The 72,089-nt window shown below is 46.4% G+C and overlaps 2 protein-coding genes across 5 annotated transcripts in view; one reads left to right on the forward strand and one right to left on the reverse strand.

Annotated features, from left to right (window-relative positions):
- Nucleotides 1–5,971: 5,971 nt before the first annotated feature.
- LOC116982757 (anoctamin-10-like) lies at nt 5,972–50,279 on the reverse strand. Of its 4 annotated transcripts, XM_033036170.1 has the most exons (15): nt 50,218–50,279; nt 42,647–42,753; nt 40,825–40,919; nt 38,516–38,669; nt 36,361–36,534; nt 36,135–36,269; nt 33,796–33,915; nt 32,435–33,001; nt 30,316–30,371; nt 27,447–27,521; nt 24,313–24,486; nt 14,438–14,629; nt 12,722–12,859; nt 9,008–9,124; nt 5,972–6,300 (listed from the first exon to the last, which is right to left on the reverse strand). In XM_033036170.1, exons 3-15 carry the CDS (start codon nt 40,825–40,827, stop codon nt 6,172–6,174), a joined length of 2,034 nt encoding a protein of 677 aa, XP_032892061.1. In that variant the 5' UTR covers nt 40,828–40,919; nt 42,647–42,753; nt 50,218–50,279; the 3' UTR covers nt 5,972–6,171. The 4 variants fall into 4 exon arrangements, with proteins under 4 accessions (XP_032892061.1, XP_032892063.1, XP_032892062.1 ...); XM_033036172.1 differs by lacking the exon at nt 40,825–40,919; XM_033036171.1 differs by lacking the exons at nt 42,647–42,753; nt 50,218–50,279 and adding an exon at nt 42,480–42,627.
- A 14,842-nt stretch (nt 50,280–65,121) lies between these two features.
- Nucleotides 65,122–72,089, forward strand: part of lcat (lecithin-cholesterol acyltransferase) — an 11,971-nt gene continuing 5,003 nt past the window's right edge. Inside the window, exons 1-3 of the mRNA XM_033036174.1 lie at nt 65,122–65,443; nt 70,349–70,505; nt 71,401–71,516. Of these exons, the coding sequence (XP_032892065.1) occupies nt 65,272–65,443; nt 70,349–70,505; nt 71,401–71,516 (445 nt within the window). The 5' untranslated portion in view covers nt 65,122–65,271. The remainder of the gene's footprint in view (nt 65,444–70,348; nt 70,506–71,400; nt 71,517–72,089) is intronic.

Consider the following 72,089-nt stretch of genomic DNA (forward strand, 5'->3'; position numbering starts at 1 on the left):
TACGCACTACGGATAATTTACAGTTTTTACCGAAGCCAATTAACCTACAAACCTGTACGTCTTTGGAGTGTGGGAGAAAACCGGAGCACCCAGAAGAAAACACACAGGGGAACGTACAAAACTCCATACAGGCAACACTCCATATAACCATATAACCATATAACAATTACAGCACGGAAACAGGCCATCTCGACCCTTCTAGTCCGTGCCGAACACGTATTCTCCCCTAGTCCCATATACCTGCGCTCAGACCATAACCCTCCATTCCTTTCCCGTCCATATAACTATCCAATTTATTTTTAAATGATAAAAACAAACCTGCCTCCACCACCTTCACTGGAAGCTCATTCCACACAGCCACCACTCTCTGAGTAAAGAAGTTCCCCCTCATGTTACCCCTAAACTTCTGTCCCTTAATTCTCAATCATGTCCCCTTGTTTGAATCTTCCCTACTCTCAGTGGGAAAAGCTTATCTACGTCAACTCTGTCTATCCCTCTCATCATTTTAAAGACCTCTATCAAGTCCCCCCTTAACCTTCTGCGCTCCAAAGAATAAAGCCCTAACTTGTTCAACCTTTCTCTGTAACTTAGTTGCTGAAACCCAGGCAACATTCTAGTAAATCTCCTCTGTACTCTCTCTATTTTGTTGACATCCTTCCTATAATTAGGCGACCAAAATTGTACCCCATACTCCAGAATTGGCCTCACCAATGCCTTGTACAATTTTAAAACACTCGTCAGGACGGAAGCCGGATCTCTAGCCCTGTAAAGGCAGCATCTCTACTGCCACGCCACTGTGCTACCCATTGCGCCACTGTGCCATCCTGTTTGACAAGAGTTTGCAAGAATTGATTGCAGTAGGTTGTTTGCGGGCAAAGGGGTGACCGACAAGTGGGACAGTTTTAAATGTGAGATAGTGAAAGATTAATTAACCCACAGTCAGGATCGAACCCGGGTCTCTGGTGCTGTTAGGCAACAATTCTACCGCTGTGCCACTGTGCCACCATTCTAAAAGTTATCATTCTAATCGACAGCCACATGCAGTCCAATCAAAGAACAATGGCCGTCCCAAACCAAAACGTCGCCTATCCATGTTCTCCAGAGATGCTGTCTGGCCCTCTGACCAAATCCAGCACGTGTCTTTCTAAGTGTTTCTATTAGTTGGTGCTTTATTTTCCTTGATATGCTGTGCATGATATATTCCATCACCTCACCCAATATACTGGAGCAAAAATAATAAATGTATTACACCGATTAAAGTTTGCTATCTTCACAGTTATCACGGAGTAATCACCTGCAGTATTTCAAGATAAAACCCATGGTTAGGTGACTATACAATATGCAATTGCTTTTTGTCAAGTTCCCGTATATTTTCTAGGTAACGTAGAAAAGGGAAGAGAATGGTCCATAACCCATTAAAGTCACATATGGTGAGTACTTATGAGAGACAAAGGCTAGGGAAATGTAGTATTTTGTTTGAAAGGCATTAAATCGGAATTGAGAGTCAGACTGATGCTATATTTATGGTTTTCATAAACGGAGCGATCTTCTTTTGGAACCTTCACAGACTAGTACTCACTGCATAAACCTGTCAGCTTCAGCACAGTGTATTCTGTCTTATCTGATCTTATAGTGTGTGTATAAAATCATGAGAGGAATAGATTGGGTAGACGAACTGAGACTCTTGCCCACAGTAAGGGAATCGAGAACCAGGGGGCATAGGTTTAAGGTGAAGGGAGAAAGATGTTATTGGAATCTGAGGAAGTAGCTTTTTCACACAAAAGGAGGTGGGTGTGTGAACGGGCTGCCAGAGGAGGTAGTTGGGGCTGGGACTATCCCAACGTTTAAGATGCAATCAGACAGATACATGGATAGGGCAGGTTTGGAGGGATATGGGCCAAATGCAGGCAAGTGGGACTAGTACAGATGGGACATGTTAGACCCAAGGGCCTGACTCCTCGCTGTATGACTCTATGACTCAATTTCTAACTTATTAATTCTCACCGCTGCCAGCATTTTAGCTTCAGCAGAAAGTTCTTACAGATGCACCACCGTGTCAGCTGCAATCCTCCATCTTCTGGCAAATGCTGATGTTTAAGGATTATGCTGCTATGATTAAGGGGAGAGGGTGGAGGAAGCATCAAAGGGAGTATGCAGGAGACAGCAGCAGAGAGACCTAGTATGCCAGGTGAAGAACAGTGCCCGCAAGGGGGGCAAAGAGACCCCCCAGGACTGTTGTTAAGCTGAGGGGAGACCTGATAGTACATACAATTATGAGAGGCACAGATAGGGTAGACAGCCAGAATCTTTTTTCCCCAGGGTGGAAATGTCAAATAGGAGAGGGCATAGCTACAAAGTGAGATGAGGAAAGTTTGAGGAAGATTTAAGAGGCAGGTTTGGAACACGCTGCCAGGGAAGCTGGGTCAGATGTCCACCAGGTTAATTCCCGGGATGGCGGGACTGACATATGATGAAATAATGGATCGACTGGGCTTGTATTCCAATTTGGAAGGGTGAGAGGGGATCTTATAGAAACATATAAAATTCTTAAAGGATTGGACAGACTAGATGCAGGAAAAAATGGTCCCCATGTTGGTGGAGTCCAGAGCCAGGGGCCACAGTTAAGGGGTAGGTCATTTAGGACTGAGATGAGGAAAAGCTTTTTCACCCAGAGAGTTGTGAATTCTTTGCCACAGAAAGCAGTGGAGGCCAATTCACTGGATGTTTTCAAGAGAGAGTTAGACATAGCTCTTAGGGCTAACGGAATCAAGGGATATGTGGAGAAAGCAGGAACCGGGTACTGATTTAGGATGATCAACCATTATCATATTGAATGGCGGTGCTGGCTCGAAGGGACGAATGGCCTACTCCTACACCTATTTTCTATGTTTTTATGTTTCTATGTCTGCTCTGAGTTGAAGTGATTAGAAGAAGACCTTCTATAAGATGTCTGACGAATCTTATAGAATATTTCGAGGATTTAACTAGTAGAGTGGATGGGGGAGAACCAGTGGATGTGTTATATCTGGACTTTCAGAAGGCTTTTGACAAGGTCCCACATAACAGATTAGTATACAAACTTAAAGCACACGGTATTGGGGGTTCAGTATTGATGTGGATAGAGAACTAGCTGGCAAACAGGAGGCAAAGAATAGGAGTAAACGGGTCCTTTTCAGAATGGCAGGCAGTGACTATTGGGGTACCACAAGGCTCAGTGCTGGGACCCCAGCGATTTACAATATATATTAATGATTTGGACAAGGGATTTGAATGCAACATCTCCAAGTTTGCGGATGACACTAAGCTGGGGGGCAGTGTTAGCTGTGAGGAGGATGCTAGGAGGCTGCAAGGTGACTTGGATAGGTTGGGTGGGTGGGCAAATGCATGGTAGATGCAGTATAATGTGGATAAATGTGAGGTTATCCACTTTGGTGGCAAAAACAAGAAAGCTGACTATTATCTAAATGGTGGCCGATTAGGAAAAGGGGAGATGCAGCGAGACCTGGGTGTCATGGTACACCAGTCATTGAAAGTAGGCATGCAGGTGCAGCAGGCAAAGAAAGCGAATGGTATGTTAGCTTTCATAGCAAAAGGATTTTAGTATAAGGGCAGGGAGATTCTACTGCAGTTGTACAGGGTCTTGGTGAGACCACACCTGGAGTATTGCGTACAGTTTTGGTCTCCAAATCGGAGGAAGGACATTATTGCCATAGAGGGAGTACAGAGAAGGTTCACCAGACTGATTCCTGGGATGTCAGGACTTTCATATGAAGAAAGACTGGATAGACTCGGCTTGTACTCGCTAGAATTTAGGAGATTGAGGGGGGATCTTATAGAAACTTACAAAATTCTTAAGGGGTTGGACAGGCTAAATGCAGGAAGATTGTTCCCGATGTTGGGGAAGTCCAGGACAAGGGGTCACAGCTTAAGGATAGAGGGGAAATCCTTTAGGACCGAGATGAGAAAAACATTTTTCACACAGAGAGTGGTGAATCTCTGGAATCCTCTGCCACAGAAGGTAGTTGAGGCCAGTTCATTGGTTACATTTAAGAGGGAGTTAGATGTGGCCCTTGTGGCTAAAGGGATCAGGGGGTATGGAGAGAAGGCAGGTACAGGATACTGAGTTGGATGATCAGCCATGATCATATTGAATGGTGGTGCAGGCTCGAAGGGCCGAATGGCCTACTCCTGCACCTATTTTCTATGTTTATATGTTTCTTAAGTGAGAGATTAGATAATCTCCTGCTTGCTATTGTGATCAGTGACAGTGGCCCAGAATAATCCTGAGGCTAGGCAGATAAAAGTGACCTTGACTTTAGCTTTGTGTGTAGGAAGGAACTGCAGATGCTGAAGATAGACACAATAAGCTGGAGTAATTCAGCGGGTCAGGCAGCATCACTGGAGAAAAGGAATGGGTAACGTTTCGGGTCGAGACCCTTCTTCGAACTGAGAGTCAGGGGAAAGGGAAATGAGAGATAGAGAGAGATAGAGAACAAATGAATGAAAGAAATGCAAAACAATTCAACGATGATCCAGGAAACGTTCCATCGTTGTCTGGGCCAGGTCAAGTCAAGTCAAGTTTATTTTTCACATACACATACAAGATGAGCAGTGAAATGAAAATGGCAATGCCTGCGGGTTGCGCAACAACAACAGAACAAAAATTGTGCTATCATATTTGGAATTGTCCACCAAATTGTCAGGGTTCGAATCTCCGTGCAGTACTTGAACACCTGGAAATGAATGCAAATTACCCTCTCTTGATTAAACCAATTTTAACACACCCCTTATTGTGCTTTTAAATTTCTGCTTTATTGTGAGTTGTAGAAAAAAATTCAAGGCCAAATGATTTAAGAAACTAGGAAGTACAATTCATATTAATGACAATCAGCAAAAATATACTGTAGAACATGTAGGATGTAGACAGCAATGCGCAATAACAGGGTCATGAATGGTGCCACCCCGAAACGTCACCTGTCCATGTCCTCCAGAGATGCTGTCCGGCCCGCTGTGTTACTCCAGCATTTTGTATCCTATATCCCATTAGGCCAGAGCTTCTGGAGTAATGAACAGGGAGCTACTTGTTAATGGAGCACTATTATGCTGCCCTTCCTTGCTTCCTTGTAAAGCTATTACTTTGTGTTGCCTGAGATAATTTACAGTTGTGAATGGTTACTGCCTTAATCAAAAGAAAGAGCAGGAAAGCAATGTGGCACGGTGGTGCAGCTAGAGTTGGTGCCTTACTGTGACCCGGGTTCGATCCTGACTGTGGTTGCTGGCTGTACAGAGATTGTACTTTCTCCCTGTGATTGCGTGGCTTTTCTCCAGGTGTTCCGGTTTCCTCCAAATGCATACAGGTTTGTAGGTTAATTGGCTTAATATGGGCAGTGGGCAGGTGCTATAGACCTGCACGGAGAGGTAGACGCTCCCGCCCCCACGAGTCTCGGGCAGATGGGACTCGTCAGCCTGGGAAAGATAGTCCATCTAGGAGAGGAAAAACTCTGATTTAAACGCTCCACTGCCTTGTGGCCATATCCAGTCATGGAAAAGGCTCGAGGAGTAAACCTCAAGAAAATCCGGAGTCGGAGTCCCTAAGGCAGTTTGTCGTTGTCTCCAACCTCGCTCTGGCAGCTCCTGCGACAGCGCTGGTGACAAACTGTAACGGCCCTGCTGTTCCTTTGGATCGATCAGCGACGTGGAGAGAGGGGACGTGCTGCATGGGCAACAGCCTGTCCTCCATATGACAACGCCCAGGCTTGCATCCGACAAGGATGCATCACCCATGGTCAGTCATGACCGAGAGGGGTCTACTACTACTGGCTTTGGTAAAATTGTAAATTGTCCCTAATGTGTAAGATGCTATTAGTGTATGGGGTGATCGCTCGGTGGGCCGAAGGGCAAGTTTCCACACTGTATCTCTAAAGTCTAAAGAAATGCTATTAGGGGCTCCACCGCCTACAGTGGGTATGTAGTTTATCATCAATTGCGCTTTATTAATATATCGTGCATATATTGATTACAATGCAACAAAAAAACAACCCCAACATACATACAGGAGAATTAATTCAAGTGGTGAAGGAGCCAGGTTGGTAGTTGAGGATGGCAGCTCTGTGCTAGGTTTGGTGTGGGAGCTCCCCTTGCTGTGTTTCCCATTGCAAGACAATGTGGTGCTCACAGTAAGTTCAGCTGCCTGTTGCTTGCGTGCAGTGAGCTATCAGCAGAATCCGAGCGCACGATTCCACCGGGCCATCCCTCTTTCTCCACTGTTTCTCTGCCAGGACCTTTATCTTCTTCAAACAACTGAAGGATGAAGAGAACAGCGCTAGTATCGAAGTTGCGAGGTCATGTTACAGTTGTACAGGACATTGGTGAAACCGCAGTTGGAGTATAAATCTCTCTACATCATCGTCTATATCTCTCATTTCCCTTATCCCTAACTAGTCTGAGGAAGGGTCTTGACCTGAAATATCACCCATTCCTTCTCTCCAGAGATGCTGCCTGTCTCGCTGAGTTACTCCAGCTTTTTGTGTCTATCTTCAGTTTAAACCTGCATCTGCAGTTCCTTCCTACACATTGCAGCAATGGGTTCAGTTTTGCTCACCCTGTTATGGGAAAGATGTTGTCAAGCTGGAAAGGGTGCAGAGAAGATTTACGAGGAGTTGCCAGGGCTCGGGCGTCCGAGCTATAGGGAGAGGTTGAGCAGGCTGGGACTTTATTCCTTGGAGCGTAGGAGGATGAGGAACGGTTTTCACAGACGTGGGAAAGATCATGAGCGGAATAGATTGGGTAAATACACTGTCTTTTGCCCAGTGTAGGTATATCAAGAATCAGAGGACATGGATTTAAGATTTAATAGGAGAAGGGGAGGGGGGAGATTTAATAGGAACCCCAGGGACAACATTTTTTACACAAAGGGTGGTAGGTATATGTACGGGCTGCCAGAGGAGGTAGTTGATGCTAGTACTATCACAACTTGGAAACACTTTGGATAAGTACATGCATCAGACAAACTTAGAGGGATATGGGGATACGCAGGCAGGTGGGACTAGTGAAGATGGGACATTGCGGTCGGTGTGGGCAAGTTGGGCCGATGTGGATAAGTTTCCACGCTGTATGACTCTATGACTCTAACGTAGTTTAAATTCTTCATGAAGTCTGCAGCCCCGCAAATTGATGAAGCATTTCAAACTAATATCACACCTCAGTCTCAAATGCCATCCCCTCTAATTCAGCTGCTCAAGCTGATAATATTTCTGAAGTTGTATTTATCAGGAAAAGGTAAAGAGGTTGGGTCTCTTTCTTGAAAGGTGAAGGCTGGGGGAGAATTAACAGTGGTCTTTAAAACTATAACCACAAATATATTGATATGGAACCTAAAAGGCAGCAAAATGGCCCAAGGTGTTGAACCAAAAGGAGGTTTGTTGTGTTGCTGCAAGTAGGAATGTCATCGTTCTGTTTCAGGAGATATGGCAGTAAAACACTCTTGACGTGTACAATTTTGGTCGCCCAATTATAGGAAGGATGTCAACAAAATAGAGAGAGTACAGAGGAGATTTACTAGAATGTTGCCTGGGTTTCAACAACTAAGTTACAGAGATAGGTTGAATAAGTTAGGTCTTTATTCTCTGGAGCGCAGAAGGTTAAGGGGGGACTTGATAGAGGTCTTTAAAATGATGAGAGGGATAGACAGAGTTGATGTGATCAAGCTTTTCCCTTTGAGAATAGGGAAGATTCAAACAAGAGGACATGACTTCAGAATTAAGGGACAGAAGTTTAGGGGTAACATGAGGGGGAACTTCTTTACTCAGAGAGTGGTAGCTGTGTGGAATGAGCTTCCAGTGGAAGTGGTGGCGGCAGGTTCGTTGGTATCATTTAAGAATAAATTGGATAGGCATATGGATGAGAAGGGAATGGAGGGTTATGGTATGAGTGCACGCAGGTGGGACTAAGGGAAAAAAGTTGTTCGGCACGGACTTGTAGGGCCGAGATGGCCTGTTTCCGTGCTGTAATTGTTATATGGTTATATGGTTATATGGACTCTTGAGGCAGTACATCCTGCCATGTGTACATCCGGCCACCAGGGTGTGATGCTATTTCATTTGCTGCACCACTCCAAAGACGTACAGGTTTGGAGGTTAATTGGCTTGGTAAATGTAAAAATTGTCCTTCGGATACGTAGGATAGTGTTAATGTACGGGGATCGTTGGTCGGCGTGGACCCGGCGGGCCGAAGGGCCTGTTCCTGCGCTGTATCTCTAAACTAAACTAAAGTCAATGCAAGTTAATAGCAGCAGCACCAAATGCTAGCAGTGGGCTTTGTGAGCTGCAGCTTCTCTATATTGTGATAGTCCCTGCCTCGACCACCTCATCCAGCAGCTCGTTCCACACACCCACCACCCTTTGTGTAAAGAAGTCACCCCTCAGGTTCGTATTAAATCTTTCCCCCCTCACCTTAAACCTATGTCCTCTGGTTCTCGATTCCCCTCCTGTGAGGGGGGTGTGTTTACCCGATCTAACTGTGATGCCACTTTCAAGGAATGATGTACCTGAAGTCCTGGATCCCTCTGGTCTACCACACTCCCCAGAGCTTTCCCATCCATGTGTAGATCCTGCCCATGTTAGATTTCCTAAAATGCAACAGCCCACATTTCTCTGCATTAAATTCTATCAACCATTCCTCAGCCCACCTGCCCAAACAATCACGATCCTGCAACAATTTTTGACCATCATCTTCACTATCTCCAATACCACCCATTTTTGTATCATTTTGTTCATTACACAAATCTATGCAGCAGCACAGACAAAGGCCATTCTGATCAATGTCAACGCCAATGCTTTAAATAAGTCTCTCCCCACCGTACTTCATCCCACACCAACAAGGTGCTCACAGCTGTGGAGCACTTTTGCAGATTCCCCCACAGACAACACTATATCAGTTGAGGAGTTTCTGAAAGGTCTACACACTCTCTCTCGCTCTCTCTCTGCATTACAGATCACAAGTACATTACCTTGTGTTTGAGGGCATGAAGGGACTGATACTCCACTCTGTCAATCCTCAGCTTCACCCAGGCGGGGATGTCAGGAATGGCAAAAGCTAAAGTCATCTTTATGACCAGCAGGGCATGCTGAAAAACACAATCAGCGCACAAGAGTCAACGCTGGAACAGGCTCAACATCAGAACTGAAGATTCGCAAGAGGCATCACTGGATGCCAGGAGCACAGTGTTATTGCAGGGATGAGCTGGTCTGAAGGCCACTCTTCATTCTAACCTCACGTAACCAGCTGCTGCTGCTATTGGTTGTTCCAGAGTTCCCCCTGCTCCACTCACCGGCCCCTCACTGATCCACTTGTCACAGCTACTGTGCTTGTCTGACCTCGGTGTTGTTCCCATGCTTGCCAGTTTTGTACGTCAGTGATTCACCTACATCCAGGTGTCATATCCATGTTATACAGTGGCTGGCCCCATGTTATACCATGACTGGCCTGTATCTGAGCACAGTACATGTTATACCCATGACTGATATGTCTGAGTATGGTACCTGTGTTATACAGTGACCTGAGATAGACACAACATGCTGGAATAACTCAGCGTGACAGGCAGCATCTCTGGAGAGAAGGAATGGGCAATGTTTTGGGTCAGGACCCGTCTTCCTCTTCGAAAGAGGGTCTCGACCTGACGACCCGAAACGTCACCCATTCCTTCTCTCCAGAGCGGCTGCCTGTCCCACTGAGTTACTCCAGCATTTTGTGTCTATCTTCGGCTTAAACCAGCATCTGCAATTCCTTCCTACACATTTATACAGTGAGCTGCATCCATACCTATTGGCAAACCAGCAGTGGGGCAGTTGGTGTGTCCAATGGATATGAACGATTAAGACAGTTCACCTTTCCATGGGGTAGATGCCCTGACCCAGCCTCCATGCTCAGCCTTCATCCCTCAGTGCCAGATATCACAACTTTACACAATGACCCCAGTCCCTCAGCTGGACCAGCGAGCGGCTGCTGTTCCTGCTCCACACTCAGCACCAACATGGACAGGCCCTCCACCGCTGCACTCTGAGAATTTACACTGGTCGCCCCTTGTAAACAGAACCAGTGTTCCATCGACTTGGCCAATCTAACCCACATTTCCAGGCAATGACTGATTTGTTGTATTGTATGAGAGCTACGCCCATTGAGTAACCCAACAGTTTAATCCTTAGTAGAAACAAGAAACTGCAGATGCTGGTTTACACAAAAGGGCACAAAGTGCTGGAGTAACTCAATGGGCCGGGCATCGTGGATAGGTGACGATTCCGGTCGGGACTTCTTTAGTCAGAGGGTGGTGAATCTGTGGAACTCATTGCCACAGAGAGCTGCGGAGGCCAAGTCAGTAGATATTTTAAAGGCAGAGATAGACAAAGTCTTGATTAAAACGGGTGTCTAGGGTTATGGGGAGAAGGCAGCAAAATGGGATTAGGAGGCAGAGATTATAGAAGATTATATAGAAATTATATAGAAGATTAAAACAAGTTACTTCTTACTTTTACCAATAAGTTTAAAACATTGATTATAGCCCGCAGATGTCAACTATTTTTATGTGATCAAGTTCAAGTTCAAGTTCAAGTGAGTTTATTGTCATGTGTCCCTGTATAGGACAATGAAATTCTTGCTTTGCTTAAGCACACAGAAAATAGTAGGCATTTACTACAAAACAGATAAATGTGTCCATATACCATGATATAAATATATACACACATGAATAAATAAACTGATAGTGCAAATAACAGAAAGTGGTTGGTAATAATCAGAGTTTGGTCCGAGCCAGGTTTAATAGCCTGATGGCTGAGGGGAAGTAACTATTCCTGAACCTGGTTGTTGCAGTCTTCAGGCTCCTGTACCTTCTACCTGAAGGTAGCAGGGAGATGAGTGTGTGGCCAGGATGGTGTGGGTCTTTGATGATACTGCCAGCCTTTTTGAGGCAGCGACTGCGATAAATCCCATCGATGGAAGGAAGGTCAGAGCCGATGATGGACTGGGCAGTGTTTACTACTTTTTGTAGTCTTTTCCTCTCCAGGGCGCTCAAATTGCCGAACCAAGCCACGATGCAACCGGTCAGCATGCTCTCGACTGTGCACCTGTAGAAGTTAGAGAGAGTCTTCCTTGACAATCCGACTCTCCGTAATCTTCTCAGAAAGTAGAGGCGCTGATGTGCTTTTTTGATGATTGCATTAGTGTTCTCGGACCAGGAAAGATCTTCAGAGATGTGCACGCCCAGGAATTTGAAGCTCTTGACCCTTTCAACCATCGACCCGTTGATATAAATGGGGCTGTGGGTCCCCCTCCTACTCCTTCCAAAGTCCACAATCAGTTCCTTGATTTTGCTGGTGTTGAGGGCCAGGTTATTGCGCTGGCACCATATGGACAGTTGCTCGATCTCTCTTCTGTACTCTGACTCATCCCCGTCAGTGATACGCCCCACAATAGTGGTGTCGTCAGCGAACTTGATGATGGAGTTCGCACTGTGGTTCGCTACGCAGTCATGGGTATAGAGTGAGTACAGCAGGGGGCTGAGCACGCAGCCTTGAGGTGCTCCCGTGCTGATTGTTATTGAGGCTGACACATTTCCACCAATACGAACAGACTGTGGTCTGTGGACGAGGAAGTCAAGGATCCAGTTGCAGAGGGATGCGCAGAGACCCAGTTCTGCGAGTTTGGTAACCAGTTTGGAGGGGATGATTGTGTTAAATGCCGAGCTGTAATCAATGAATAACAGCCTGACATATGAGTTTTTGTTGTCCAAGTGGTCCAGTGCGGAGTTAACATCAAGGCTCTAACATTCAGACATCAAGGCTCTAAAACAAGTTACTTCTTATTTTTTATTTTTGCTTTAGCTAGAACACCATGGTTGCTGAGAGATTAAAGTTAAAGGGCAAGGACATAGTGAGAGATTAAAGTTACAGAAGCATGCATGCCAAAGTAGCCGAAGATAAGGCTGAAACTGTAATAAAAGCTGCCTGGTTTTATGAATCGAAGAGCAATTAGAGAGCGAACAGGGGATGTCGTCTCTGAATGTTCCAAGCTAAAATATTTGCAGATAAAGGCTTTTGGCTTCTTGAAGAATTCTCCGTGTCTGTGTCATCTTATCCAAACTTTGAGTCTTAAAACCACGACAAGATCAGCCATGATTGAATGGCGGAGTAGACTCGATGGGCCGAATTTCCTAATTCTACTCGTACAACTTGTGAACTTGTGACTCTTTTCCATTCTTAGTTCTTAGACGACAGATGGCACAATGGGCTAAGTGTTCGGCTGGCAACCGGAAGGTAGCTGGTTCGAATCCCGCTTGGAGTGCATACTGTCGTTGTGTCCTTGGGCAAGACACTTCACCCACCTTTGCCTGTGTGTGTGAATGTAATTATGTGAAGCACTTTGGGGTCAATGCAAGTTGACTAAAAATGTGCTATATAAATAAAGAAATTTAATTTAATTTAATTAATTAGTTGTATTAGATGTAAACCCAATGCATTTTTCCTTTGATGTTAGCTGATGTGACGCTGTGCAGGTAGGTACTGTAGTGCGGACGGCTGCGCCACATGGTGTACATGTATGTACTGTAGTGTGGAAGACTGCGCCACATGATGTTGTACACGTATGTACTGTAGAGTGCTAGAGTGAGGTACGTAATGTTGTACACGTATGTACTGCAGTGTAAGTGTGAACCAGGGAGACATTCACCTACCTCCACTCCGATTGTCCAGATTAACAAGCTATTCGAGGTTATGTCACTCTCTGCGCAATATTCTTTCACTTGAGGGGAAATACTAATTAGCAAACAGTTGGTGATGACTGACAGGTATCCTATGGTCTCGAAAGCAGTCTGTGGAATAAAAGCACGTAATGAGAGACGGACAGATTCATTAAAAGAATTTCAAGGCAACTTTTTGAGATGCCTGCCGCAAATTATGTAACGAACACTGATTACTGGCAGCAAAATGGAATAACCTGGGTTCAAACCAGGAGACGTTAGTGTATTGTTCAGAGCCTTTAATCTTCTTGTAGTGGATTAGTTTGGTAATTATAAAAACTACTTTAACCCAATCTAGAGTAGTCTTTGACAAAAAGAGCATTGAGCACAACCTCAATGTAATGGCACAAAAATGCTGGAGAAACTCAGCGGGTGCAGCAGCATCTATGGGGCGAAGGAAATAGGTGACGTTTCGGGCCAAAACATTGCCTATTTCCTTCGCTCCATAGATGCTGCTGCACCCGCTGAGTTTCTCCAGCATTTTTGTGTACCTTCGATTTTCCAGCATCTGCAGTTCCTTCTTAACTCAATGTAATGCGTTGTGTACAGCGAAAGCTTGTTGAAGTTGTTTCGAGAGAAATTATTCTTATTTTAGCTATTTTTTCCTGATGCTCCTTGTTAGCATGTACTGTAAGTGATAAGCATGCTCAGCTGAAAAGCAAGCAGCAAGGCAAATGATATGAAATCTGCTCCACTTGTGTATGGAGTTGTCAGTTTTTGGTCAGTAAAGAGAGCTCTCGGCTGGATCGAGTTTAGATTTCATTTTCAGCATCTGGGTTTGCTGGCAAAGCCTGCATTTACTGCTCTACCCTAATGACTTACAAATCCTTACTAATCAAGAATCTGAGCAACTGTGCCTTAAAAATACCCGATGACTTGGCCTCCCAGCCGTCTGTGGCAATGAATTCCACAGGTTCACCACCCTCTGACTAAATAAATTCCCCCTCATCTCCTTTCTAAAGGTACGTCCTTATATTCTGAGGCTGTGCCCTCTGTTTCCAGACTCTCCCACTAAGTGGAAACATCCTCTCCACATCCACTCCATCCAGACCTTTCACTATTTGGTGAGTTTCAATGAGGTCCTCGTTCATCCTTCTAAACTCCAGTGAGTACTGACCCAGTGCAAGGGTGAGGGTGTAAGGGGTTATGGGGAGAAGGCAGGAGAATGGAGTTGAGAGGGAAAGATAGATCAGCCATGACTGAATGGCAGAGTAGACTTGATGGGCCGAATGCCCTAATTCTGCTCCTATAAGCTTATGAATTTAAATACTTGAAGGATTGACAAATTGGTGGTTATGGGGAACTGGTGCAGAAGAGGAGGCCAGCATAGATCAGCAAATATCCTATTGAACGGCAGGACAGGCTTGATGGCTAAGTAGCTCCTATCCCCTTGGCCTGGTGTTCTATGAGATCCTAAAGGACTCTTCACTCATCCAGTAAAGACACCCAGCTCAGGACAAGGACCCTTGGGACACAAAGTGCTGGAGTAACTCAGCGGGTCAGGCAGAGAAAATGGATAGGTGACGTTTCGGGTCGAGATCCTTCTTCAGACCCTTCAGATCCTTCATTGTTGCCTGGTCTAAATCCTGGTATCCCCCCCCCCAAAAACGTAGGCTGGTAAACAAGAATGCGGTGAATCCAATGTCTCACCTGCCAGACGCCTATGTTTGCTGCCGGTGAGATGAAAGGTTTTTGGAAGAGTCGGCAGAGCTTCAGAGCATCCGTGCGGATTTCCGTGATGTTGTTGAGGATGATCAGTAATGCTGACAGTGGGTAAATGCAAGAGAAGAGGCTGACGTATCCAAACTGGACAAAGAGCTCCATGTACTCGTCAAACATTCCCTAGACAAACGGAGAAATGATGACGTCAACTCGACTCGGAACAGACCTCTAATTATTTCATTAATTCTTTGCAAACTGGGTGCCAAATATATTGCCCATCCTTACTTGCCCCAGAGAAGATGGCGGTGAGCAGCCATCCTGAACCACTGCAGCCGTCCTTGTGAAGATATTCCCAGTGTTTTTGGGGAGGGAATACCAGGATTTAGACCGGGCAACAATGAAGGATCTTAAGGTGTCTGAAGAAGGATCTCGACCCGAAATGTCACCTATCCATGTTCTACAGAGATGCTGCCTGACCTGCTGAGTTACTCCAGCACTTTGTGTGCAACAATGAAGGATCGACAATGTAGACAAAACAGTGGCACAACTGGTAGAGCTGCTGCCTCACAGCGCCAGCGACCAGGAGTCGATCCTGATGTCGGGTGCTGTCCGTGTGGAGTTTGCACACTCTCTCTGTGACCTTGTGGGCTGCAGTTTCCTCCCACATCCCAAAGATGTGCGGGTTTGTAGGTTGATCTGCCTCATTGGGACGACAGATGGTGCAATGGGCTACGTGTTCGGCTGGCAACCGGAAGGTAGCCGTTTCGAATCCCGCTTGGAGTGCATACTGTCGTTGTGTCCTTGGGCAAGACACTTCACCCACCTTTGCCTGTGTGTGAATGTGTGTGAATGTGTGTGAGTGATTGGTGGTGGTCGGAGGGGCCGTAGGTGCAGATTGGCAGCCACGCTTCCGTCAGTCTGCCCCAGGGCAGCTGTGGCTACAGAAGTAGCTTACCACCACCGAGTGTGACTGAGGAGTGAATGAATAATGCGATGTAAAGCGCCTTGAGTATTAGAAAGGCGCTATATAAATCCCATCCATTATTATTATTATTATTAAAAATGGCCCCTAAGATGCAGTGAGTTCATGCACGTGGGATAACATGAAACTATTGTGAATGGATGATCAAAGGTCCGAAGGCCCTGTTTCCATGCTGTTTCTCTGAACTAAACTACAACATTGTTGCTTAATGGACAAACTATTGGCAGTGTAATGAATTCTGAGGGCCAGACCAGATCTGCCTGAAGAAAGAGCTATCATCCTTCTTCATTCCTTCAAATTGGTTGTCGAGGTTGAGCAGGCTAGGACTTTATTCCTTGGAGCGCAGGAGGATGAGGGGTGATCTTATAGAGGTGTACAAGATCATGAGAGGAGTAGAGAGGGTGAGTGCACAGAGTCTTTTACCCAGAGTAAGGGAGTCGAAAGCCAGAGGAGATAGGTTTAAGGTGAGGAGGGACAGATTTAATAGGAACCTGAGGGGCAACCTTTTTTTACACAAAGGGTGGTGGGTGTATGGAACGAGCTTCCGGAGGAGATGGTTGAAGCAGGTACCATCATAACGTTTAAGAAACATTTAGTAAGATGCATGGATAGGATAGGTTGGGAGGGATATGGGCAAACGCAGGCAGGTGGGACTAGTGTCGACGGGGCATGTGTAGGAAGGAACTGCAGATACCGGTTTACACTGAAGATGGACACAAAGTGCTGGAGTAACTCAGGCAGGTCAGGCAGCATCTTTGGAGAAAATGAATAGATGACATTTCAGGTGGAAACCTTTATTCAGACTTGGAGTCAGGGGAGCGGGAAACCGGAGGTATGAGGAGGTTCAGAACGAACCAGAGCCGGCACCAATGACCAATATAAGGTGGAACCTGCAATGGTCACAGCTAACCATGGAGGGTCTCGACCCGAAATGTCACCTATTCCTTTTCTCCAGAGAAACTGCCTGACGCGCTGAGCTACTCCAGCATTTTGAGTCTATCTGTAGACCTGGCATGTCGGTCAGTGTGAGCAAGTTGGGCTGAAGGGCTTAATTCCACGCTGTATGACGCTATGACTATGAAATTATTTCCTACGTCAGGATCGACTGTGAAAAGTGCTGAGTTATATAAATAACACAGAGTGGAGAACCAGCCACCTCAAGCAGTGCTCACAGGGGGTACTGAAACATTCTGCCCAGAGACGTGCCCACGTCGCCCTGCTGCCTTGCCACTGGCAGTTCCACCCACGATGGATTGTGCACAAGCAGAAGAAGCAACAACCCCTGTCAAATCCAGAGGTGAATCGGAGCGACAGAAACACAGCAGCCACCACCAGGGGACTGTTCCAAAAATAACAGATAGACAGCGTGTCAAAGAAAACATTGCTTCTGCCGTCCCTCAGAGACTGAGTGACGCATTTACTCAAGGTAGATCATTTCCCAGCCTGACTGAGCACTGACTAAACCCTGAGAAGATCTTATTCAGTTTGACTGATGGGCAGTTCAGGGACTTGAACTATTTTTCACCAACAGCTCAGAGAAATTTAATTATTTTTGTTCGCTCCTTTACGTTAGTGCTAGTGTGGCGCCTTCACGCCCACGTTGGTTTTGCATACAGCCTGTCACCGCTGGCGAATCGCCAACAGCCTCACTAGAAGGTCCAGCCACAAGAACTCAATGACAACTCCAAGGTCAGACGCACTCATTGGCCTTATCTGCACACGGATTATAATTCAAGCACGTGCACCTGGACTTGGCCGGCCCACTCCCACCGTCAAGAAACTACACATACATGCTCCCTTGTGAAGACCGGTTCACAAGATGGCAAGATGCTATCCCAGTCATCAACATTTCAGCGGAAACAATAGCTCGCGCTTTTGTTGACCGAGGGATTTCGGTCTTTGAGTCTGTGCTGTTTCAAACACTAACCGACCTCGTGGGTACGAACCGGATTCGAATGACGGCGTATCATCCACAAGCGAACGGTCCGATTCAATGGTTCCATCGCCAGTTGAAAGCCGCTCAGGCAGCCGGAGGAGATGCGTTGGCGTTCGTGCGGCGGTGAAAGCTGACCTAACATGTTCGTCGGCGGAAATGGTTTACGGCACAACTCTGAAGCTGCTCAGCAAATTTGTCGAACCAATCCCCACAGACAGATTACGGCAACCTATGCAGCTACTCAGGCCGACACCGACGCGGGGAACACCTGCGATGGTCTACATGTCTGCTGACCTCCAACGCTGCACACATGTTTTGATCCGACACTACGCCATCCGCCGACCTCCTCCCCAAGCATATGGTGGCCCTTACCAAGTCATCCAAAAATGTTGTGATCTATCAGAACGGAACTACTGACATCATATCCCTCGACCGGCTAAAACCAGCATATGTCGAGAACCAACCGACTACCTCAACCACCGAACCCGTGAAGTCACCAGACTGCAACACTTCCTGGCAAAGACCTCCCACACTGCAGTAGCGAACAAGATCAGGCCGTCAAATCAACCCGCCAGACCGGTCCAGTACAGGGCAGGACAAAGCCAGGCCGTCGCCACTTGTAGCTGAGTGGCTGAGGGGGGAGCTGTGGCGCCTTCACGCCCACGTTGATTTTGCATACAGCCTGTCACTGCTGGCGAGTAGCAGCCACAAGAACTCAATGACAACTCCAAGCTCAGACGCACACATTAGCATTATCTGCACACGGGTTATGATTGGTGAGAATGTAGGTAAAAGGGGCTTCTGGAATAAACGTGACGCAAGGTGTCTGGCTCAGCTAAGTGTTATTTATTCTTTGCTTTCTGTCGTGGGATTCAGTAGATCCTACACTCATACCCGAAAGATGGTGAATTATGCCCGGGCAGGGCGAAGCCAGAGGAAACTCTGGTGGAATGCCGCAGTGGTCCTGACGTGCAAACTGGTCATCTGACCTGGGTATAGGGGGTGAAAGACTCATCTTGTAGCTGGTTCCCTCCAAAGTTTCCCTCAGGATAGCTGGCACTTTGTTCTGCATGTTTTTTTCTGGTAATTAAGGGCAGCACAGCGGTAGAGTTGCTGCCTCACGGTGCCAGTGACCATGGTTCTATCCTGACCTCGGATGCCATGTGTGCGGAGTTTGTACATTCTCCCTGTGACTGCGTGGATTTCCCTCGGGTTCGTCCCACATTGCAAACACCACATCGCAGGTTTTTAAGTTAATTGGCTTCTGTAAATTATTCCTTGTTCAATAGTTCAATGGTACCTTATATGGGCGGCATGGTGGCGCAGTGTTTGAGTCGCTGCCTTACAGCTCCAGAGATCCGGGTTCGATCCTGACTACGGGTGCTGTCTGCACGGAATTTGTACTTTCTTCCCGTGACTGTGTGGGTTTTCTCCAAGGTGCTTCAGTTTCCTCCCACTCTCCAAAGACGTACAGGTTTGTAGGTTTATTGACCTCAGTAAAAATAGTAAATTGTTCCCAGTGTGTTGGATAATGATAATGAATGGGATGATTGCTGGTTGGTGTGGATTCGGTGGGCAAAAGGTACTGTTTCCACAATGTATCTCTAGACTAAACTAAACTAAACTAAACTATCATGAGGGGAATAGACAGGGTGAATGCACAGTCTTTTCCCAGAGTAGGGGAATCAAGAACCAGAGACATACATTTAAGGTGAGATGGGAAAGATTTAATAGGAATCTAAGGGGCAACCTTTTCACTCAGAGGGTGGTGGGTGTATGGAAAGAACTGCCAGAGGAGGTAGTTGAGGCAGGTACTACAACACCAGTTAAAAGACATTTGACCAGATACATGGATAGGAAAGGTTTAGGAGGATATGGGCCAAATGTGGACCGATGGGACTAGCGTAGATGGGGCATCTTGATCGGGTGTTTGGCCGACGGACCTGTTTCCCTGCTATATGACTCTCTGACTAAGAATGTTACAATTTTATTGATCTTTAAAGTCAAATACCGCATAGAAGCAGGCCACAGACGGCTGTGGAGGCCAGGTCAATGGGTAATTTAAGACCGCCATTGACAGATTCTTGATTAGTAAGGGTGTCAGGGGTTATAGGAGAAGGCAGGAGAATGGGGTTGAGAGGGAAAGATAGATCTGCCAGAATTGAATGGCGGAGTTGGCTTGATGGGCTGAATGGTTTAATTCTCCTCCTAGAACATGTGAATTTATGAACCATTTGGCCCACTGAGCTGGTGCTAACTATTGATCATCCATTCACACTAATCCATCGCTAGTCCCACTTTATTCTCGCCACCTTCTCGTAAACCCCCTCCTGATTCCGCCCCAAAATACCCTTCCGTTCATCCATTTGTGGACCAGTAACATCCAGCAATAGCACACCAAACCAGGAATTAAAATGGTTTCTCGGACTGGTTCAAATGGTTCATAAATTCACATGTTCTAGGAGGAGAATTAAACCATTCAGCCCATCAAGCCAACTCTGCCATTCAATTCTGGCAGATCTATCTTTCCCTCTCAACCCCATGCTCAAAATGGTATCATTTGTTTTAAAAAATCCCCAGCAAGTGAAGTAAATGTCAATGCAAGCAGCAGGATTAAAATAACTGAAATGTCATAAATCATCTTCAAAAAGACCATGAAATCTTGAAATAACTCGATTGAGTGAGTTTGATCCCTGACATCTGAAATTAGATTTTCTGGACAAGGATGGCTTTCAGTGATAATTATGAATAACACCTTGTTTAGCAATGTAATTTGTTTTTGCTTGCCATTCTCCATCTTGCACTCCACCAGACAAGCTATTTCTGTTTACACTAACATGTTAGATCCACTAGCCCCCATATCTGCTGGTCTTTGCCATTCCCTAATCTCCAAACCACTCCCTCTCTATGGCCTGAGTAGTCCGGGGCCCTAACTCTGTCTATTAATATTCTCTCTTCCCAAACTTACATGACAGTCCGAGAAACAAAGACCTGACTTTGGCACTCGTTAGGCTTTAGGCTTTGGAGATACAGAGCAGAAACAGGCCCTTCAGCCCACTGAGACCGTGCTGACCAGTGGTCACCCCGTATGCTAGCACAATCCTACGCACTCCTACTACAACTTCCAAATTTACTGAAGCCAATTAACCTACAAACCTGCATGTCTTTGGAGTGTGGGAGGAAGCCGGAGCACCCGGAGAAACTCCACGTGGTCACAGTATCCGTAGTCAGGACCGAAGCCGGGTCTCTGGCGCTGCAAGGCAGCAACTCTACCCACCGTGCCACCCCAAATCAGTGTCATAGAATTTGACACCATTGGCTCCCTTTTCAGAATCACCCTAAAACCTCCAGCTTGTTGTAGAAAAAAAGAACTGCAGATGCTGGTTCATGCACAAATGGGCACAAAGTACTGGAGTAACACTCAGCAGGGCAGGCAGCATCCATTGTCAGGGTGAAGCCACATGGTGGAACAGCACCTCATATTCCATAAACTCATAAACTCCCTCCTGATTGGGTATCTTACAACCCAATGGTATGAACACTGATTCTCTACTTTTAGGTAACCTCTAACTAACCCCCCCCCTCCCCCCCCCACAACATCCCCTCCCCCCCCCCCCCCCCCCCCCTCCTCCCCTCACCTGGATCACCTGGATCCTGCCTATTTCCCCCCCTTCCCGTCCCCATACCATTACTTTCCTCCCTCTGTACCTGCCACACGTTGTCCTGGATCTCTGCTTTCCCAACATAATTCTCCCCCCCCCCCCACCCCCCACGACAATCAGTCTGAAGAAAGGTCCAGACCTGAAACGTTACCCTATCCATATTCTCCAGAGATGCCGCCTGACGTGCTGAGTTACTCCAACGTTTCCTAGTTCCTGCCTTTGTATCCTCAGTTATAGTCTCCCTCGCATCTCAGACCCAAACACCTGATTTACGGTTCCTAAGATCACCCTGTACAATTTTCCCTGCACTCATCTGCCCCACTTTGCTCAGAACTGACATACACCTGGCCTCTTCTCTAGTGTTCCCAAAACCCAGTGGTGCTTCCCAGCACAGTGGCGCAGCGGTAGAGCAACTGCCTGACAGCGCCAGAGACCCGGGTTCGAACCTGACTACAGCTGCTTGGCTGTATGGAGTTTGTACATTCTCCCTGTGACCTGCGTGGATTTTCTCCAAGATCTTCGATTTCCTCCCACAATCCAAAGACGCACAGGTTTGTAGGTTAATTGGCTTGGTATAAATGTAGAATTGTCCCTAGTGTGTGTAGGATAGTGTTAGTGTGCAGGGATCGGCTGGCCGTTGGGCCGAAGTGCCTGTTTCCACGCTGTATCTCTAAAACTAAAAAAACTAAAACTGAAACAGTGCTGTGAAGTTGATAATCTCACTAATGTTATTTCTTCCATCTTAGAAAACACCCTCATCGTGTTAAGAAGTGCCATGGGGTTTGACGTTGTTTTAAAAAGAATATATAGTATTAGATGAAGGCAAAATAGAAACAAAAAATCAAATATAACTAACATGAGGCAAGGTCGTTTCACCTTCTCATCAAACTCTATTGCCCTCTTGTGGAGAAAGTTTATAGTGTCATAGATCATGGACATGGGCCCTTTGGTCCACTGACCCCATTGTTCATCAACACCAACTTAGAGTCATTGAGTATTACCAGGGGCGGAAAACCGGGGGGGTCAGAGGGGACACATCCCCCCCATGTTTTTGTGATCCCGATTTAAAAATCGCCGTTTTTAGCGCTGGATTGAGCCTCCGAAGCCTCGCGCGCGTGTGTGTGAGTGTGCTCATGCGCGCGTGGCTGCCAAAAAATGGTGTCCCCCGTCCCCTCCATGTTTTGATAGTGAGTTCCGTTCTTGAGCATTACAGCATGGAAACGGGCCCATCGGCCCAACTTGCCCCCACTGACCAACACTGTCCCATCTACGCTAGTCCCACCTGTCTGTGTTTGGTCCATATCCCTCCAGACTTATCCTATCCATGTACCTGTCTAAATGTTTCTTAAACGTTGCGACAGCACCTGCCTCAACCACCTCCTCCAGCAGCTTATTCCATACACTTTTGTGTAAAAAAATCACCCTTCAGGTTCCTATTAAATCCCCCCTCACCTTAAACCTATTTCCTCTGGTTCTCCATTCCCCTATTCCCCTACTCTGGGCAAGAGACTTTGTGCATCTACCCAATCTATTCATCTCACAATTTTGTACACTTCTTGAATATCACCCCTCATCACCCCTCATTGTCCTGTACTCCGGGGAATAGAGTCCTCGCCTGCTTAGCCTCTCCTTAAAGCTCTGGCCCTTGAGTCGTGGCAACATCCTCATAAATCTTCTCTGCCTCCTTTCCTGCTTAACAACGTCTTTCCCATAACATGGTGCTCAAAACTGAACACAATACTCTAAATGTGATCTCACCAATGTCTTACAAACTGCAACATGACCCTCCCAGCTACTGTGCTCAATACTCTGACTGATGAAGGTCAAAGTGCCGAAAGCCTTCTTGACCACACTGTGTACCTGTGGCACTTCTTTCAAGGGGTGTAACTTTCACTTGCACTGTAATCACCCCACATTCCCATCAACAAGCCCCCCCCAGATTATGCCACCTACCTACACAAGGGCAATGTAGAGTTGCCAAACCACCTAATAACTCCCATGTGGGAGGGAGGAAGGCAGAGGACATGGAGGAACACCCATGCAGTCACCGTGGTAATGTGCAAACTCCACACTAACTGCCCCAGAGATCAGATTGAATCTGTGTGGCTCAGCTGTGAGGAAAATCATATCCAGCTACACAGAAAGAATTGTGAGAGAAATTAGTCGGTAAGAAGTATGGAAGATTTAATTTAAGTATGAAGTGCAGAACATTTAGTTTAAAGTTACAGCGCGGGAAATATCCCCTTTAGTTCACCGAGTCCAGGACAAGCATCGAACTAGTTCTGTGTTATCTTACTTTGTCAACCACTCCCCACACACTCGGGGCAATTTGCAGATACAAACCCACCTATAAACCTGCACGACTTCGGGATGTGGGAGGAAACCGGAACATCCGGAGGAAACGAACGAGGTCACAGGGAGAACATGCAAACTCCACACAAACAGCACCCGAGGTGGGTATTGAACCCGGTTCTCTGACGCTATGAGGCAGCAGCTCTATCAGTGCACCACCGTACTGCCTAAATTAAAAAAAACTATTCACATTAATCCCAATTTTCAGGGATCGATCCCGACTACGGCTGCTGTCTGTAGGGAGTTTGTACGTTCTCCCCGTGACCATGTGTGTTTTCTCCGAGATCTTTGGTTTCCTCCCACACTCCAACGACGTACAGGTTTGTTGGTTCATTGGTTTGGTATAAATGTAAATTGTCCCTAGGATAGTGTTAATGTGCGGGGACCGCTGGTTGGTGGGGACTCGGTGGGCTGAAGGGCCTGTTTCATCGCTATATCTCTAAACTAAACTAAACTGAATGAAGGAGCTGCAAACTCATGCACTATAGCAGGACTAAAGATATTTGATTTTGCAGACACTAACAGGGGCGGCAAACAGTAGCGCAGCAGTAGAGCTGCTGTCTTACAGCGCCAGAAATCCGGGTTCAATCCTGACTACAGGTGCTGTCTGTACGGAGTTTGCATGTTCTCCTTGTGATCGTGGTGGTTTTCTCTGGGTGCTCTGGTTACCTCCCACACTACAAAGACCTACAGGTTTGTAGGTTAGTTGGTCTCAGTAAAGATTGTAAATGGTCTCTGGTGTGTAGGATAGTGCAAGTGTGCGGGGATCGCTGATCAGCGCAAACTCGGTGGGCGAAGGAAGGGCCTGTTTCAGCGCTGTATCTATCAACTAAAATAAAATTGCTTTCAAATTATATTCGACAGATTATGCTTTGGAGTAACTAGAATGAAGTGGCCACTTGGGTGAAGTTCCTTACGTACCCATACTTACAGGGAATGGTGTCTTCTGCCCTTGCGATTTTATTTGATCTATTTCTGGTGCATTTTCCATTGTGCAACTTTTCAGACCTGCCCTTTTCCGATGAAGCATCTTGTAGAAATAGGGCACCAATGTCTCTGCGAATTGATTGATGATCTGAGTCAGAATGAGCAGCGATGCAAGATCCTAGGTTGGAAGAAAGCAGACAAGGCGGTCAGGAAATGAAAGATCTTTACTTAAAGATAGGTTCAGAGCTCGATGAATACAGTCAATGAATATATCCGACAAACAGATTATTCTGTTTCGCTTGGGCAGCCTACGACCCTGCGGTATGAATATTAGTTTCTCTAATTTTAAGTAACCCTTGCTTCCCTTTTCTCCTCCTCCCTTCCACACCCTAGTGGTCATACTAGTTTCACTGGTGACCTGCTTAGTTTCACTGTTTGTATGCACTCATGATCACCTTCTCCATGCCAACCATGAACCATTGTGGGCTCCACCTTCCCTTGGTCATTGCTGCTGGCTTTGATTTGCTCTTTACATACCTTTCATTTATTTGTTTACTGGACCTCTAGTTTCACTCTCCCCTCACACTGTCAGTCTGGAGAAGGGTCTCGACCTGAAACATCACCTATTCCTTTTCTCCAGAGATGCTGCCTGACCCGCTGAGTTACTCCAGCATATTCAGAATAATTCTGTCTACCTGCTATAACATGGTCTCTGAAACCTGTTTGAAAATATGGGCTCAAGCCTGTGGTTAAGAATTTCATTGAAACCTGTAAAGAATTCCTCTGCTAAAATCAGCTGTGGTTGATGACTTGCTGTTGATCAAAACTTAGTTCAAGCAGGATATCCCTAAATGTTTAATTACCGAGATAATTATCCAGAGCTGTGGCACAGTGGCGCAGTAGTGGAATTGCTTCCTTACAGTGCCATGGACCCAGGTTTGATCCTGACTATGGATGCTGACTGTACAGACTTTGTACGTTCTCCTTGTGACCTGCGTGGGCTTTCTCTGGGTGGCACAGTGGTGTAATGGACAGCACAGTGGTGCAGCAGTAGAGACCTGGTCTCGATCCTGACTGCGGGTGCTGTCTGTACTCAGTTAGTACCATCTCCCTGCGACCTGCGTGGGTTTTCTCCGGATGCTCTGGTTTCCTCCCACATTCCAAAGACATGCAGGTTTGTTGGTTAATTGGCCTCTGTAGATTGTACCTAATGTGCAAGTAAAACTAGTGAATGAGTGATCGATGGTCAGCGTGGACTTAGTGGGCCGAAGGGCCTGTTTCCATGCTGTATCCTTAAGCTAAGCACAGTTTAACAAGGAAACAAGGAACCATTTCCTAGCCCAGTGGCCAGAATGTGGAATGGCCTGCTGAGAATAAACCGTGTATATACCTTCAGGAGGATGGACAAACGCACGAGAGAAGAGGGATAAGTGTGGTGATCAGACACCAGGCCAGCCTGGTTGGATTAAATGGGCTTTTTCTGTATGGTGTGTAGTCCATGTTATTCAATGTAACTGCTCAGATTTAAAAAAAACTTATCTATAATTCTGGCCACAAACATTATTTTTGTCCTTGACCTGTTTGCTGCTTTGGACCAGATTGGCAGAACATCCAGAACTATCCTCCATTAGATAATAAAAAACAGAAAATACTGGAAATACTTGACAGGTTTGGTAATGTCAGTGAAGAAACAGGATAAACAAATATCAATAAAGAAACAGTTTAGGGATTAATTGGCTTCTGTAAATTGGAGTTTGTACATTCACCCTGTGACCACGTGGGTTTTCTCCAGGTGCTCCGGTTTCCTCCCACATTTCTCAGACGTACAGGTTTGTAGGTTAATTGGCTTTGATCAAATTGTAAATTGTCCCTAGTGTGTAGGATAGCGCTAGTGTTACGGGGTAATCGCTGGTCGGTGCGGGCTTGGCGGGCCGAAGGGCCTGTGTCCACACTGTATCACTAAACTAAGAAACATATTTGTGGGAAGGAACTGCAGATGCTGCTTTACACTGAAAGGCCTATTTATACGTTCTGTCCTTTTTCATAACTATTTTATAACTAACAGAACATAGAAACATAGAAACATAGAAAATACGTGCAGGAGTAGGCCATTTGGCCCTTCGAGCCTGCACCGCCATTCAATATGATCATGGCTGATCATCCAACTCAGTATCCTGTACCTGCCTTCTCTCCATACCCCCTGATCCCTTTAGCCACAAGGGCCACATCTAACTCACTCTTAAATATAGCCAATGAACTGGCCTCAACTACCTTCTGTGGCAGAGAATTCCACAGATTCACCACTCTCTGTGTGAAAAATGTTTTTCTCATCTCGGTCCTAAAAGATTTCCCCCTTATCCTTAAACTGTGACCCCTTGTTCTGGACTTCCCCAACATCGAGAACAATCTTCCTGCATCTAGCCTGTCCAACCCCTTAAGAATGTTGTAAGTTTCTATAAGATCCCCCCTCAATCTTCTAAACTATGAACTATGGCCATTGTTCCCCAGTGCCCCCATACTGACACCTCAGTCACTTGCCCTGCCCTATTTCTGAAGAGTAGGTGAGCTTTGCTTCCTCCTGAGTGGAGCCATCTCTAAGTTGCCTGAGGAAACCTTCCTGAACACACTTAACAAATTCCACCCCATCTACGCCTTTAGCACCCTGGCAGTCCCATTCTACATGGATGGTTCGATTGCAATCATGTATAGTCTTTCCACTGACAGGATAGTACACAACAAAAAAAGCTTTCAGTACACGTGACAAAAAACGAAACAAAGCTAAACTAAGTGCTGATGAAGTCTGATGAAGGGTCTCGACCCGAAACGTCACCTATTTGTTTTCCCCAGAGATGCTGCCAGACCCGCTGTGTTACTCCAGCATTTTATATCTATCTGAACTAAACTAAAGTTTGATTTGTTGCTGGACTTCAGTATTCATGCATTTCATTCTCAATCTGATAACAAAAAAAAAAGTAATTTGGCTTATTGTTCTCTGATAATGTCACCGAGCAGCTGTGGAATAAATACTGCTGGCCAAATTGAATAACACTCATTCTTTTCAGCCTGCCACCCTTAATACATTCTAACCACAGTGCAATAATGATGCCTTGGAGCTGGAGACCATTTGCAGGCACTCACCTTTCTGAGGAGCTCAAGGTCCTGGAGGTAGAAGGAAATGTAGAACAAGGCGGAAAAGCAATTGACAAAGCGAAACTGAAAATGAAGAGCAATATTAATCATTGTACTTGGACTTTAAATATTTTAATAGCAGCACTGTAAGTCATTATTAAGGATATCTGAAACATTTTATCTTTTCATTTTTTTCCAATGGAAGTAACCTTATTTGGTTTAATGATCCCTTTTACGTATGAAGGGTCCAAATGTAAACCCCAAAGTGCCAGGAAGAGTATGAATGCTGCGGTGAACCACAAGCTATTTTATATTGACTCAAAATAGATGTCAGGCTTCAATCTACACCTATGTAGGGTGTGATAGCATGGCCAGCACCATGGACAGCACCGGGCTGCTGAATAACACCAGCACCCTGGACAGTGCTCTGGGCTGAGTTCAGGCCGCAGTCAGAGGAGCAACTACTGCATCCAATTAGCTAGGGTTGGATCAACTCACCAACATCTCATCTACCCTATTCCTTAAAAAACAGCCAGGAGGGGCAGAGGAGAAAGCCGTGGACTCCCCACGAACCCTGCCTCTCTCCGCAGGCTCAAAGCAACACTGAGCTGCTGGGACAAGCCCAAGACCGCCAGTGCCCCCTCACCTGCCCACTGATGTTGAAGGCCTGCACCCCCACGCGGACACAGAACTAACCATCGCTGTGAATAAACCTCTACACGTGAGTTTACCCCACCACGTGTGTGTTGGTGAAGTCAGTGTTGACCCGGCATCTTCCCCGATGCTACAAAGGATTCGCTTGTCAGCGCCTGGACACTGAATAAGGCTTTTTGGGTACCATGAAAATATTGGGTCCTGTTCCAGGCCCAGGGCAACAACATGCCAAGGACCCACGCCGTGGACCGGACCGGGAACCCACCCGGGAGGTCGGGCTCGCCCGCCGTGCACCAGGAGCCTGCCCAGAAGGACCAGCTTGCCTGCCGTAGACCGAGGGCCTGAACCCTGTGGATGGTCTCGACAGTGGAGTGGACCGCTGGAAACCCTGCAACGGCCTGGGGCACCGCTGGACCGGGCCCTGCTCTCGGAGGCCAAGCACGTGGACCGGACGCGGCCTACAGCGGGGGGAGCATGGTTGATGACCAGGCCAGCCCTGCAATGCCGACAGGTCAACGAGCCTTCATGGGCAGGTCAAGCACCCTGCACTTACTATATGGATAGCACAAGTTTGGAGGGATATGGACCAGACACAGGCAGGTGAGGCTAGTGTAGCTGGGACGTTGGCCGGTGTGGGCAAGTTGGGCCGAAGGGCCTGTTTCCACTGTATCACTCCATGACTATGACTAGGACTCTACAACTGAGATGCTTATCTAAGATGTATCTAAGTGCTTACGTATAGTGATGCTTGTACTGAACTATATACAAAAATACATTTCACTGTACCTCATTACATGTGACATTGAACCATGCACCTCCTACCAGTAGCACGACATACAGAATAAGCATAGACACCATTACCATTCCAGGCCTTCCACTACACTTCTTCCCACCCTGCTTCCTGCAAAGACTCTATCCCCTACTTCCAATTCCTCCGTCTACACTACATCTTGCGCCCAAGATGAGGTGTTCCATACTAGAACATCCGAGATGTCCTCATTCTTTAGGGAATGGGGGTTCCCCTCTCCCATCATAGATGAGGCCCTCACTAGTGTCACCTCAGTACCCTGCAGCTCTGCCCTTGCTGCCCCTCCCCCTAGTCGCAACAGAGACAGAGTCCACCTAGTCCTTACCTTCCACCCCATCAGACGTCACATACAACACATAATCCTCCAAAATATCCCCCACCTCCAACGGGATCCCATCACTAGCCACATTTTCCCATCTCCATCCCTTTCCGCCTTCCACAGAGACCGTTGCCTCCGCAAATCCCTGGTTAACTCATCCCTTCCCACCCAAACCACCCCCTCCCCAGGTATCTTCCCCTGCAACCGCAGAAGATGCAACACCTGTCGCTATACCTCCTCCCTCGACTCTGTCCAAGGACCCTGACAGTCCTTTCCAGTTAGGCAGAGGTTCACTTGCACCTCCTCCAACCTCATCTACTGTGTCCATTGTTCAAGATGTGGGCTCTTATACATCGACGAGACCAAACGCAGACTGGGAGATCTTTTTGCGGAACACCTTCGCTCAGCCCGCGTGAACCAACCTGATCTCCCGGTTGCTGGACACTTTAATTCTCCATCCCATTCCTACACAGACCTTTCTGTCCTCAGTCTCCTCCATTGTCAAAGAGAGGCTAAACGCAAATTGGAGGAACAGAATCTCATATTTTGCTTGGGCAGTGGTATGAATATTGATTTCTCTCATTTCAGGCAGCCCCGGCATCCCCTCTCTCTCTCGATCCCTCCCCCACCCAAGTTGCAATAGCTTCTAATTTTCGTCCCAAAAAACAGCTGTTTCCTTTATCAGCGTAACTTTTTTGCATATCTTTCATTCATTGTTCTTTATCTCTCCACATTACCGTCTATATCTCTCGTTTATCCCTAACCAGTCTGAAGAAGGGTCTCGACCCGAAACGTCACCCATTCCTTCTCTCCAGAGATGCTGCCTGTCCTGCTGAGTTACTCCAGCTTTTAGTGTCTACCTTCCATTTACTGCACCTTTTGTGCCATAATATTGCACCATGAAGCTGCAGCTGCGAACTTCTCTTGGGCATAGACTGTTGAATATGATCCAGTCAAGGCAGGAATTGGCTCAGCGGGGAAGTTTACGAAGACACCGTGCCTGTTGCCGTGACCAAGTTTTAGTGGGGATTCATAGCTGAGATTTTTCAATGAACTCGAGAGATTTGGAAATGGAGTCAGATCGTGCATGTACTTACCACCAACACTTTTACTGTCAAGTGGTTTTGGAAGGAGGATTCTAATCGATGATTTTCTGGAAGGAAAAAAAGATGCGTTTTTTTAAAGATGCAATGCATTTTTTTTAAAAGAAACCTTATTGTGAAATCTTCCACTCTTGTTCGCCTTATTCTGTCTTCTTCACAGCTTCTCCCTCACACCAGCCAGCACCATCAATACACAGCCCCACAACCCTCCTCGCTCTCACCCATCAGTACGTCGCAGTTCCAAGGTTGTGGCAGCTTAGCTTGGCCCAAAACGTCACCCATCCATGTTCTCCAGATGGATGAGCCGCTGCCTGACCCGCTGAGTTACTCCAGCATTTTGTCTCCATTGTAGGATCATTTATGTCTACCTACTGGTGGGGAGGGAAAGGGGAGGGGGGACGCCGCTGCCACGAATATCAACACGTGGCGACACTTGTGTACTGTCGGGGCTGCATGCAAAACAAAGCATTAAAACTAGGTAGACAAAAGTGATGGAGAAACTCAGCGGGTGCGACAGCCTCTATGGAGCGAAGGAAATAGGCAACGTTTTGGGCCAAAACCCTTCTTCAGAATGGTGTAGGGTGGGGGGGGGGGTGAATCTCGGTACCCTGGGTATGTGACAATAAAGTACTCTTCATTCATTCATTCATTCATTCATTCATTCATTCATTCATTCATTCATTCATTCATTCATTCATTCATTCATAAAGTGCAGATTTGGCTTCTGTTCCTTGTTGGATGTAGAGGATGGCACCTTTGACACAGCAAGACTCCCCTCAGCACCACAGCCTAATTATATGTCTTAAGTATGGAGTGCACTCCCTTCTGACTGAGGGAGGAGTGTGCAATAACTGGCTGGTGAAGTTGGGCCACCCCATTACGACACACACTGTCAAAACGGGAGTAATAGGTCAAATACAAGAAGATTGGCACAAGGTTAGATTAGATTAGATTAGATATAATTTATTGCTACACAGCCAGGCTGGTGGAAATTTGGGTTGTCTGCAGCGATACAATAATAAAGAACACACAACCACAATAAAACTGTAACACAAACATCCACCACAGCATTCATCACTGTGGTGGAATGCACAAAATTTGGCCAGTCCAGGTTGTGGGGCAGTTTAAGAAGGGAGGGTGGCCCAGAAAAACATGCTGCATCCTGGAATTTTAGGTCATGGAGTGTTATGATGTGGTAACAGGTCCCTCAGCCCAACTTGCCCACACCGACCAATACGTCCCATCTGCACTAGTCCCACCTGCCTGCGTTGGACCATATCTCTCTAAACCTATCCTATCTATGGATCTGCCTTAATGTTTCTTCAATGCTGTGATAGCACTTGACTCAACTACCTCCTGCTTAAACGTTCCACCTTCTTAAACGTTGTGATAGTCCCTGCACCAGTTTGTTGCCATGTGGCCTGGGAACGTGCATCTGTAGACCCACACAATCCTGAAGACACAAATAGTTTGTCAAGGGCTTCCTATAAAAGCAGGGCTGGTGGGCCTTGTTATCATTGGCATTGTGCAGCCATGTGACTACATTGAGCGCCGCTGCCTCACAGCGCCAGAGACTCAGGGTTCAATGCCGACCTCAGGTGCAGTCTGTGTGGAGTTTGCAGGTTCTCCCTGTGACTGGGTGGGTTTCCTCTGGTTTTCTCCCACATCTCAAAGATGTCTGGGATTTTAGGCTAATTGGCCCTCTGTAAATTGTCGCTACTGTGTAGTTGAATGGGATAAAAGAACGAGTGTGAACAGGTGATCTATTGTCAGTGGGGAGTTAGTGGAATGGAGGGCCTGTTTCTCTGCTGTATCCCTGAACATGCAATGGTGTTCCGGGTGTGTCGGGCGAGGATGTGAGAGTGGGATAACATGGAACTAATGTGAATGGAAGATCAATGGTCAGTGTGGACTCGGTGGGCCGAAGGGCCTGTTTCCCTCACGCTAGCCACCACCATCAACAGACATCCCCACATCCCTCCCGCCCCCACTCATCAGAACGTCCCTGTTTCGAGGTTGTGCCGCTTATTTTGACCCAGAACGTCAACTATCCATTTTCTCCAGAGATGTTTCTTTTAATCAGATCTGAACTCAGTTCTCAACACACCCTTACCCCATTCCGTAAGCACTTCGGCGACCATCTTGTGCAGGATGTTGAGGCCAGTGATGTAGAGAGCGTGTAGAATACTCGGTAGATACAACACACAGTTCCAGCAGTTTTCATGTTCACTGTAAAAGCCTTTGACCCACGCCTCCAACCTGAAGAATAGATACGTCCCGTAGAGGGCGAAGGCTAGAAACAGACATAGGAATGGAACGGAGACCAGCCAGATCTTCACTTTACGTTTCCACGCAGGGTAATAGGGCTGGTGGCGAAGGGTGATGGGGTTTGTGCCCATCGGCCCCTCGTAACCCATGCGGGGCTCCTCAAATTGACTGTTCATCTGCAGCGTCCCCCAGGTGTAGGAGAGGACAAAGCTGTGGCGCTTCCACAGTTCCATGATCACCGTCGACCAGATTATGTTGAAAACCGAAAACAGGATGCATTTATCTACGGTATCCATTGATAGAGCGACCACTATGGTACCAAAGATCGCCATTGGTGCCAATGAACAGGTGAAGAATTCTAGAAAACTGAAGTACATGGCTACAGAGCCACCATAATACCTGTAGATGGAATCTGTAAGAAATAATTCACGGGATAAATGAAGCAATAAATAATCACAGGGCAATAAAACTGTGAACTATCTTTCTTATTGATGGACACAAAATGCTGGAGTAACTCAACGATTTTGTCCGGATTAAAGGAGGTGCCAGACTACCAGTAGCCAGTAAATAAGTGGTGGATGTGTGTTGGGAAAGACTTTAGATATAGTTGGTGGCACTCTGAAAGAAAGAACCAGGATTTGGGGGACAGTGAGCTGACCATCACATAGGGGTCAGATGCAGCCAGTCTTGCTGCTTGTACCGGCTCGGAGCCCACGGCCGGTGGAGTCAGAGCCCGCGGCTGACGGGGCCCGCGCGCTGCGAGTCGACGGAGCCTGCGGCTGACGGGGCCCGCGGCTGGGCCTGAGTCGGCGTCCAGAGAGGACCCGGCAGCGATAGTTCAGAGGTCGGTGCGGCGGTTGATGGGGGCGCTGACCGACGGACAAGGAAGGACCACGTGGAGTGAGGGCGTCGTTACCGGGGAAACGAACAAAGGAGGACTCGGCATGTGGGGGACCCGGTTTGGGGGGGACCGCTGCGAGGGAGGGGTGGGGGAGGAGGGGGGGAACAAAGCGGGACCTGGCGCGGATACTGTGTACACTTTGTAATGTTGTCAGCGCCCTTTTGTGGTGACTATTTGCATACCTTGGGTCATGCAAGCAAAGGATATCACTGTGACTTGTCACATGTGACAATAAAGTATTCATTCATTCATTCATTCAAGAGTTGCCAACGTAGATGGGCTACCCCCAGAGAGTGTCTGCTCACCGATGGGCTGCAGTGTCAGCTTCCTGTGGGAGTACCAGCATTTTTCCAGCTCACTCAACATTTCCTCCTGGTGTAGAGGATAGAAGCCGAGCAGAATCTTGCTCTTCTGCAACCTGTTAACTGAAGACAGACTTGTGAGAACAAGCCCGTGGACATTCACCAAAGCTGTCAGATGCATTTGTTTAAGGCAACCGTGATTATTACATATTTTGCTTCAAGGTCCTTTAAATGAAACATTAAACTTGCCTCAAGACAAATTAGCCAAATTAACCGAAATTTGAAATTGAGTTTATTTTTCTTCTCACATTTCATATTGGCCAGGTTGATCCCGTTTATTTTGCCCATAACTCAGCTCAACCTTGTGGATCTGACCCGCTGTATCAACAGTGCATCAATCTCACAGTCAAGAGTCAAGTGTGCTTTATTGTCATATTGCAAAAAAAATTAGTTTATGAACCATCAAGAATTTCCTTCTCCTCAATGCAGCTCGGCCCAGCAGCTAAAGCAAGCGATTCTCCTGTGTGGAGACAGGCAGACACAACACGTGTTCTTTCCACTGCTCTATGAAACTTCATTAGCTCAAGGGCAGGAGGGTTGACATGCAGGAATAATGGCCAGTTAACTCTGGCCTCCTTGCCTTTGGGACTAAACAGCCTGTTTTTATATTCCCATTTTCTGATCAATGTTTTCCCGAATATGTTTCTCTCACATATTCAGGCGTTATTCTATTAATTGATTGGTTGAAAAATACAGCGTGGAAACAGGCCCTTCCACCCACCGTTTCCTTGGCGACCATCAACCGCAGGTTCACGCCTGTTCTATTTTATCCCACTTTCTCATCCACTCCCTACACATTAGGGAGGATTTTACAGAGAGGCCAATTAACCTACAAACCTGCACGTCTTTGGGATGTGGGAGGAAACCGGAGCGCCTGAGAGAAACCCACACGGTTACAAGAACAACATGCAAACTCCACATATTCAGCACCTGAGGCCAAAGTTGAACTCAGGTCTCTGACCGTCTGAAGCAGCAGCTCTACCAGTTGTGCCACTGTGCTGCTTTTTACATACTGTGTACACACATACACATACACATACACACACACACATATACATACACACACACACATACACACACACACATACATACACACACACACACACACACATACACATACATACACACACACACACACACATACACACACACATACACACACACACACACACACACACATACATACATACACACACACACACACACACACACACATACACACACACACACACACATACATACACACACACACACACACACATACATACACACACACACATACATGCACACACACACACATACATACACACACACACACACACATACATACACACACACACACACACACACACATACATACACACACACATACACATACACACCATTATTAATTGTGAGATGTGAAAACTCACACCTCCAGATTCAGGGACATTTCTTCCCAGCTGTTATCAGGCAACTGAACCATCCTATCAATAACTAGAGATCGGTCATGAGCTACTATCTACCTCACTGGAGACCCTTCGACTATCTTTAATTGGACTTTACTGGACTTTATCTTGCACGAAACGTTATTCCCTTTAACGTATCTGTACTCTGTGGATGGCTTAATTGTAATCATGTGAAGGAAGAAACTGCAGATGCTTGAAAACACCAAAGATTGACACAAAATGCTGGAGTAACTCAGCGGGTCAGGCAGTATCGCTGGAGAGAAGGAATGGGTGATGTTTCGGGTTGAGACCCTTTTTCACGCTGAGAGTCAGGGGAGAGGGGAACTAGAGATATGGAAATGTACAAAGAACAAGGTATGAAAAGGACAAATCAAAGCCAGCAACGACCCGGAATGTCACTTATTATTTTTCTCCAGAAATGCTGCCTGATCCGCTGAGTAACTACAGCATTTTGTGTCCATCTTCAATTGTAATCAGGCATATTCTTTCCGCTGACTGGTTAGCATGCAACAAAAGCTGTACCTCACTGTACCTCGGTCCATATGGCAATAAACTGATCTAAAATAACCTAATTATAAAAATGCACAGATCGTACATGTTGCTAATATTTTTTGTTGGATTTATTCGTGAACTAAGGCTACTAGAAAACAATTGTATGTGAACTGCTGGCTGTGAACCTTGCCGTGAATCAATGCAAACTGCAATGTATGGATCACTGCTGAGTTTCCAGAGGCGTCTAACTTGTGAAAAATGAAATGTCAAACATTACCTATATTTCAAAAGAGTAAAACTGCTAAGTATGGTATATAGCTGTTTCGCAGTCTCAGAACTTACAAATTGCTTCTCCTGGATAGAGCGACGTTGTGGGATAGCCTGGCACATACTTCTCATCCACGGCTTTTATGTTGCCCAGTGTTCGTAGGATGATGAACTGACACTCGGCTAAAGTCAGAAACTCATCGATGTTATCTGAAAGGAAGGTACGGGCATGAAAAGGGCGGTCAACAGCAAAGCCGTGATAGCTGGGCGGCACATCTACTTTCAATGTGAGAAATGGTACCTGAGTTTTCAAAGTTTCTCCTGTCCCGGTAGCAAAAGGAAATCATGGAGCCATCTTTGTAGAGTTTGTAAAGTCCGAGCACCTCGGCTGCCCTCAGGAGGACGTGTCGAGATGCGGAGACAAGGAGCATGTTCCCCTCGTCATCTTCACCAGGATGGACCATCAGTTCAGCACCTGGTCAAGGAAGAGGAGAGAGGGTCTAACAACAGCACCATTGATACAGGTACAGTGAAAGGCCTGGATAGAGTGAATGTGAAGAGGATGATTCCACTAGTGGAAGAGTCTAGGACCAGAGGCCATAGCCTCAGAATTAAAGGACGTTCCTTCAGGAAGGAGATGAGGAGGAATTTCTTTAGTCAGAGGGTGGTGAATCTGTGGAATTCATTGCCACAGATGGTTGTGGAGGCCAAGTCAATTAATAATTTTCAGGCAGAGGCAGATAGATTCTTGATTAGTACGGGTGTCAGGGGTTATGGGGAGAAGGCAGGAGAATGGGGTTAAGAGGGAAAGATAGATCAGCCATGAATGCATGGTGGAGTAGACTTGATGGGCCAAATGGCCTAATTCTGCTCCTCTCTCACTTATGAACTTAGATGAAGCAAGTATTTTATCAAATTGATGTCATCCTCCCAGTATGAAAGCACTGAGGAAGTGGGGGGGGGGGGGGGGGGGGGGGGGGGGTTGGAGGGCTGAGGAGTTTATGGGAAAGGGAACAGAGATGGGAGGACAAGAGGTGGATTAGAAACACAGGTGGTAAAGGTTACCTGTAATTTAAAAAATCAATGCTCATACTATTATATTGTGGGCTACCAGGTGGAATACGAGGTGTTGGACTTTAGACTAGAGATACAGCTCAGAATCAGGCCCTTTGGCCCACCGAGCCAGAGGGAGATTTTGGGGAACAGTGGAGCACAATCATAGCGAGTGATAGTCATAGCGAGATTTTAGACTTTGGACTTTAGACTCACAGAGTGGAAACAGGCCCTTCGGCCCACCAAGTCCGCGCTGACCAGCGAACACCCTATACACTAGCACTATCTTACACACTAGGGATCATTTACAATTTTATCGATGCCAATTAACCTACAAACCTGCACATAGTCATAGAGTGATACAGTGTAGAAGCGGGGCCTTCAGCCCAACTTGCCCACACCGGCCAACATGTCCTAGCTACACTAGTCCCACCTGCTAGCAATCCCTCCAAACCTGTCCTATCCATGTCCTGTCTAAATGCTTCTGAAACATTGGGATAGTCCCAGCCTCAACTACCTCCTCTGGCAGCTTGCTCCATAGGAGCAGGGAGGTTCTACTGCAGTTGTACAGGGTCTTGGTGAGACCACACCTGGAGTAATGCGTACAGTTTTGGTCTCCTAATCTGAGGAAAGACATTCTTGCCATAGAGGGAGTACAGAGAAGGTTCACCAGACTGATTCCTGGGATGTCAGGACTTTCATATGAAGAAATACTGGATAGACTCGGCTTGTACACGCTAGAATTTAGAAGATTGAGGGGGAATCTTATAGAAACTTACAAAATTCTTAAGGGGTTGGACAGGCTAGATGCAGGAAGATTGTTCCTGATGTTGGGGAAGTTCAGAACAGGGGGTCACAGTTTAAGGATAAGGGGGAAATCATTTAGGACCGAGATGAGAAAAAACATTTTTCACACAGAGAGTGGTGAATCTCTGGAATTCTCTGCCACAGAAGGTAGTAGAGGCCAGTTCATTGGCTATATTTAAGAGGGAGTTAGATGTGGGCCTTGTGGCTAAAGGGATCAGGGGGTATGGAGAGAAGGCAGGTACAGGATACTGAGTTGGATGATCAGCCATGATCACTCCTGCACCTATTTTCTATGTTTCTATACATCCACCTCCCTTTGGATCAGATCCTATTAAATCTTTTCCCCTTCACCTTAAACATATGGCCTCGATTCACCTACTCTGGGCAAGAGACTCCGTGCATCCTATGTCTTTGGGATATGGGAGGGAACCGGAGCAATCGGAGAAAACCCACGTGAACACAGGGAGAATGTACAAACTCTGTACAGAGAGAGGTGGGATGGCGGTCAGTGAAACGAGTGGCTCAGCTGAATATGAAACTTCAGAAGTGGTGTTTATTTAAACGCGCTGACCAAAGGTTGATTGGCACTCTCATACCACCAGCTATCTTCTCCGCCTGGATCCTGGACATCAGCCATCTTTTGGTTTCCACACTGATGTCCTCACTCAGCTCCAAGGCGACCTGCGGCTGCACAGGCAACGATGCACAACATTTACACAGCGGCCTGGTCCACGACCCCATGGCTGCTGGCTGCAAGGGAGAGAACACAGAGAATTCTTCAGTCAGAGGGTGGCGAATCTGTGGAATTCATTGCCACAGACAGCTGTGAAGGTCCTCAATGGATATCTTTAAGGCGGAGATTGACAGATTCTTGATTAGTCAGAGTGTCGGGGGTTTTGGGGAGAAGGCAGAAGAATGGGGTTGAGAGAGAAAGATAGATCAGCCATGATTGAATGGTGCAATAGACTTGATGGGCCGAATGGCCTAATTCTGCTCCTTTCACTTATGTATTTATGTCTTTCCTTACTGTGCCAGCATACTGTTTATTCCATGAATTGACATTGATAGGTGCCATTAGTTTGATTGAAAGAAACATTCGGTGTTTCTGTGGGTCAACCAATTAGTGACTCTTTCAGCTGCAGTGCAAATCCCAGACATTTCCAATCCCTCTTTCTCATGTTCTTACACTTGCTTGCCTCAAGTGGATGCGAGATTATACAAGGACGATTCATAGGGCAAAATAATCACGGGAAGTAATTCTCATCCTCAAAGACCTTTTATTAGTGCGGGTGTCATGGGTTATGGGGAGAAGGCAGGAGAATGGGGTTGAGAGGGAAAGGTAGATCGGCCATGATTGAATGGCAGAGTGGATGATGGGCCGAATGGCCTAATTCTTCTCCTATAATTTATGACCTTATGAATTAACTGAGTAGACCTGGTGCATTACAATGCTGGGATATATTCTTCACCTTGTATCTTCTGCTTTGCTCCACCTATTATACTTGAGATTGGCTGAATTGTATTTATTTTAGTTTAATTTAGTTTAGATACAGCGTGGAAACAGGCCCTTTGTCCCACTTATTGGATGCCGACCAATGATCATCGATACACTGGTGCTATCCTATACACTAGGGACAATTAACGGCTGTGGAAAGCATCTTGTCCGGAAATATTACAATCTGGTTTGGGAATTGCTCTGCCCAGGACAAGAAGGCTCTGCAGAGAGTAGTGCGTTCGGCCGAACGCACTATGGGAACTTCACTCGCCCCCCTGCAGGAACTATACATCAGGAGGTGCAACTCCAGAGCCAATAAAATCATGGGAGACCCCTTCCACCCATGCAACGGACTGTTCCAGCTGCTACGGTCAGGCAAACGCCTCCGTTGCCATGCTGTGAGAACGGAGAGGTTGAGAAGAAGCTATTTTATATGAATATTTAATATGAAAAAGAACATGTGATTCTGTTACATTCTGTTTGCAGTTTGTTTGGTTGTTTGTTTGTTTGTCTTTTTGCACAAAGTCCGCGAGCATTGCCACTTTTCATTTCACTGCACGTCTCGTATGTGTATGTGACGAATAAACTTGACTTGACTAGATTACCAGAAACCAATCAACCTACAAACCTGCATGTCTTTGGAATGCGGGAGGAAACCGTAGCACCCGGAGAAAACCCAGACAGTCACAGGGAGAACGTACAAACTCCGTACAGACAGCACCCGTAGTCACGATTGAACCCGGGACTCTGGCGGCGTAAGGCAGCAACTCTACCGCTGTGCCACCCTCTTGTAAAATCAGATGGGGAATAGATGGGGTGAATGCACAGTGTCTTTTGCCCAGAGTAGGAGAATCAAGAACCAGAGGGGATACGTTGAAGGCAAAAGGGGAAAGATTTTATAGGCGCCTGAGGGGCAGCTTTTTCATGTAGAGAGTGGTGAATATACGGAATGAGATGCCAGAGGAGGTAGTTGAGGCAGGTACTATAACAACATTTAAACAATGCTTTTGGGCACAGACTCGGTCAGGCAGCAGTTCTACGGCTGCACCACTATTTGATCCGATTGAATAGCGTGCAATACAACGCCTTGTGCTGTACCTTAGTACGCGTGACAATGATAAACCTAGAGCTTAGCACTAACAATAATCGAAGGAATACAGTGCTGGCTACGGTGTATCACGCGACCTCTTCATGTGAATGGTTTACGTGAAGGCTGTAAGTGAAGCTGTTCGTTTTGCCCGCGGCTTTACAGATAAGTAGGCTGTTGCTGTTTGCAAGATCCATTATGATTGCAGTTGTAAAGCAAAACTAACACCAGTCATAACTGAGTCATGAATATGACCTGGTCGGTGACTGCTCTGAAAATAGTCAGGGGAAGCTGAGAAAAAAAGCAAGCAGTTGCTGCCATACCATTAGTCTTGTGTATTTGTTATTGATATGCTACTGCTTCTATGGCACCAACATCTTTGTAGAGTTGACCTCATCTTAAACGTCCTCCTTGAACTCTGGTGATAAATGGAATAAAGAGCCACTGATGCATCTGTCGCTATGATAATAAGGAAGCTGTGGAAGACCTCTGCCAGTGCTCATCCCAGAGTGATGAATCGCAGTTAAAAAGCGGAATCATTTTTCACAGCCTGTCTCAGTGTCAGACGCACGCAGCTGGTGCATCCAATTAGCAGCTGATGTATCTTGAGATCAGTTAGTCTGGCAGCGTTTCCTTGCTGTGCTGATGAAGTGGGGGAAGGCACACATTCATCGTTGATCCCATTCACATCGCCCCAGCGTTGATCTCAATCGTTGGAGGGTGACGAGTGACTGGAAGGGCCTTTGGGTCTTGATGTGTTCCTGTTGGATTTTTTTAGTCCCGAAACTGCCTCAAAACCATCCACCTGGCCCGGCGGACCGCGGCCAACAGGGGGCGATCCCGCCGAGCCGGACCCTCGCGGCCCGACTCGAGACCGGAGACGGGGAAGAGGGGAGCGACAGATGCGACGGGAGGGGAGGGAACCGGGATGTGGTCTGGCCTATCGCACCCTCGCGGTCGGCTGCGGAAGGCGCTCACGGGTGTTCGGGCGAGGAGAGGGACGTCGCTTCGCGGGCTGAGCCGGTCGAGGGCGACAGAGGTGGCCCTACAGCAGCCTGGGGCCTACCTAGATCGGGAGCTGCTCCAGTACATCGAGCACGTGGATGGCGTAAATGCGCCAAAACATGGCGACTCGTGCATATGTGATCTAGAATTTCACCGTGCAGGGCCCACGCGATAATAAAGCACCGTTGGTGGAGTATCTGAATTGTAAACCAGAATGGGAAGAGGATTACAAGGGAACGCGGAATTGTAGAGATTTAAACCAAATAGGGTAAAAAAAATGGCACAAAATGCTGGAGTCTGCAGAACATGGATGGGCAACGTTTCAGGTCGGGAACTTTCACATGATTTCACACTATTTCTTTCTGAAGAAGTCAGAAGGGTCCTGACCTAAAAAAACACATGGTCTAGCCATACTCTCCAGGCCTGGCCAGCTCAGTTACTCCAGCACTTTGAGCCTTTAAAAAAAAAAAAACGCACCTGCAGTTCTTAGTTTCTACTGAATATGATATTTAGAGTTTAGAGATACAGCTTGGAAACAGTCCGCTCATCCCACCAGGTCCGCGCTGACCATCCCACCGGGTCCGCGCTGACCATCGATCACCCATACATTAGTTCTATGATATCCCAATTTTGCATCCTACACACTAGGGACAATTTTACCTAAGCCAATTAATCTAAAAACTTGCACATCTTTGGAATGTGGGAGGAAACCATAGCAGCCGGAGAAAACCCATGCGGTCACCGGGAGAACATGCAAACTCCACACTGTAGTCAGGGTCGAAGCTGGATATCTGCTGCTGTGCCATCGTGCCACCCTTTCACAATATATTGCTCCTTTCAAAATAATTCTGACTGTAAGTTTTCTGGTAAACCCATTTAGAGAGATCATTGAGATACTCCAGCATTTTGTGTATATCTACTGTTGAAGTTATGTCATCATCTGAGCTAGAGACTGTCAGGAAATTTGCCTCACCCACACTGTTACAGCTACCAATCCATCGTTCACAGTTTTATGCTTGTTTTTCAACATTTGCAGTGATTTTCATCATCTGTGTTCATCTATAGACCCAGCATCTGTTTTTTGTGTCATTTTCTTTCTCCTGACCTTGGTTTTTATTTATCTCCGTTTATTTACATTACCTCTGGAGCTGCTGCAATTATCAAGCTGCCACCACCACCTCTCAGCTGTCTCTTTTGGTCTTTGTCTCTTCACAATCCTTCCCTTTCTTCTCTCCACCTCTCCTTCACTGCAACATAAAGCATGTTTGTTTCTGTTCAGTTTAGTATACAGATGCAGCCTGGAAACAGGCTCTTCGGCCCATCAAGTCCACACCAACAAATGGTCACCTGTACGCCAGTTCCATCCTACACACTAGGGACAATTTACAGGAGCCCAATTAACCTAAAAACCTGCATGTCTTTGGAGGGAGCACCTGAAGAAAACCCGCATGGTCACAGAGAGAACATGCAAACTCCACACGGACAGCACCTGAAGTCAGGATTGAACCCGGATCTTTGGCGCTGTAAGGCAGCAGATCTACCCGCTGCGCCGCCATGTCACCCAAACTCTGCTCTTGTTGGCAAGTCAAATAACAACAAAAGCCAACGTAAAGTTTGCTTTCTTAGTTGATGGATTAATTGTTTGAATGATTGTTTGAAAGATGCAGCACGGAAACAGGCCCTTCGGCCCAACGAGTCCACGCCGACCCATTCACACTAGCTTTATGTTATTCCACTTTCTACATGTTAGGGGCAATTTACAGAGGCCAATTAACCTACAAACCTGTGCATCTTTGGGATGTGGGAGGAGACCAGAGCACGGAGAAGAAACCCTGGGAGAGCATGCAAACTCCACACAGAAAGCATCAGGATTGAATCTGAGTCCCTGACGCTGTGAGGCAGTGGCTCTACCACTGTGCTGCCTTATTTTGGGGGGAGAGGGAGAGAGAATCAGCTTCAGTGTGAATCCATGTCAAAGGTAGTTAGAGTTTGTTGGAGAAGGTTGGAGACTGGTTTCATTTCACCTCAGGGTGCATGAAAGCTGAAGGAGCAAGTGGCCATGAAGCCCCACTTTCATGACAGCCCTGTTAGGCCTGAGCCAAAGTGGGGAATGCAGTAGGATCTAGGTGGTGGCAGTGGTCTGGGACAATGCAGGTGTGGTCCACAGCTGCACAGGAACCTAGAGCCATAAGCAAGGAAGACAGACACAAAATGCTGGAGTCACCCAGCGGCTCAGGCAGCATCGCCGGAGAACATGTCTTAGCGGCATTTCGGGTCGGTACCCTTCTTCAGACTGATTGGCCTTCCAAAGCTTGGCAAGGGGGAGGTGGATACAATACATTAGTGAGGGGGTGGTGGGTTTAGGTAATTAAACAACCATTTCACCTTCACCTTCCCCCGTATTTAAGGATAAGGGGGAAATCTTTCAGGACCGAGATGAGGAAAACATTTTTCACACAGAGAGTGGTGAATCTCTGGAATTCTCTGCCACAGAAGGTAGTTGAGGCCAGTTCATTGGCTATATTTAAGAGGGAGTTAGATGTGGCCCTTGTGGCTAGATGGATCAGGGGGTATGGAGAGAAGGCAGGTACAGGATACTGAGTTGGATGATCAGCCATGATCATATTGAATGGCGGTGCAGGCTCGAAGGGCCGAATGGCCTACTCCTGCACCTATTTTCTATGTTTCTATGTCTACCCTTCTCCGATCACATTTTGCGCCTCTTCTTTCCTTCTCTCCTTATCTCAGGCCTTTTGTCTTCTTCTCATCTCTGGCCTTAAGGGCCTGTCCCACTTGGATGACCTAATCCACGAGTTTAGAAGACCCTAGACGAAAAAAATGTCAAGGTCGTGTTGACTCGCCAAAGTAAAAGACCTCCTACGACCTCCTACGACTATGTCTACGACCTCCTACGACTATGTCTACGACCTCCTAAGACCCCCTTGACCTCAGTCTTCCACACCTAAGACCAACTACGACTAGCTACGAGTGGAAAATGATCACATGATAAAATGATGTCATGTTTGCATTTTTTTTCTCGGGCCAGTTACCAACCTACGACTACCATCACGACCTACTACGACCTACCTACAAGTAAAAAGCATCAATTTGTTTCTATGCCGACCTTTTTTTCACTCGTGGACACTTTTTATTAGGCCCGCTGAGTTACTCCAGCTCTTTGTGTCCACTTTTTGTAAACCGGCATCTGCAGTTCCTTGTGGCTACAACAGGTAAAAATCTGCTAAAAGCAAAGAGATGCCAAAGCACTGGGAACCAACATGCAGGTAAGCGATGTGACAGAAATGTGATATTTGCAGAAAAGAGCTCAAAAGATGACAAGAATATCAAAAAGTTGGTGGCATCTCGAGCGTAACCCTGCCAGGGCATCCACTCTCTCAATAGCATGCGTGGAATAAAGAGAGAGTCTGTAACTTTTTGATATTCTTGTCATCTCTCGCACTCTTGCAGCCTTTTTGCAACAATCGCATTTCTGTCAGATCCCACTTCCAGGCGACTGGCAGCTTCCCCCTCATCCATCTTCCTCATCGCCCCCCTCTGTCGACACTATCGCTTGCTGCATTTAGATTACACTGTCTGTTCGGCTTAACGGCATGTCGGTTCCCAGCGCCTCAGGAATCCATCCCAATTGCATTGTCAGTCAGTGACAAGGAGCCAACTCCTGCAGGTGTAAAACTGTCCACAGAGACAGTGGATGTAAAATTGCTGCTGCAGCCTTAACTTGCTTTCTGGCTACAGAGCTGCCGTAAGTTGTCTCAGCATTGGCACGTCTACCTAGAGCCAACAGACAGCCTGTTTGCCACTCGCAGACTTTTACATCTTGTACACACAAGGAATAGCGGAGCCTCTGCCGGCGGCAGCGGTAGAGTTGCCGCCTTATAGCACCAGAGACCAGGGTTCAATCCAGACTACAGGTGATGTCTGTACAGTGTTTGTACGTTCCACTGTGGCCTGCGTGAGTTTTCTCCGGGAACTCCGGTTTCCTCTCACACACCAAAGTCGTACAGGTTTGTAGACTAATTGGCTTGGTAAATTGTAAATTGTAAATTGGCCCCAGTATGTGTAGGATAGTGTTAGTGTGCGGAGATCGCTGGTGGGCCGAAGAGCCTGTCTCCACACTGTATCTCTGAACTGAACTAAAGGTATACAGTGTGGAAACAGGCCCTTCGACCCAACTTGCCCACACCGACCAACATGTCCCATCTACATTAGTCCCACCTGCCTGCGTTTAGCCCACATCCCTCTAAATCTGTCCTATCCATCTGCCTGTCTGAATGTTTCTTAAATGTTTCGATAGTATCTGCCTCAACTACCTCCTCTGGCAGCTCGTTCCATACACCCACCACCCTTTGTGTGTAAACGTTACCTCTTAGATTCCTATAAAAATCTTTCCCACTTCACCTTAAACCTATGTCCTCTGGTTCTCGATTCCCCTACTCTGGGCAAGAAACTCTGTGCATCTACTCAATCTATTCCTCTCATGATTTTATACACCTATATAAGATCATCCCTCATCCTCCTGCGCTCCAAGGAATGGTGTCCCAGCCTGCTCATCCTCTCCATGTAGCTCAGACCCTCGAGTCCTGGCAACATCCTCGTAAAATGTCTCTCTGCCCTTTCCAACTTGACAACATCTTTCCTGTAACATGGTGCCCAGAACAGAACACAATACTCCAGATGCGGCCTCACCAATGTCTTATACAACTGCAACATGACAGCCCAACTTCTATACTCAATACTCTGACTGTTGAAGGCCAAAGTGCCAAAAGTATTTTTGCCCACTACTTTTGTTGGAGTAAAGTGTTGGAGTAACTCAGTGGGTCAGGCACCATCTGTGATGGAAAATGGATAGGCGATGGTTTGAGTCGGGACACTTCATCAGACTGATCAGTCTGAAGATAGACACAAAAAGCTGGAGTAACTCAGTGGGACTGTGGGACAGGCAGCATCTCTGGAGAGAAGGAATGGGTGACATTCCGGGTCGGGACCCTTCTTCAGACTGAAGATGGGTCCTCACGCGGAACGTTGCCCATCCATTCCCTCCATAGATGTGTGGAATAAAAGCAGGGCATTGTGGTGATCTGACCAGGGGCTGGCTCAGCAATACAGATGATCATATCCGGATGCTGTTTGTGTGTGAATATTCAACTCATGCAGCATTTCCTCATTTTGTTATTTTACAAAAGACACAGCCCATTGTAGGCAAACAGCCTGTGGCTGTTAATTTAATATATGTTAACATTATATTATTTAATATATTATTAAAATAATGTTAATTTGCATATAACATCAACATGAAGGGTGATGGGTCCCGACCAGAAACATCAACTCTCCATGTTCTCCAAGGATGCGGTCTGTCCCGCTGAGTTACTCCAGCACTGTGTGCCAATCCTTGGCGCCCGGAGAACCCGCAGGATCGGTGGACCGAGCACGCGGGCAGACCGGATTTTGGACTTTGGAAATGGTGCCAAAACATGGCGGTGTCTGCATTTGTAAATATGCAAAAAGAATTTCACCGTGCAGTTGCACATGTGACAAATATCTCACCATTGCATCATTGGGTGGAGAAAACTATTTGCTGGTTTCCTATTTTATAACAGCTACAATACAAATGGGCTTCGATATTGCTATTCATTTTGTGACATTTATGAATGTAAAAATTGCCCAATAAATTGAAGCAAAAAATTGAACCACCTACTTGTTTTATAATATCTAGAATAAATTATGAGGAAAATAACAGGCCACCACGCAGTGTAGTTTAGTTTACTTTAGTTTAGTTTAGAGATATCATGTACCATGTGTCTATACACTGTAAATGGCTCGATTGTAATCATGCATTATCTTTCTGCTAACTGGATAGCACGCTTCAAAAACATTTCCCTGTACCTCGGTACATGTGACAATAAACTGAACTGTAAACTGTAAGGATACGGCGTAGAAACATGCTTTTCGGCCCATCCATTCCCTGCATATCCAGATGCCTTTCAAAAAGTATTTTAAAAGCCACGAATGCATCTACTTCAACCATCACTCTTGGCACCAGCCTCTGTGTAAAAAACACTTGCCCGACACATCTCCTTTAAACTTTGCCCCTTGCACCTTCAAGCCATGTCCTCTAACCTTTGATATTTCTATCCTTACGTACATGCTTTACAGCTTCATCAGCCTAGATTCAATCCTGACCCCCGGTGCTGTCTGTGTGGAGTTTGCGTGTTCCCCCTGTAACTGCACATGTTTCCTCCAGTTGCCCTGTTTCTTCCCACATCCCAAAGGCTTGTGGGTTTGTAGGTTAATTGGCCGGCTTAAATTGCCCCAACTGTGTAGCTGAGTGGGAGGTTTTGTGGGGAATTGGTGAGAATGTGGCAGGAATAAAATGGGATTTGTGCAAACGGGTTGCTGATGATTTGGGCAGATTCAGTGGGCCGAAGGGCCTGTTTCTGTGCTGTATAACGTCATGACTGTTATCAGGCAACTGAGCCATCATACCAACAACTAGAGAGCCATCCTAAGCTACTATCCACCTCATTGGAGATCCTCGGACTATCTTTGATCGGACTTTACTGGACTTTATCTTGCACTAAACGTTATCCACGTTATTCCCTTTATCATGTATCTGTACACTGTGGATGGTTCGATTGTAATCATGTATTGTCTTTCTGCTGACTGGTTAGCATGCAACAAATGCTTTGCACTGTACCTCAGTACACGTGACAATAAACTAAACTAAACTCAACTTCATGTCTCCGTTCACAGAGATGTGTGTGTGATTCCATGTATATCTGCACGTGTGTGTGTGATTCCATGTATATCTGCACGTGTGTGTGTGTGTGTGTGTGTGCTCACTGTTTTCTCCTCATCTGTCTGTGCACACGTGTGTGGCATTGTCTGGAGATAAGCGACACTGTGCTCTCTGATAATTACGGGATTAATATCACTTGCACCACTGAATCCTATTACCGATAATCCAGGATTGAGAGGGTCTATTGTGAATGAACAGGGATGGAGTCAGAATTCAATGAAAAAGGCAGATAAACTTTGAATACTGAGAGGAAATAGTTTAGTTTTAGTTTAGCTTAGAGATACAGTGTGAAAACAAGCCCCTCGGACCACCTGGTCCGCGCCGACCAATGATCATCCATACACTAGTTCAATACTATACACTAGGGACAATTTACAGAAGCTACAAACCTGCACGTCTTTCGAACGGGAGAAGAAACCGGAGCATCCGGAGAAAACCCACGCGGTCACAGGGAGAAAGTGTAAACTCCGTACAGACAGCACCCGCGGTCATGATCGAACCCGGGTCTCGGGCGCTGTAAGGCACCAACTCTACCGCTGTGCCACCGTGCAGCCCACGTAGAATAGAAAAAGACTGGGTGACAATAAGCCGCTCAGATAGTAATTCAGGCATGCTGCCATCAGAGCTGACTGCTGTTACATTGCGGTACAGTTGCAACTAGATTTGATGGATTGCATGCAGGTTCAAATGTAACTAAACTCATCTCACTACTTGCTTTGCCCATATATTTTGTGCCGGGTAGAATAAATCACTGGCTTGTGACTGCACTGTGCTTCTGGGGGTTGCAGCAGCCTGTAATTCACAGGGGCCGATATCTCTACTACGTTGAAAGTTTTGTATGAATCTCACTTCTCCCCCAGTTTCCTGGATTCTCCCTCTAGATAAGATGTTACTCAGTGAAGCAGATCTGCACTGACAGTCAACAGCACAGTGTTGATGAATGAACGTCCCTCCCTCCCTCCCTCCCTCCCTCCTTCCTTCTTTTTCTCTTCCTCTTCCATCAGAGCAGTTAATTGAACATGTACTATATTCAGAAGATGGGCACAAAAAGCTGGGGGGACTCAGCGGGTCAGGCAGCATCTCTGGAGAAAAGGAGACCCTTCCTCAGACTGAGAGTCAGGGGAGAGGGATACTAGAGGTGTGCAAAGGTACAGAACAACTCAGAGCCGGAACCGATGGCCAAGGAGCCCACAATGGCCTGAAGAAGAGTCTCGGTCCGAAACGTCACCTATTCCTTTTCTTCAGAGATGCTGCCTGACCCGTTGAGTCAAGGGCCTGTCCCACTTGATGATTTTTTTCGGCGACTGCCGGCATAATTGACTGACGTATCTGGTCACCCAAACAATTAGCGGTATGACGCGGCGTGATATGGCAGTGGCGCGGCGTGATGACGTATGACGCGCGGTGTTTTTTCAAGTGTCGCAACATTTCTTTGTCGCCGCTGGATTTTGAAATGTTCAAAATCTTTTGGCGACACTGATATGACACCGGCAGTCGCCAAACAAAATGCCAAGTGGGACAGGCCCTTTACACTTCAGCGTAAACCAGCGTCTGCAGTTTCTTCCTACACATGTACTGCTTTCAACTCCAGAGGAAATACACGCGCACAATATTCTTTAGTGTTGTTCATGATAGCTTTGTTCCGCTGCACATAGTGCGGAGCTCACGGAAACAGGGAGCTGGAAACTGAGCATCCAGGGTGATTCTGGCAACTGACCAACTGTCCCCAATACCACAGCCCCTTTGCACGCCAACTAACTGCTCTATCACATGAAGCGCTGCTGAGAAGGGCTGAGACCCTTGTCCAAGCACCTGCTTCGGAAACACGAACAACACAAGGCAGATTTGGGCACGGCAGGCAGCTGGAACAAAAGCATGGGAACCGACAACTCACCTCAGTCTACTTCATGCTTTTCTGTTGCAGAACTGCTGTCACGTTAGGTGACTACGCCCATTCTCCCAGATAGACTGGTTATAGATCACACCCTGCACAAATATTTAACCATTTCTGTCTGGTAGCTTCTTTAGCCCTCAACCTTGTTTTGTGCACATTCACAGGTTGTTGGTCAGTAATGCGTGAAATACAGCTCAAATAACATACCATTTTCAAGAAGGGGGACAAGGTTGAATGTGGAAACTACAGGGGCATCTCGCGCCTGTCAACAACAGGCAAAGTCCTAGCTCGTGTCCTCGCAAACCGACTTTTACCACTGTCTGCGGAGGTACTCCCAGAATCACAGTGTGGCTTCCGCCCATCCAGAGGTACAGCAGACATGATATTCACAGCACGCCAACTCCAGGAAAAATGCCGCGAGCAAAGGCAGCCATTGTACATCACCTTCATAGACCTAACAAAGGCTTTTGACTCGGTGGACCGCCAGGCTCTTTGGGGCATACTATCAAGGTACGGTTGTCACGACAAGTACATCAGAGTATTAAGGCTTCTACATGATGGCATGTCGGTCATCAGTGCTCAGCAACTGCGGCTCTGAGTCCGAGCCTTTCACTGTGAAAACGGAGGTCAAACAGGAATGCATCATCGCACCCACCCTGTTTGTCATCTTCATTGCTGCCACACTTCACCTCATTGGTGAAGAGCTGCCACAGCAGATCCCAATCCTCTACAGAATTGACAGTGGGCTCTTCAACCTTAATAGGTTGAAGGCCAAGAGCAAAGTCAGTAACACCGCCATCATGGAGCTTCAGTATGCAGACGACTGCGCCATTGCAGCATACTCTGCGGAAGACCCTCCAGGGCATCCTGAATGCCTTTGCCAAGGCACACAGAGCCATGGGCCTAGCCTTAAATATCAAGAAGACCCATCAACCTCCACCCAACCAGCCGTCTACCCAGCCCACTATAAAAGTGGACGACACCACTCTTGAAAACGTTGACCACTTCCCCAACCTTGGCAGCATTCTTACCTCAAAAGCTGTCATCGTTTGAGGTCGACCATCGCCTGGGTTGTGCCAGTGGAGCCGACGCCAGACTCAGGAAAAGAGTCTTTGAAGACCGAGTCCTAAAGGCTCAAACAAAACTGCTGGTCTACAGAGCCGTTGTCTTCCCCACCCTGTTGTATGGAGCCGAGTCATGGACCACCTACAGCAGGCACCTGAGAGTCCTGGAACAATACCATCAAAGATCCTTACGAAAGATTCTGAGGATCAGCATGGGAGGACAAACGCACCAACATCAGCGATTTGGAGGAAGCCAACAAGACCAGCATCACCACCACAATAATGCAGCACCAACTTCGATGGATGGGCCATGTCATCCACATGTCCAACACTCGTCTCCCTAAACAAATCCTGTACTGTCAATTGAAGGAAGGTCGACGAGTCCCCGGCGGGCCAGAGAAACGCTTCCAGGACAACATCAAGAACAGTCTGAAGAAATTCCACATCACATCGAGCAACTGGGAGCACATTGCACTGGACAGGCGCTCCTGGAGGAAATCCGTGCAGGAAGGAGCTACACGTCGCGAAATGGAACTACGCCGTGTCACAGAGACAAAGCGACAGCACCGTAAGGAGAGAGAGAAGGGGGCTCGACGACTACCAACCACCGCCAGTCTCCACTGCCCACGTTGCACCAAGGCAGGGCCGGCCCTAGGCCGATTGGACCGATTTTGCCAAATTGGGCCCCGCGCCCATGGGGGGCTCCGCGTTAATTTTCCGTATTTCATATGGAAATACAAATTTGCTTTGTTAAATAAAGATTTAAAAAAAAACATTTGCCATACGGATTTCTTTACAAAACGAACATGGATAACAACCGCTGTGAATAATAAACGATGTGTTAACTGCTACTGTTAACCAGAACATGGTGAGGTCACTACAAAATGCTCACTTAAAACAATACGCCGTCAACTCAGGATTGTTTCTTAGCCATCTGACAGGTGTTTCAATCTCACCTGTAGCTCGCTGTTAATCGATTCATAGCTATTAATTTTCATTCCTGGTCCGTATCGAACTTCTCCAAATGCAAACGCTTCACTTTACGCTTCTTGTGTGGTGGTAAGGGGGAGGGGGGCGGTGGAGATGCAAGGATAAAATACCATATATTTGCATTTAAATAGCGATCCTGCTGCAAAATTTTTAATCGAAAGTTGGATTTTATTTCAAAGTAGGAATTGGAAGATAGGGACAGAGATGTTACACAGAGATTTTGATAGGAAGGAAACATTGCAGCAACTGAGTAAAAGAGCAGTCAAATGATAGGCGAGGGGGATTGGGGGTGGGGGAAAGGTTTCTATAGATTGGGACTTGCCTAAATGAGTACTGAGATGGATTATCATTCCAAACCAAATTTCTTATACAATAATGCCTTTTATGCAATTATCACAATAGTTTGTTGAATATGGATCAACGGACTCTGTATGGTACATGCTCGTAAATTAGTAAAACAAATGTTCTTTTTTAAGTGCAGTTGTTTCTGGGATGGGGTGACTGATAACAAATAATGTACATTCTATATGTTGTCATAATGTGGCTGAAACAATGGCGTATTTTGTGATATTTATTGCGATAGAAAGATACAACTGAGTTTGGGCAAGATATTACCTTGCAACATTCTGTATGTCTGATAGATATCTTCTTCTTCTTTCGTGTGGCGTGCACAGCCTAAAGTTGTTGGACAACTTGTTCTATTTGATCTTCCGTTTGTGCACGTCGAGTTGATTGCATTAGTCGAAACAGGGCGGACCACGTGAAGGTTGCAATCTTCCACCCCCTGATAGATATTGTGAAATGGAACTCAGAAATTATGGGAGGATTACATAAAACTATAATTCAAAGGTAATGAATATACAGAGTATTCTTATTTCCATCATGAACATACAATAGTGATATAGGACACCAGGTACTACTACGGCAAACTCACCAGCTACTATGGTATGACTACGTGTTAAAAAGTATCAAATTTTTACATCCTGAGTATATTTTACTCGTGGACATTTTTCAATATGTTTCAATCTTTACCACGTTTCCCAACTTTTGAAGAAGCAAGAGGAGCTGAGTATAGGAGCAAATAAGTCCTTCTGTAGTTGTACAAGACCCTAGTGAGACCACACCTGGAGTATTGTGTGCAGTTTTGGTCCCCTAATTTGAGGAAGGACATTCTTGCTATTGAGGGAGTGCAGCGTAGGTTTACAAGGTTAATTCCTGGGATGGCGGGACTGTCATATGCTGAGAGAATGGAGCAGCTGGGCTTGTATACTCTCGAGTTTAGAACGATGAGAGGGGACCTCATTGAAACATTGTTAAGGGCTTGGACACGCTAGAGGCAGGAAACATGTTCCCGATGTTGGGTGAGTCCAGAACCAGGGGCCACAGTTTAAGAATAAGGAGTAAGCCATTTAGGACAGAGACGAGGAAACACTTTTTCTCGGAGAGTGGTGAGTCTGTGGAATTCTCTGCCTCAGAGGGCAGTGGAAGCAGGTTCTCTGGAAGCTTTCAAGAGAGAGCTAGATAGGACTCTTAAAAATAGCGGAGTCAAGGGATATGGGGAGAAGGCAGAAATGGGGTACTGATTGGGGATGATCAGCCATGATCACATTGAATGTATGTGATATGAAAGTGAATTAGGTGTCAAATTAAACTTCTTTTTATGCTTCATCTGATGGGATAAATTGCAGACTTGATTTTTAAAATCTCAAAATGTTGTAACATTGCTAGAAAATGTACCTGCATCTTGGAGGCTGAAGGTTAGGTTATTAGCCATGAAAGTTAGACTTTGTTATCCCTCAGTACAACATCAAGAACCCTGTTGCTGTACTGAGATATAGCCAAGTCTATCCCTCATTGCTAGCAGCTGATGGGAAGCGGCTGTAAAGTGGGAAGCGGCTGTAAAAGGACAGCGCCGCTGGGGGGGGAGGGGGTAAAGGGGTAAAGTTGCAGAGAGGGCAGGAGGGTTGACATGGAGGGGGTCGGCCGGGGATCATCCAGCTCAAGAGCGGGTCAGTGGGCGGTGGAGCTTACTCCATGTGTCAGTGCGAGTAACCTCAATTGATCCCTTGTTCGCGCTGACACAGGAGTAAGCTCCTCCGCCCGCTGTGATGTTATCCATCACCCGTTGACCCACTCCGCTCTATGATCTTTGCTCTTGAGCTGGTCCCCTCACTGTTCAGACGGAGAGCACTGCCAGCGGTGAGCGGGCCGGCAGAAGGAGCTGAGATGGCAGTCGGTTCCGCTGTCCGGTGATGGAGGCCGCTTGTAGCCACGCGAGCTGCTTCCCTCCCCCGGCCACAATGCGGTGGCTCCGCACCCGGAGCGCCGCGGCAGCGGTGAGTGAGTGTTACTGGCATGAACCCGACCCTCTCCTTCTCAACGCTCCCGCAACTTTATCCCTGGCTAGACTCCCCACACTCTGTGAAAGGAACTCTCCCCCGAATTGTCATGTTACTCACGACACGTGACTCATTTATAATTATATATTTATATTTCTACGAAATAATTCTCTCAATTGGGCCCCGCACCTCCTAAGGCCGGCCCTGCACCAAGGTGTGTGGATCGCGGATCGGCCTCTACAGGTATCTGCAGACCCACAAGTAGACGACCCTATGGAGAGGAGAGGACAGTCATACCCGTTTCAAGTGACAGCTCAAATAACATAGGAGGGAATGCATTTACACAATCCCTGTTTAAATATGCTATATTTATAGTACTCCTTTAAATATTGTTATACATTTCTTGTTTAAATATATATTTACACAGTCCTTTACCTACATGTAAATAGCCCTTATTTGATTATACTATATTAATAACACCCATTAAAATAAACAACATTTAAACACAACCTGTTTTAATATTCTACATTTATACAATCCCTATTTGTTTTTAAACAGCATTATAGTAAAGGACACAAAGTGCTGTAGTAACTCAGCGACACAGGCAGCATCTCTGGAGATAAAGAATGGGTGACGTTTCGGATCCTCAGATCCTTCTCTCCAGAGATGCTGCCTGATCCAATGAGTTACTCCAACATTTTGTGTCTATCTTCAGCCTAAACCAGCCTCTGCAGTTCCTTCCTGCACACAGATAGGTGATGTTTTGGGTCAGAACCCAGAAGGGCCAGGAGGCTCGCTAAGTTACTCCAGCACTTTGTGTCTTTGGTTGCACACTAGCATCTGCAGTTCCTTGTTTCTACATTATAGTGCTTATTTAAATATACCATATTTACATTCTCTGAATTTAAATAGTCCCTATTTGAATACATTTAATTTGTATACCACCCGCATATGTAAATTACATTGAGACAGTCTATGTTTAAATATATATTCATACAGGCCCTAAATAATGTTGTACATTTACACAATCCATGTTTAAATATACTACCGTTGCAAAATGGCGGTGCTGGCTCGATGGGCCGAATGACCTACTCCTGCACCTATTGCCTATTGTCTAAAATGGAGACAAAAGAGACTAAAGATGCTGGAATCTTGAGCAAAAGTCAAAGGCTGAAGGAACTCAGCAGGCCAGGAACTATCTGCGTGATGACATTTGACATTTCAGGTCAGGACCCTTCTTCAGACTGATGAAGTCGAGGGAAGAAAGTTGGTAAAAAAGAGGTGAAGGGAAGGGGTGGGGCAAAGCCTAGCACGTTTAGTTGATTCGTTTACTGTTGTCACCTGTACCGAGGTACAGTGAATAGCTTTTGTTTGCTTGTTACTCAGTCAAAGAAAAGACTGTACATGAATACATTCAAGCCATCACCATGCTCAAAGGATAAAGGGCACAACTCTCAGTGCAAAGATATAACATTGAAGTCTGATAAAGGTCGATTAAATATAGGTCTCCAATGAGGTAGACGGGAGGCCAGAACCCTTCTTCTGTCAAATGACAGATGGATTCAGGTGGGGACGTGAGATAGGCAGATAGGTAGAGATCATAACAAAGGCTAAAGGTGAAATGGAGACAAAAGGGTGTCAGAAAAGGTAGTAGATAAGGAATGAAATGTGAAACCCAAGTGAGGGATAGCATGTGAAAGGACTCTCCATTCACAATTTGCTTTAGACTTAGACTTCAGGGATATAGCATGGAAAGAGGCCCTTGGGTCCATCAGGAGGGCACCAATCAGCGATCACGCGTACACTAACACAATTCCACACACTAGGGACAACTACAAATTTTACCAAAGCCACTTAACCTACAAACCTGTAGGAAGGAACTGCAGATGTTGGTTTACATCAAAGATAGACACATAATGCTGGAGAAACTCAGCGGGACAGGCAGCACCTCAGGAGCGAAGAAATGGGTGATGTTTCAGGTCGAGACTGGTCTGAAGAAGGGTCTCAACCTGGAACGACATCCATTCCTTCTCTCCAGAGATGCTGCCTGTCCCGCCAACCTACAAACCTGTATATCTTTGGAGTGTAGGAGGAAACCGCAGCTCCCGGGGAAAACCCATGCGGTCACGGGGAGAATATGCAAAGTCTGCACAGTCAGGATCAAATCCGGGTCTCTGGCGCTGTAAGGCAGCACCTCTACCATTGAGTCACTGTGCCATGCAATGATTGCAAGAAACACATGCCTGAAATTCCCACCAGAATACTAAAGTATTTCTCAATGATAATTAGATGTTTGTGGGGTCATTCATCAGGTGATTTGGACCAAAGAGAGCATATGGTGCCAGTCAGCCATGATCTACAGGAGTGCAGGAGCAGGACCAAGAGGCTGAATGGCCCTTCACTGTTTGCTTGTGAATGCAGGCCTAGCCTGAGGGGCCATTACCTCCTTTGCCCTAACCAACAGCAACAGTTCATGGTGCTCTTGTAGCTCTGTGTACTGTACTGTGTATGGGGCAGCATGTTGGCGCAGCGGTAGAGTTGCTGCCTTACAGCGCCAAAGACCCAGGTTCGATCCTGACTGTGGGTGCTGTCTGTACGGAGTTTGGATGTTCTCCCCGTGACTGTGTGGGTTTTCTCCGGGTGCTCCGGTTTCTTCCCACACTCCAAAGACGTACAGGTTTGTAGGTATATTGGCTGGGTACGGTTGTAAATTGTCCCTAGTGTGTGCAGGATAGTGTAGGTGTGCAGGGATCAAGGATTGGCATGGACCTGGTGGGCCGAAGGGACTGTTTCCGCACAGTATCTCTAAACTAAACTAAACTAAACAGCGAATGTAGGGCAGTTGTTTACACTTGTGTGTTCATAACGCTGTGTACAAATGGAGAAATAGATTGATTTTTGCAGCCGATTTGGTCAAATATTGCAGGACAAGTTTACTTCAATATTATGCTTTACAGTGTCTCTGAAACTAAGTTCCAGTGCAGGAGCAAGAAATTATCAGGTGATATCAGTTTAGATTAGTCTATTCCTTGAAAGAAACCCGGTACATGAAACAGATGGCTGGCAAACAAGTGTTGCATATCGTAAATAAAAAAACGAATGAAACGTTAGCCCTTATTTCAAGGCTTAATTAAGTTAGGTTAGAAATGCAACTTAGAAACAGGCGCTTTGGCCCACCACGTCCATGCCAACATAGCGATCCCTGTACACCAGCACCATCCCACACATTAGGGACAATTTACAGTGTTATCAAAGCCAATTAACCTACAAACCTGTGTGTCTTTGGAGAGTGGGATGAAACCAGAACACCCAGGGAAAACACACACGGTCACGGGAAGAACGAACAAACTCCGTATAGACAGCAGGATTGAACGCGGGTCTCTGGCGCTGTAAGGCAGTCTAACACTGCGTCACCGTGCCGCAGTATGGTGTATAAATGAAGGAAGGCCACAGATGCTGGAATCTTGAGCAAAAAGCAAACTGCTAGAGGGATCAGGCAGCAACTATCCAGGGAATTGGATAAACCATGTTTTGGGTCAGGACCTTTGACAGACTGGTCCAAAGTAGGGAAGTCTTACTGCAACGTTCAAGGAACTGGTGAGACCACGTTTAGGGTCCTGTGAACAATATTTGTTGTCTTTTTAAGGAATTATGTTCTATAATTTGAGACATTCAGAGAAGGCTCACTAGCATTATACAATACGATATGATACGATAGAACTTTATTTATCCCAGGAGGGAAATTGCTCTGCCAACAGTCTTAAAAACACAAGATACATGAAACTTTAAGTTTTAGAGGGATATGGCCAAACGCGGGCAGCTGCGACTAGTGTAGGATGTGACAAGGTTTAGGGTGTCAGGGATTATGGGGAGAGGGCAGGAGAATGGGCTTGAGATGGAAAGATAAATCAGCCATGATTGAATGGTGGAGTCGACTTGATGGGCCGAATGCCCTAACTCTGCTCCTTCCACTTATGAACTTATGACAGGTTGGTCAGTGTGGGCCAGTTGGGCCGAAGGGCCTGTTTCCTCACTGTATGACTCCATAGTACTATGACTCTATGAATGTTGGTTCAGCCATGATTTTACTTCGGAGTCACGTGAGTGACTACGTGAAGAACCCCGCCAGGACGCATGCGTGTCATATCGCTACACGCATTGGAACGAGTCACAGCAGGGCGGAACGACGTTCCCTTAGCGGCAAAATTTGAAAGCCGGGAACAGCAGGTAAGGAGACTCTGCGTTCCTTCCACTTACCTTTTAGGTGGAGACATGGACCGGATCCACGAAGGCTGCGGGAAAGCTGGCGGGGGAGAACCGCGGAGTTGCGGGCAGCCGGCAGCAGCAGCCAAAGGCACGCTAATCTCCCGTAATGGGAACAGCTGTGCCCGACTTCGCTCCCGCGCCGGCCCTGGCCGGTCGGGAGAGGTAAGCAACTAACAGAGTCCGAGGAGTCCGACTCTGAATAGCCGCGAGCGGCCAGTGCCCGTGCGCACGGGAGCCGGTTGGAGCGGCTGCAGGATGGATCAACAGCAGCCGGGAGTGGCCTATGCCCGAGAGCATAAGAGCCAGTTGGAACGGCTGCTGGAGGAAATACCCCAAAGTGGCAGGCTCCGGGAGATGGAGGCTAGCCACAGTGGGCAGTTAGTAAGCCCCACAGCAGTATCTCGTGTAGGGCTGCACAGTGTTTCTCCCTCATCAGAGGGGAACACGGAGGGTCAATCCTGGGCTGACTGCAGGAGCTGGAGCAGGAGCGGCTTCAGGAGCAGCCGCGACGGCCAGTGCCCGTGAGCATTGGAGCCGGGTGGAGTGGCTGCAGGAACTGGAGCAGGAGCGGCCTCAGGAGTAGCGGCTTCAGGAGCAGCCGCGACGGCCAGTGACCATGTGCATTGGTGCCGGTTGGGTGCCTGAGAGCATCGGAGCCAGCTGGAGCGGCTGTTGGAGCAGGTAAGTGGCAGCTCCATGAGATGGAGACTAGTCACAGGGGGCAGCTAGTAAGTCCTACAGCAGTACCTCTTGTAGGGCTGCACAGTGTTCTCCCTCATCAGAGGGGAGTATAGGGGGTCAATTCTGCGCTGAACCTGAACAGGGGTGCAGAACATACCCCTAGTGCACATGGGGAGCAGAAAACCTATTGGAAGACACTTACCATCAGGGAACTGCAAAACACTGAATGTTCCCAGTATCAACCAGTGTATTTGAAAACATGGCAGGGCAGGGACTTGAAACGAAAGAAAGTTCGAAAAGTCCTAACAGCAACAACTAGGTTTCGCCCGCACAATAAACAAAAAAGACATGACACTAGATCACCAGGATGCACTGGCCTTATTTTGCTAACTACCAATACGAGTAAACAGCATTAGGAAGAAGTACCATCCAACCGGCTTTAGACCCTAATTTGCAGGCCTCTGCAAACCTGGAACCTCCATACCACCAATATTAAAATTTGGAGCCAACTTATCTAAACAGGTAAAGACCTTGACATAGAGGGAAACCCTGGGGCTCATTAAAGCAGCGTCTAAAAACGACTTCCTGGGGAATGCGCTAACCCTCAACACAGACCCAACTACAGATCCAGACACCGGCACCTCAACGTCCACGGAGGATGCCGATAAAATAACAAATCTACTAATAGTAACCATGGAGGAAGAAGTATAGGATTATACCATAGAATTATTCAAAACATAATCCTCCAGTTCAGCATGTACCGAACTGAATGTTCATGCTTACAGGCAAAGAAATAATCAAAAGCGCATACTGAACTACAGTGCCCAAATAAAAAAGGAGTAATGGAGGACATCCAACACGAATCACAGGAATTCGTGTCCAAAAATCTTTATCATAAAATAGATGGTGGTTGCCACGTCATCATAGATTTGACTAATTTGAATACTTTCGTACTTTATATTCATTACTAGATGAGAACCTTTGTTACTGCAAAGGTATTGATCCTAGGTTACTACATGGCAAGCATCGTATTAAAAAATGCTTACTATACAGTACCCATTAGAGGTGACCACAGATGTATTTAACACAATGGATCATCTGCGGTTTCACTCTTAACTTAGCTCACATGTCAGTGACTTTGCCGTAAGAAAAGGTTACAGCCTTAATGGAGGCTTGCAGTAAACTAAACCATCCATCAAACTGGTAGTAGAATAATTGGCATTATAGTGGCTGTGTTCCAGCCACATAAATCGGACCTTTACATTATCAAATTACTGAGCGCAAACATGCGTGCACTCAAAAATTATGAGGGTCATTCTGACAGACCAAAGAAGCTACCAACAGAGGCCACAATGGTACTAAAAATGGTAGAAACATAACATTAGGCATTGTTCCTATCCAAACATTAACAGCTACCCGTCTATGGAACTACATACTGATGGGCACTTGGATGGGATACTACCAATTCCATCTCCAGCTGTGGGGGAGAAGGAATGCACAGGAGGCATCATTACATACGCTGGGCATAAATACCTGGGAAAGTTGAGTGCATTCCATGACTTTAAGTCATATTGTTCTGGGTTATATCACCAGTATGTTAGACTACTAATTGACTACACCACCGTGGTAGCATATGTCAACCATATGGGTGGAAACATATCGACATCATGTGACTATCTGGCCAACACAATTTGGCAATAGTGTATCCAGAAAGATATTAGGATATCAGCTACCAACTTACTAGGTAAACTGAATTTAGTGGCAGACAACAGGTCACGCTAAGTATGAAAACACTGTAATGGATGTTGGATAAAAAATGTATTGCTGGAATTACAGCACGGTATGGAACACCAGATAACGACCTATTCACATCCATGCTCTCACCAGTTATCGAATTAGGTTCTTGGGAACCAGAACCTGGGGCAGTGGCTACAGATGCATCTTCGCTGCATTGGGGGGGGGGGTAATTTATGCATTCCCTCCTTCTGCCTCATCAGTTGGGTATTTAGGAATAAACAGTAGACTCTGCGTCTGGTATTTTGATAGTACCCGATTGGCCTACTCAACCATCGGTCCCGGTGATATCGACATGGTTTTAGAACCATGCATCACCATCCATCATAGACCTAATTTACTGGTTCTTCCCGCAACAAGGGGAGTTACCCATGTCATAATTATATAAACCTATTAATTTATAGAGTTGAAAGCACCTCTACTACACCTGGGACTGACGGACCGAACAGTGGAGATTATTTCAGCGGGCCACAGACAGTCCACCAAAAAATCAGTACTTGGTGTCATCAAGAAATGGGAAGTACTGTCACAACAATAAACATCACCCACAGATCTATGAACATCCCGTCTGTTCTGGAATTCCTGGCAAGCCTCCATTACGATGAGAGGCTCAGTCATAGTGCCATCAACTGCGCCAGAAGTGCTCTGTCAACATACCTGGCGCAAGGAACAGAGCGGCATTCTGTTGGGACACACCCTGGTAACCAAACTCATGAGGGGCATTTTAATATTAATCCCCCAAGAACCAGGTACTCCCAAATATGGGATGTGAGCATTGTACTGACCATGTTAAGAAACTGGTCTCCAGCTACAGCTCTGTCCCTACAGAAACTGACTATGAAAACAGTCATGCTGATGGCCTTGGTTACGGCATAAAGGGTCCAGTCACTACAGAAACTAAGGTTGGACAACATGATTGTTTCATCTGGAAATTTAACTTTTCACATCAATGAAATAGTCAAACAGAACAGACAGGGGTCAGCAGGCCTAAAAACAGAATTCAGGGCCTACCCGACAGATGGTCGTCTCTGTACTGTAACACACTTACTATTATATATGGAGTATACTAAGATCATCAGAGGGAAAGAAATTTCACTTTAATCAGCTACAAACAGCCACTCAAAACAGTGACAGTCCAGACCATCTCTAGATGGCTAAAACAGGTCCTAATAAAGGCTGGAGTAGACACTAGCATTTTTAAATCTCACTCCACCAGGGCTGCAGCTACATCGGCAGCTATGAAGTTGGACGTTCCTATGGACCAAATCCTCAAGACAGCAGGATGGTCAACGGAGGAAACTTTCCAACGACTTTATAACAATCCAGTCATTGAACCTGGAACATTTGCAGAAACAAATTTAAGTTCTGTAATATAATTTACCCCATAAATAGGGGCAATAATTGGTGTTAATATTTTTACCGTTGGGTTTCAATATCGTATTGATGTCTAATGATGTTAACTCTATTCTCCCCAAAATCAAGGCAGATGTGATGCATGGACTCGTTCCACGGCATGAAATCACAGAGCTTTAAAATCTTCACGTAGTCACTCACGTGACTCCGAAGTAAAATAGTAAGATTAAACGAGAACTTACCAGTTTGAAGTTTGATCTTTATTTTATGAGGAGTAACGTTGAGAGAATACGTGCCCTCCGCTCCCACCCTTGATCATATCCTGAACTGGTATCTCTTCTCTAATCTTACTATGTTTAGTCATTACAGTTATCTGTGATTTCACACCGCTGCTTTGAAGAATGACACGCATGCGCCCTGGCGGGGTTCTTCACGTATTCCCTCAACGTTACTCCTCATAAAATACAGATCAAACTTCAAACTGGTAAGTTCTCATTTAATCTTATTATTCTATTGACTGCTGGAGCAGAATTGAGAAGCACAATGTCCTATCCTGTTCTAATTCATGGTCTGTGGCCTTTGGTCAAACTCCCCGAGCAGATATTTAACCAAATATCTCGCCTGAGTAAGTCTTGTCCCTCTGGGAGTGCTATTTCCAGATGAGATGTTTGAAATCTGTATTCCAGTTCCATTTCCCTGTCTTTGCCCCCTTGATAACATTATAAAATAACATCTATCGATCTCAGTTGTGAAAGCTGCGGTTGCTCAAGCAATAACAACAGCAGAGATCATTCAGCCAACCAAGCAATGGGCGTCTGGTAATCTGGAAGAGATCCAGGAAACCTGTGTCCTTATAGTGCAGTTGTAGAGGTGAAGGCCAGTGGCAGAGTGGAAGGTGAGGGTGGGTGAGATGAATTAACTGATAATTATTTTGGTATTGGTGTTATAGACAATAGACAATGGGTGCAGGAGTAGGCCATTTGGCCCTTCGAGCCAGCACCGCCATTCAATGTGATCATGGCTGATCATCCCCAATCAGTACCCCGTTCCTGCCTTCTCCCCATATCCCCTGACTCTGCTATTTTTAAGAGTCCTATCTAGCTCTCTCTTGAATATAATATGAGCTCTCTTATTCTGAGAATGTCCTTTCGTTCTGGAATCTTCCCGTGAGTGGAAAAAATCTTCTCAGCATTTACCCTGACAAGTCCACTAACACTCTAATACGCTGCAATAGTATCGGCCCTGCACACTGGTTCTTATCCTACACACTAGGGACAATTTACTATTTTTACCTAAGCCAATTAACCTACAAACCTGTATGTCTTTGGAGTGTGCGAGGAAACCAGAGCACCCGGAGAAAACCCATGCAGGTCACAGGGAGAATGTACAAACTCTGTACAGACAGCACCCGTTGTCTACTCATTCAACATTGCCAAGTCACCCAGCAACCTCCCAGCATCCTCTGAAGGAGTCTGAAGGAGTCGGGACTCAAAACATCACCTACCAATGTTCTCCAGAGATGCTGCCTGACCTGCTGAGTTACTCCAGCACTTTGTGACCTTTTGTGTATTAACCAGCATCTGCAGTTCTTTGTTTCTATTACTAAAGGGCCTGTCCCACGAGCATGCGACCTGCATGCGGCGAGCGCGACCAAACTGGAAGCGGGGGCCGCACGGAGGTCGAGTGAGTGACGTGAAGTTCGAGCGAAGTCCGCGGGAAGTTCGCACATGACGTACTGCATCAAGACGCTGCGTACGGCATCGAAACGCTGTGCACGCCCATCGAGGCGGTGCGTACAGCGTTGTGGCGGCTGCGGGCCGGCAGGCCGTTGCCGCGCGGAATCTTTGAACACAGTCAGTTTTTCGGAGCCCCGTGCGATGTCGGGACCAGCTCCGCACAACTCCATATGGCTCCGGCGATCGAAGTGGGACCGGCCCCGCGAGGCCGTACGGCTCAAGCGACCACGTTAGGTCGCGCTTGCCACATGCAGGTCGCATGCTCGTGGGACAGGCCCTTTATACAATGATAATCCCTTTCTTTGGTTACAGCGGGCAATCGGCAATAACGGACACTAGTGCTCCTCTCCCCCTTCCCCTGTGCTCCGTTATAAAGAGGGTTCACTGTTCTTCCGTCAGGTATCTCTTCAACCACTAGAAAACAATTCAAGTCTGTTCATGTTGGAGTGGCCTGAATCTGATAACATTTCTGAATAGAATTTACTACATAGGAAGAGTGACTGCACTTTAGAATTTCTTTATTGACTTTCTATATCCTGAAATTGTACAATGCATACAAAATGGAAAATGCACGACAAAACACACAACAAAGCTGATATATTATTCCTGTACTCATTAATTGTGATCTTCTTATTTTGTTTGTTTGTTTGTTGTTCTTTTCCCCTTGAGATTAGATCCATTGAGATTAAATCCATTGTTGGCAGACGGCTGGGTATCAGCCCATTGAGTATTTACTCAGTTTGAACTATCGTACTCGCAAACAGCAGGACTTTGAAAGCCCTGCTAGTTCCCTGTCAGCTCCTGTGGGACTGAGAGGCAACACACAAAACAATGAGCGACCACTCTCCACCAGGTTTTGTCCTCTCCCTGATCTTGGTGGCCCTTTTTATCCCGCCTACAGCCACAAACTTTACATTTCCCTGGTTCATCAATGTTTTGTTTCCACCAGTGGGTCCAGAAGATGCAAGCGCTGTGCAGTATGATGTGCCACCCCTGATCATCGGTAAGCACAGTTTTGGGGGCATTGTGAGACTTATATGTTACTTGCCATCGTGTCTGTTTTGTTTGAAGTGTATAGATGTTGCTTGCATGTGATGAGCAGAACCTATAACGCCCATGCATTGGAAGTTGGGATATATGATGCTTCAGGTCAGGACCCCTTTTCACACTGATCAGTTTCCTTTCTGCTCAAGACTGTTTTGCATTAATATTCTTTTTTTAATCATTTATTGAAAATTGTTTTTGTTTATTATGTTATCAATGAGGACAGTGTTTGCTGGGATAAGCAAGAATAGGATTGTTCCATTTTCAGTACATGGGACAATTAAACACTTGACAACCTTAAAATGGATTCATTTGACCTCAAGGCACCTGCCCCTATTGCGGTCAAATATCCAAGTGACAGTGAAGCCCACTTCGGTCGGGTTTTGTGAGAGTGTAACAAAACTTTTGAAAGAAGTTACACTTCCATGTTATCCTGAATATTCTTTTCGGGATTGAAGCAGGAAAATGGAACACCTCATCAGTTATGTGTTGTGTAAAAGATATTTGGTATCTAAGATATCAGCTTAGTTTGCAACTTGTCATTGAGTCGATTGCCTCTTCTAGAAACTCTATTGAATGGAAATCGTAAACCAATACCTACAATGGGCCGTTGATTTAATTTAGTTTAGTTTAGTTTGGAGATTCAGGATCGATCCCGGGTCTCTGGAACTGTAAGGCAATAACTCTATCACTGCGCCACCGTGCCACCGTTCAACGCGGTCTACAACAGCAGCTCATCAGCTTGCCATCAAGTTGTACGAATAGAACATATGCCACACCAGAGCTTCTGTGGGAGTTGGATGCTTCTTTAATGTCATACATTACTTGGTCTGGAACGTTAACCCAAACCACCTCAGGATGGCAAAAATGCAACAGAGAGGATCCTGAGCCTCCCCACAATGAGATGGCTTCCTTGAGATGGCTTCAGGTAAATCCATCCAAGTTGCCACCAGAAACCTAGAACAATGACTAGAAGCATGGAAGGCACAAGTCTCCAAGTGTCTCTTGTCCAAGTGTAAAGCCAATGTTCTCAGACTCACGTGCACAGTTCCTAACCCAAGAGCAGCAAGCATTCCTTTTACTCTTGATGAATAAAGCATGATGTTTACTTCAGATAGGCTATCCCAATTTCAATGGTCAGATTATTGGATTTAGATGCACCCATTGTAAAGCCACCTCATACTGCTTGATCCGATTGTGAAATGTTTAACTGTGTGGGAAATAACTTTTATCATCGCATTGCACATACATTTTCAGATAGGTAAAGCACCATGTAAATGGAAATGTTGGACAACTGGGCAAGTTTATCCCCCGTTCCTTTGCTGTCACTGGCTCCGTTTTGGCACCATGTTGATTAGCATGAGCTGTCTGTCTTTGATTTAGATGTGCGATGAGCTAAGAATCTGAATACATGACACTTTTGACCGAGCTTCTTGCATTCGGCTGGTGATTGAAGAGTTTCAGGCGTGATGTGGAAGGGCGGCAAAGATCATGGTCACCTTTATTTTCTTTGTACAATATTACGTTTACACCAAGGTTGAATATTGCATTTTCGAAAGTTGGATCAAAGTTCGTACAATGTTGGTTGTGGGGTGGGCGGTGCTGAATGTTAGACTGCTGTTTAGATTAGTTTAGTGACGTAGCATGGAAACAGGCCCTTCGGCCCACCAAATCACACAGACCATCGATCACCCGTTCATACTAGTTCTATGTTATCCCATTTTTGCATTCACTCCCTTCACACTCGAGGCAATTTACAGAGACCAATTAACCTACAAACCCGCACGTCTTTGGGATGTGGGAGGACTCTGGAGCACGCGGAGGAAATCCACGTGGTCACAAGGAGAGCATGTACAATCCTGCTGATTTCCCTACTATTAACAAAAAACTTTGATTAATAGAGCAACTGCTTATATTAAGAGTGGCACAGTGGTGCAGCTGGTAGAGACAGAGACCCTAATTCAATCCTGACGTCAGGTGCTGTCTGTGTGGAGTTTGCAAGCTGCCTGTGACTGCATGGATTTCCTCCGGGTGCTCCTCTTTCCTCCCACATCCCCAAAACGTGAGGGCTTGAAGGATAATTGGCCTCTTTCAAGAGAGAGTTACATTTAGCTCTTAGGGCTAAAAGAATCAAGGGATATGGGGAAAAAGTAGGAAAATGGGGTACAGATTATAGATGAAGGGCCGAATGGCCTACTCCCGCACCTATTTTTCCATGTTTCTATGTTTCTTTAAAATTGCCCCTGGTGTGTAGAGAGTGGATAAGAAGGTTGGAGAACAGAGAACCACTGAGAACGGGTGATCGGTTTGGCGTGGGTTTGGCGTGGGTTTGGCGTGGGTTTGGCGGGCCAAAAGGCACGTTTCCACGCTGTAACTCTAAACTAAACTAAGCGTTCACATTCCATGAAAACATCTCAGCCAGTGTTACTTTTGAATTGTAGACACTGCTGGGAAAAACCTTTGGCCAATGTGGACACAGGAAGCTCCCTCAGAGAGCAGGGTGAGAATGACCAGATGATCTGTTTTTCAGTGATGTTAGTTGAGAGGTAAATGCAGACCAGATCAACCAGTTTAACTGTATCTGTGCTGCAAATTACAACCTCAAAATATTCAAATAGTTCTGTCAAGCAAGATTCCCCTTGATAAGTCTCTGTTCACTCAGCCCAGAGCAGAGGTGAAAGTAAGCCAGTACAGCCGGCTAACTTTTACATTAGCAAAGATATATTTGCAAAACAACTGCAACGTTAGCTCCACACGAGTGGCAAGGGTGGGGGATAAATTTGTGAAATTTGAGCAATGTTTGTAGACTGTATTGAATATTTTGTATCGCCTCCAAAAATGTCGGATGAATTTTTTGCACGGTTCGTGTATTGTATATATTTATTACCTGAATAAAGCCTATTTTGACATTTTTTAAAAAGTAAAAAATGTAAGCTGCATTACTCTATGCCAATATTGTTCACTTTTTTAGTTTAGAGATACAGCGCGGAAACAGACCCTTCCGCCCACCAAGTCCGCGCTTACCAGCGATCCCCGCACACTAACACTGTCCTACACACCCTAGAGACAATTTACAATTTTATTGAATCCAATTAACCTACAAACCTGTACGTCTTTGGAGTGTGGGATGAAACCAGTGCATCTGGAGAAAAACCACGCGGTCACGGGGAGAACGTACAAACTCCGTACAGACGGCATCCCGTGGTCAGAATCACACCCGGGTATCTGCCGCTGTTAGGCAGCAACTCTACTGCTGCACCACTGCGCTGCCCTTTATTTTCTAAATATCCTGTTCCTTAACATCTTCCAGCATTTTCCTGTTTACTGATATTGGTCCCCGTTTTCCTATTTTTTTCTCATGACATAGGAGGAGGCCATTCAACCCATCGGGTCCATGGCAGCTCACAGTTCAATCCCATCGATCCCACTTCCCTTCTTATTTCCTTGTAAACTCCCCCCCCCCCCCCCACCACCACCATCTCTGCTGCCAAGATCTCCGCTTGGCGTAGGTCACAATAGCCAAAGAACTGACCAGCATGTTTGTGGGATATATGGAGAAATTGGAGCACCCATGGTAAGTCTCTCATGCTGTCACTGTGATAACATGGAAACTCTGTACAACAGCAAGTCATTGAAGGTGTGAAGCCTTGGGCCCACACTAATGTCCCCGTTACAAGTGTACAAAAGCATGAGAGGAATAGATCGGGTAGATGCACTGAGTCTCTTGCCCAGAGTAGGGGACGCAAGAACCAAAGAATATACAGTAGGTGTAAGGTGAGGGGGGGAAAGATTTAATAGGACCCTGAGGGGTAACTTTTTCACACAAAGGGCGGTGGGTATCTGGAACTTGCTATGCTGGAGGAGGTACTATTGCGACGTTTAAGAAACATTTCGACAGGTGCTGTACATGGATATGACAGGTTAGAGGGATATGGGCCAAATGCAAGCAGGTGGGACTCGTGTAGATGGGGCATGCGGGCCGGTGTGGGCAAATTGGGCCGAAGGGCCTGTTTCCTCATTGTAAGACTCTATGACCCTATGATTGTATGATGACTAATTTTCTTCCTATGAGTAAATATAAGTTCCTCATTCACTTAGATCTTTAATCACTATTATTTCTGGTAGGTTTACTGTGTCTTCTTCCTTGAAGATGGGCACAAAATATTCCTATAGTGTTTAGTCATAGAGTTGTACAGCATGCAAACAGGCCCTTCGGCCCACTTTGGCCAAGTTGGCATTCTGGGCTAGTCCCATTTACCTGCATTTTGCCCGTAGCCCTCTCTCCCTATCCATGAATATATATCCAAATGTCTCTTAAAGTTCGTAATGGTATCTGCTTCTATAGCTTCCTCTAGCAATTGATTCCAGTTACAGCAATAGAGTTGCTGCTTACAGCGCCAAGAGCCCGGGTTCAATCCTCACTGTCTGTACAGAGTTTGTACGTTCTCCCCGTGACCTGCATGGGTTTTCTCCGGGTGCTCTGGTTTCCTCCCACACTCCAAAGACGTGCAGGATTGTAGGTTAATTGGCTCCAGTAAAATTGTATATTGTCCCTAGTGTGTTTAGGATAGTGCTGGTGTGCAGGGATCGCTGATCGCCGCGGACTCGGTGGGCCGAAGTGCCTGTTTCCACGCTGTATCTCTAAACTAAACATAAACGAAATCACAGCCCAACCTCTTGCTTTTACTTTTGAAGAGACCTGGGGGAAGGGATGTGTGGGTTTGATCTTCTATGGCAGCAACCATCTGATGTCCATTAGAAGTGAGGGGGTGAATGGACAACCCTAGTTCCACTCACTTGGACAGAGGGGTATAGAGTGAACTGAATAATCTGTGGTAAGCCTGTGGTCCTTCTCATTACCAAGTGCCTGGTCACACGGGGAACCGCCTGGAGGCGAAGCTGAACAAACCAGCCGTGGTGCACTGGCTATGCGTGATAAACACCAATAAGTACTTCACACTGTGGCTCAACCTCAACACATTCCTGCCCATTGGAATCGACTGCTGGATAGACAACATGAGGTAGTGTAAACTCTCCTCTGGTGCTCTGGTGTTTCGTTGAGTTTCCTGGAAAGCTGTACAGTTTGGGAATTTTCCAGACATCTGAGACGGAACATCACAGATGTTCCAGTTAAGATTGATATGGGCTTGGACACGCTAGAGGCAGGAAACATGTTTCCCGATGTTGGGGGAGACCAGAGCCAGGGGCCACAGTTTAAGAATAAGGAGTAAGCCATTTAGAACGGAGACGTTCTCTGGAGGCAGGTTCTCTGGATGCTTTCAAGAGAGAGCTAGATAGGGCTCTTAAAAATAGCGGAGTCAGGGGATATGGGGAGAAGGCAGGAACGGGGTACTGATTGGGGATTGAAGGCAGGAACGGGGTACTGATTCGCCATGATTACATTGAATGGTGGTGCTGGCTCGAAGGGCCGAATGGCCTACCCCTGCACCAATTGTCTATTATGATTCAAATCTGTCAGTGAGTTGGCTTCTCTCTGGATAGAGGCTTGGCTAACATGTTGACTAACATGACGAACATGGGCTAACTCATGATGAGCGTTTGATGGCACTGGGCCTGTACCCACTGGAATTTAGAAGGATGAATAGTGAAAGACCTGGATAGAGTGGGTGCGGAGAGGATGTTTCCACTAGTGGGAGAGTCTAGGACCAGAGGCCATAGCCTCAGAATAAAAGGACGTACTTTTAGAAAGGAGATGAGGAGGAATTTCTTTAGCCAGAGGTTGGTGAATCTGTGGGATTCATTGCCATTTAATGTTGACTCCAGTATTACACTAGGGTGACAGCTTAAAGTCTGTGTGAGTCCTGTACAGACAAAGATGGAAGATCACATCTGGTTTGATTTAATGTTAGTGCGTTACTTTTCCCAGACATTTGACACAAATACATCCTTTTTTAGACTTGTCTACAACAGAACAACAGGCAGGAATTCCAATGCACCCGGGGTGACGACCCGCGTTCCTGGTTTTGGGAAGACCTATTCGGTGGAATTTCTGGATACACTGAAGCTAACAGGTTTGGCGAGCGGGCACAGAGAGATTATTCCAAGCTTTTCTCCTGTGGTCAACACACAGCAAACTCCATGGTTCTGCAAACTGGGAATATTGTAGAGTAATGGATCGGCACAAAGGATTTACCTTTCAAGGCAGTAAAGACTGTGAGGGGCAACAGGAGTCTGTGATTTAAAGTTGGGTTGAAATACACGGCTATAGAGTCAAATCATGGTCAGTCTGGATACAGGCCCTTCAGACCATCATGTCTGTGCTAGCCACTGTACCTTGGTACACATGATAATAGAAGGGACCATTGAACCATAGAACCACGTTGACTAGCGACACTAGTCCCATTTTCAAGCACTGTGGTCTTCTATGTCATGGCGTTTCATCTACTCATCTAAGTATGGCTGAAACGATCTGCCTCCTTCGCCCATTCAGGCAATGTGCTCCAGATTCCATCCAATGCCTGGGTGAAAAAATATTTCCCCTGATTCTCCTCTCTCTAACCTTAAACCATGGTGACCTATAACCAATCTCCACTGGCAATAAGCGCCGCGGTGAGTGGAAACGTTTCTCTGTATCTCCCCAATAG

Source organism: Amblyraja radiata, chromosome 17, assembly GCF_010909765.2.
Source record: "Amblyraja radiata isolate CabotCenter1 chromosome 17, sAmbRad1.1.pri, whole genome shotgun sequence".
Lineage (NCBI taxonomy): Eukaryota > Metazoa > Chordata > Chondrichthyes > Rajiformes > Rajidae > Amblyraja > Amblyraja radiata.

Bases quoted from the DNA above. Each gene is read 5' to 3' on its own strand.
- LOC116982757 (XM_033036170.1), bottom strand. The intron at 33,002-33,795 runs GTGAGCAGACAC...TATTTCTTACAG, and splicing joins GCTGACACTGCAGCCCATCG to ATTCCATCTACAGGTATTAT. The intron at 14,630-24,312 runs GTAAGTATGGGT...CCGTTTGTCTAG, and splicing joins GGCAGAAGACACCATTCCCT to GGAATGTTTGACGAGTACAT.